General features: G+C 32.3%; 2 protein-coding genes across 5 annotated transcripts; one reads left to right on the forward strand and one right to left on the reverse strand.

The window, feature by feature from the left end:
* The first annotated feature begins 6,429 nt into the window (after positions 1-6,429).
* Positions 6,430-13,264, forward strand: LOC131608721 (NADPH-dependent diflavin oxidoreductase 1-like). 4 transcript variants are annotated; one of them, XM_058880242.1, is made up of 13 exons: positions 6,430-6,607; positions 7,799-7,971; positions 8,078-8,155; positions 8,464-8,568; positions 8,842-8,933; positions 9,345-9,529; positions 10,034-10,131; positions 10,238-10,312; positions 10,564-10,674; positions 11,166-11,288; positions 11,825-11,944; positions 12,060-12,276; positions 12,395-13,264. In XM_058880242.1, the coding sequence occupies exons 2-13, from the start codon at positions 7,834-7,836 to the stop codon at positions 12,922-12,924; spliced, it is 1,872 nt and encodes a 623-aa protein (XP_058736225.1). In that variant the 5' UTR covers positions 6,430-6,607; positions 7,799-7,833; the 3' UTR covers positions 12,925-13,264. The 4 variants fall into 4 exon arrangements, with proteins under 4 accessions (XP_058736225.1, XP_058736224.1, XP_058736223.1 ...); XM_058880241.1 differs by having other exon boundaries at positions 6,431-6,607; positions 7,792-7,971; XM_058880240.1 differs by having other exon boundaries at positions 6,432-6,607; positions 7,759-7,971.
* A 122-nt stretch (positions 13,265-13,386) lies between these two features.
* Positions 13,387-15,564, reverse strand: LOC131608722 (uncharacterized). Its single transcript, XM_058880244.1, has 5 exons — positions 15,284-15,564; positions 15,088-15,191; positions 14,620-14,791; positions 14,408-14,530; positions 13,387-14,173 (listed from the first exon to the last, which is right to left on the reverse strand). The coding sequence occupies exons 1-5, from the start codon at positions 15,449-15,451 to the stop codon at positions 13,466-13,468; spliced, it is 1,275 nt and encodes a 424-aa protein (XP_058736227.1). The 5' UTR covers positions 15,452-15,564; the 3' UTR covers positions 13,387-13,465.
* Between the last annotated feature and the right edge of the window lie 56,525 nt (positions 15,565-72,089).

The raw sequence follows: 72,089 nt of genomic DNA on the forward strand, positions 1-72,089 counted from the left end.
AATGAACATGCATAAGCAAGTAAAAGACGAATAGCTTCTAACCTTGCAACCGGAGCAAATGTTTCTTCAAAGTCGATTCCTTCTTCTTGATTGTAACCTTGGGCCACCAATCTTGCTTTGTTTCGAACAATTATACCATTCTCATCAAGTTTGTTCTTAAACACCCATCGAGTACCTATGATATGTTTATTACTTGGTCTAGGCACAAGTTCCCAAACTTGATTTCTCTCGAATTGATTCAATTCTTCTTGCATTGCATTTATCCATTGATCGTCTCCTAAGGCTTCATCAACTTTGGAAGGTTCAATTTGAGAAACAAAAGCCATGTGTAAGCAAGCATCTTTGAGATTTAATCTTGTTGCAACTCCTTGACTAATATCACCAATAACTTTATCAATAGGATGATCTCTATGAGTTCTCCATTCTTTTGGTAGATCATTGGTGTTTGAATCTTGTTGTACACTTTCTTGTTGAACACTTTCTTGTTGTACTTCCGGTGCCTTCACAATTGTATCATTTGAAAGTTCTTCCGGTGCCTTCACAATTGTATCATTTGAAGGTTCTTCCGGGGGTAAATCTAAAGGATCATCATCATCACAAACAACTATTTCCTCTTTGGAAGTGTTAGTCTCATCAAAAGATACATGCATGGATTCTTCAATAGTTAAAGTTCTTTTATTATAAATTCTATATGCTTTACTAGAAAGAGAATAACCAAGAAATATACCTTCGTCGGATTTCTCATCAAACTTACCAAGATTGTCTTTGTCATTGTTTAGAACAAAGCACTTGCATCCAAAAATGTGAAAGTGAGCAATGTTTGGCTTTCTTCCTTTGAAGAGTTCATATGGAGTCTTTTTTAAGATAGGTCTAATGATTACTCGATTTCCAACATAACATGCTGTACTAACCGCATCCGCCCAAAAATATTTAGGAAGATTTGCATCACTAAGCATTGTTCTTGCAAGTTCCACTAGAAACCTATTTTTCCTTTCAACTACTCCATTTTGTTGTGGAGTTCTTGGTGCTGAAAAATTATGAGAGATACCATGTTCTTCACAAAATTCTTCAAACGATGCATTTTGAAACTCTCCACCATGATCACTTCTTATGGATACAATCTTTAATGACTTTTCATTTTGGATTTGTTTTGCATACTTCTTAAAGGCTCTAAAAGCATCACTTTTCTGCACAAGAAACAAAGTCCAAGAATATCTAGAATAGTCATCAACAATAACTAAAGCGTATACATTACCTCCGAAGCTTCTTGTCCTTGATGGACCAAATAGATCCATATGCAACAATTGAAGTGGTCTTGTTGTAGTCACCACATTCTTTGGTTTGAAAGATGATTTGGTTTGCTTTCCCTTTTGACATGCATCACATAATTTATCTTTGACAAACTTTATCTTAGGTAAGCCAATAACAAGATCATGTTTGGTTAACTTATTTAAATGATCCATATGAATATGGGCTGCTCTTTTATGCCATAACCATGATTCATTATTGTTTACCAAAAGACATTTTACTTTCAAAGATAAATCATTTAAAGAAATCATAAAAATGTTATTAATTCTTGTACCTTTGAGTTTTACCTCATTGGTGACTTCATCGATGATCAAGCATTCTTCCTTAGTGAATTTGATCTTGAAGCCTTTGTCACAAAGTTGGCTAATGCTTAGAAGATTATGCTTTAGTCCTTCAACATAAAGAACATCTTCAATGGATGTGAAAGGTGGTGCACCAACTTTGCCTTTGCCAAGAATTCTTCCCTTATTGTTGTCTCCATAAGTGACAAAACCCTTGGCCTTTAACCTTAGATCTGAAAATTGGTTTAGGTCACCCGTCATATGCTTTGAACAACCACTATCTAGATACCATAGGTTTGAAGTGGTCTTCAAGCATACCTACAAAACAAATTAAGTTTTGTTAGGTACCCAAATGGCTTTGGGTCCATCATAGTTAGTTCCTTTCTTCACCCATACATAGTGTCCACTAGGAACACTAAAGTTCCTTACATAACAAGCATTGGGTGTGTGACCAATAATACCACAATAAAAACAAGTAGGTTCAAAATTACTTCTATATCTAGGAGGATAAGATTTCTTTTGAACAAAGTTCTTCCTTTTAGGATAATGTTGCATTACTTTAGGCTTGATCACTTTCTCTTGAATTGGTTGGTTACTAGCCTTGACAAAGATAGTCTTGTTTGATGTTGGTTTATCAAATTTAGAGAAACCAAGTCCGCTCTTATCATTGGAGTATCTTTGTGTGCTAAGAACATTTTCCAATCCAATTTGCCCTTTTTCATATCTTTCTAAAACACGTTTTAATTGGACAATTTGGAAGGAAAGTGATTCACAATTCTTGCATGCAACATTATCTTCTTGAACACTAATCATTTTTTCTTTGTCATCTTTATGTTCTTCTTCAATTATCTTAACCTTCTCTTCTAAAGATGATATAATCTTCTTTTGAGATGAGATAGTTTTATAGAGAATTTTACATTCATTTAACAATTCATTTATTGCACCTTGTGCACCATTATTAAAAAGAGAATCATCATAACTAACCTCGCCTTCTTCATCGTCGGAGTGGTGTGATGCCATTAGTGCTAGGTTTGCACTTTCGTCACTATCGGAGTCCGATGAGGAACTTACTTCATTATCTTCCCATGCTATGTAGGCCCTTTTCTTTTTGAATTCCTTCTTGCCTTTGAATCCATTATTCTTAGAAAGTTTTGGACACTCCGGCTTTATGTGTCCTTGTTTCCCACATTCATAGCATGTTACTTCTTGTGATGAAGTGGATGCTTCTTTATCCTTATGCTTTGAGAATTTCTTCCTTTTGACAAAGTTAGCATTATCAATATTATTTTTATTACCAAAAAATTTGCCTAACCTTTTTACAAGAAGCATGAAGTTTTCATCTTCATCCGATGTATCTTTCATTTTTCTTTCCTTTGAATCTACTTTTAATGCAATGCCTTTGGATTTCTTCTCTAAGTTCTCATGCTTTTCCAATCTTCCAAGTTCTGTCTCATATTCTTGAAGTTTTCCAAATAGTGTTGCGGAAGTAAGTTTTGATAAATTCTTCTTTTCGGATATCGCCGTTACTTTTGGTTGCCACTCCCTTGTCAAAGATCTGAGCACTTTAAGATTAAGTTCTTCGGTAGTAAGAGTCTTACCAAGTGCCTTTAAGTGATTTGTCAAATGTACGAATCGTTTTTGCAAATCAAGAATAGTTTCTCCGGGCTTCATTCTAAACAGTTCGTACTCTTGGCTTAAAGTATTCAACCTTGATCTTTTAACTTCAGCGGTACCTTCATGAGTTTCTACAAGAGTATCCCAAATTTCTTTTGATGTTGTACATGTTGATATTCGGAAGAATTCATCCATACTAAGAGCACCATGAAGAAGACTGATCGCCTTTTTGTCAGCAAGAACCCTTTTTCTATCATTATCATCCCATGACGCTTTAGGTTTCTCCGATCCAACACCATTAACAACCGTTGTAGGAACATGAGGACCTTGTAGGACAGCCTCCCAAACTTCTTCTCCTTGTGCTTCTAGATGAGCCTTCATTTGGATTTTCCAAAAGTCAAAATATTCACCACAAAACAATGGAGGCTTGTTGTTAGAACCACCATCTTTGAAAACCGGTCTTTGATTTGCGGAAGCCATTCTGGATCTTTAGGAACAAGTTACCTATAACTTGCTCTGATGCCAATTGTAAGTATCAGATATGCCTAAGAGGGGGGGGGGGTGAATTAGGTACTTTATAACTTTTTCGGTTTTATGGTGTAAAGTGATTATTTTTCTGGTTTATGGTAATGTTACTAAGAGATGTAAAGTGCAGAAAAATAAATGACACAAGGATATATCCTGGTTCCCCTCACAAACCGAGAGTACTCCAGTCCCCTTACGCAGTAAGAGATTTCAATATAGTTGGTATCTTGTACAAGTCTAACCAAACACCAAGAACAATCCTCTTGGACCAAGAACAATCCTCTTGGATTTTTCACTAAGACCACTTATGAGAACAATCCTCTCAAAGTGTCTAACTTGTTTCCAACAATCCTGGATAACAAGAATACAACAAGTATTTGATTTTGTATAAGTGTTTGAATAGTAGAACAATGTATCAATCTCTTGATTGATCTTCCCTTCCAATGATAATAATTCACAATTCTTTAAAGTAATAGATTGCTCAAAATATTTTCTGATTTGGATGATATGAAAGTGTGTAGAAAATATCTTGAAAAAGATTGAAGAATAACAATGTGAATTTCTGAAAATTTCTAAGAGTTTTTGATTGGAAGAGGTGAAGAATAAATTTGAAATTTTGAGTATATATAGATGTTTATAACACCTCTTGAAATATCACAAGTTTCTGTATTTTAATCATGAACCATTGCCAAGATTAAAGGAAAGGTTTTAATGAAAAGGTGTTTGAGAAGGTGTAATGAAAAGATGCTGTTTTTCAGAAACGTTCAGCAAGCAATCGATTGCACCTTTGTGCAAATCGATTGCACAACTTCTAACAGTCACAAAAATTCAAAAAACCTTCAGTGCAAATCGATTGCTCTATTGTGCAAATCGATTTACACATGCAAAAACAGAAGCGCATGTAAAAACCTTCAGCAAGCAATCGATTTACAGTAAGTGTAAATCGATTTACACTAGGTGAAAATGCATTTTTTGTTTATGAAACTTGAGATTTAAGAAGGAGTATGCTATGCAATTTTGAGGTTTGGTTTTTGAGCATCTAAGACTTTAAGTAATTGATAATTATGATTATACCTATTCCAAAGAATCCATAGCTTGAATCAAAGTCTTTACACATGATGCTTTATCTTGAATATCATCTTTTCCTTCTTGTCATGTATGATTTGTCTTCATCAAAACAAAAGATCTTCCATAGAGAATCTTGATTTTCACACAGCCGTCATATTCCCCCTGAGTGGAATAATCGAGCACACAAGTGGCAACTCCTCAATATAATCGGAAACATACTTCCACATGACGATACTTGAAAAATATTGGAGGGTCCAAACTTGAAAATAGTTCAGATTAAAATTAGTAAGGGTGTAGTACAAATATTATGAAATTAATAATTGACATGTAAATAACTTTCAGAGGTTGGCTCGTTAGTGGAGGCTTGGGTCCTAAGAGTGTGCTCCTCTTAAGGCCTCAAGTTCAAATTCCATAGGTGCTAACAATCCTTGTGTTGGGCCCATCCATACATAACTTTTCTTCGGATTTAAATGTCCTTCACTAATGGCGGTGGGATTGGTCCCCTTGTATTAGTCGACTACAAGGCCGAATACCAAGTTTTCAAAAAATAAAATAAAATCACTGACATGTAAATAAATGAAGTAGATATTTGATTCCTATCATTTGTCTCGTCCTCTATTAACTAGCTTCATCTAACTTGAAGTACAAGTAAACCAAACAATATTCCCCATATCACACATGAATATGATTGTGCTAACCAAAAACATGAAGTATGTCTTAAACGAATATTTTCTATGATAGAAAACATGTGCATCATCACCATGGTTATTTTCAGTGATAGTCAAGTGATCAATATAATTTTTCTTAAGAGATAAAAAATTTGGCAGGACATCCTCTAATATCTAGAATCTCCTTTTTAGCATCAGTCAGATCAACTCCTAATTCTATAGTGTTAGGTTTGTTTCCCCAAATATATGAATTGAAGAGTGATTGAAATATGGAGAAAACACAATACATCATCGAGAGAACCATTAGGCGTGACAACACCAGGTCTAACTGAATAATGTGGATCATGCACATGTATAATGACTGTCTTTTGGACAAGCATTCTCTGACTTTTGGGTGGGAAAGTTAATGTAACTTTAGACAAATTTTAGGTAAAACAAAAGAAATAGTGGTGTTGATTTTGGAGTGAAAAATATGTGAAAAAAAGTAAATTAAGAGAGAAATAAAGAGAAAGTTAGAGAAATTAAAGTCAAAGAATACAAACCCCTGTTTTTCATAATAAACTTGGTTTGTTTTAGTGTGATATGCTTTCGAATTCAAACTCTAAGGCTATGTTTGGATACGTAAAAAATGACGAAGGGGAATGGAGCAGAGCGAAATGAAACTGAGTGGAATTGAATTAATATGTCATTTCATTGTTTGGATACGTCGTGATGAAATAAAGGAATTTTATCATTCCGCCTAAATTGGAGGGTTAAAAAAATGATAGAAAGTGATGAAATGCATTCCATCATTATTTTAATAATCCAAGTGATAGAACATAACTTTTTTTCATTCTATTCCATCAATTCAAATACATCCTAAATACTGAGACAGTGATATTTTCGATTTTTCACATAATTATTGTTGAATCGGTTTAATTACAGTTGAACCGGTAAAACCAAGAATCGAGCTGCCCGGTTCGATTTTAGAATTTAGTACCCTTTTGTTTCCAGTTTTGTGTGGAGGGTGTAACGATCACTGCTCAAGTCTCTCTCTCGCCGTTTGCTCTACAAGCAGCCGCCGCCGCCACTATCCACGGGGCCGACCACTACGCAACGTCTGCACGCCGCCGCTGCTCCATATGCCAGTTTCTGCTTCTGGAGGTGAGTGAGTTCTCTTCCAATAAACCCTAGAGAAATTCATGTATTTCATTCTTAAATTCAATTTAGTGATTTTTTCGTTCATTTTATGGATTGTATTCATTCGTTTGATGAACGTTCTATAGTTTTCCAATTTTTTTTGAATATTATTGAATTTTGAAATAGGAAAATTGCCACTGTTTTCTGTTGCTATTAGGTTTTAAATCTCCTAATTTTGTGTAATTCATGGTTAATTTTCCTAATTTATATATATAAAGAGTGTTCCGGTTTCAGGCACGTGTATACTACGCTGCTATGGTGCCACCGTAGCACGCTATCGACAACTTAGGTTGGGTTTTAGGATTGGCACTAGGTCATATATTCCTTCAACGATTGTTAACTTAAGGTCTGAAAATGAAAGTCTGCTATATGTTAAATACTCGGAGATTTGAATGCATCTGTGTAATGCATTTTTGGTAAAGTAAGCCTGAAATACTGACACATATCTTAAACTATAAATATTATGATTTCTGTCAGCTGTTACATGTCCGGGTATGCTCAAAAATATTTTCAAAAAAGACAGTGGGAGATGTATACTTTAATATCTAACTTGGGCAAGTTGAAAAACAGAAATGTATCATGTGTTGTTTAGGACTTTTGTATATATGCTTTCAAAAAATACCACATTTGTTTTGTTGAGATTTTATTTTATTAGACTCTTGGATTTAGACAATTCTCATATTAATGATGATTATTGAGATGGTTAAAGATCTTAAATTTGATTGTAATTTTTTGGTAGGAGACGGATTGATGAAGAGGAATACTAGCACATCTTGTTTTAGGATTTTTTTATAATAAAATGAATTATTCCATTTAGATGCATATAATACTTTTCCTTCTCAATTTAACTAATTTATAAATGATGTTCATATTCTATTAATTACAAAATATATATGTATCGGCGTTGGTGTCATATGTTTTTGACATTATTTAGCAGTATCATCAACATGTCTATGTTGTATGTTAGAGTCCATCCTTAATAGATATTTATTAGTTATGAATGTAAATTCATTTGGGTTTGAATACATATATTAAAGTTTCTTTTTTAATATTTACTTTTACATGTATGATAAGGATTATTAATTAAAATTAAATCGTTCGCACCCCATGATCAGGGTTCTGAATACGCCACTGGCCTTCACATAAAGTTTTTAGGTTTTAAATTCTTAGAGGTTAGGCTCTAGAGAGAAATGCAGCACCAGCGTAGGCTTCTCATACTGTATGCAACTCAAACCGGCAATGCATTGGATGCTGCTGAACGTCTTGCTCGTGAAGCCGAACGAAGATCCTGCCCCAACAAACTTCTTTCTCTTCATGATTATGATCCTGTATGATTTATTTTCTTTATGCCTTTGTGCAATCTTGGGATATTATTTTCAAAATCTTCTTTTGATATCAAGGTTTAAATTTTAGCTAATGGGTTGCTTTGTTCAGAGTCTGTTACCTCAGGAAGAGGCTGTCATTTTTGTGGTTTCTACCACAGGCCAGGGTGATGCCCCTGATTCCATGAAGGTAACTTCCTTTAAGCCCTCTCTTATATTTTGTTTTAGAGCTAAATATGTTGTTAGTTCCAATAAAATTTAAATTTTTTGTTATATTGTATGTGACCACTTTTTTAGTCTATAAATTACAAAATTAACACCATGCAGTTTGTAATTTATATAGACTGGAAAAATGGGTACCTGGGCTGAAAATAAAATTTGAGATAATTATAGAGACAAAACATTTAGCCCTTTTATTTAACTAGTTTTTTGTTCCTTTTCTTTGTTTGAGGTTGTTTTTTTTAATCTATAGTTTTGCCAATTCTTTTGTGGTTCCAGGTCTTTTGGAGGTTTCTTCTTCAGAGAAATCTCAGCAACCAATGGCTAAAAGGGGTTCATTACACTGTCTTCGGTTTGGGTGATTCTGGTTACCAGAAGTACAATGTAATCATGCTTATTGAATTGTGGCTTTTTTATTTGAAAAGTTGTGTTTCATTCTGTTAGATTATAAGTATTGCAGTACTTTTGAGAGTTGTATTGTTTATTGATTATGTTCTTCTTGATACTTAATCACTATGAGCTAAATAGGCACTGAATGATATTTTGATTATGACTAAACAACTTAATTTTAGTGGATACAAGTTTTATTATTTTGCACATATGTTTATTTTGTTCAGTTTCATGTTTTGAATAATCTTTACTTGCAAACTGTGGCAGTTTGTTGCAAAGAAGCTGGACAAAAGATTAATGGACCTTGGAGGAACAACTATTTTAGAAAGAGGCTTGGGAGATGATCAACATCCTTCAGGGTATGATTTTGGATTATGTTGTCGATTAAGAATATTCTGCTTGATTTAGTAGAAACATCTACCTTTATGCTTGTGGAATATGAAAAGGTTTAACAATGTGATTAAGTTATTGATCTGTCCTGAATGTACTCTGAGTAGTTGGTATTCATTCAAGTGTATGAATACTCTTCTATTCTTTTCTTTGATAAATGCTTCCTTGGATGATATGAATCTACCCTACCCCTGGGATTTTGGTATTATACCTTGTTACTACTAGCTATGGAGAACTAGGTTATACACAATAGTTACTTTTCTCTTTGCAGTTTCTTTAAAGCATGCTGTTTTTTAATTTATTTATAGTATTCTCAGTAGTAGTATTTTGGAGTATAGAGTTTTTCTTTCCGTTACTAAAGATTGTATAATTATTTGTAGCTATGAAGGTACTCTTGATCCTTGGATATCTTCTCTATGGAGAATGTTAAACATGATCAAACCAGAACTATTACCAAATGGCCCAGATGTTGTAATTCAAGATACAGTGTTGATTGACCGACCTAAAGTCCAAATCTCATATCACAATATTGAAAATATCGAGTCGCGGTTTTCAAGTGCATCAGGTATCACAAACTCGACAAATTCTTGGTTGGGTTGCAATGTTTTATTAGCAATTATTATGATCTCGAACAGCCTATTCATGTATACTTCTTTTGTTGTCTTCATTTTACCTTTCATATGAATTTCATACGATGCATATTAAGTATTAGCTTGTTCAAAATTGGTCGAACCCCTTGCTTTCATTCCTTAATCACTGACATCTTCTAGAGTCTATGGCAAGTTATTGGCCGTGCGTTGCATGTTTGGTTGGATTACTTATGGCAAATTTTTTAGAGTTATTGATGCTTAAACTCCAAAGCTTGATTTTTGTCATATTTGAGCAAAAACACCTCAAGTTATGTGTGTGTATATTTTGTGTTAGTTAGTGCTTCCAATGCACAGTTTACTATGGTTGAGTTATGGTTTGATGATTTCGCCTTGCGCATTTGTACCCTCATTGTTGATTATAAAATATTAGTTGTTCTCATTATATTTGACTAGAATTTTATAACATATGAATCTTCCAGATTTAACGAGTCACGATATTCTTCGGCGTGCTCGTTCAATGCATCCTGGAAACTCTTCTTCTGACAGAAGTGGGCATCCTGATTGCTTTCTTAAGATGGTACTAGATTGGACACTTTATCTTTGGTAGTTTTATGCTGATGGACAGTTAGCTCTGGGTAGCAGTGATCAAATGTCTTATTCTTTATTCCATGCTGATCATGCAGGTGAAGAATCTTCCTTTAACCAGACCAAACTTTGGAAAAGATGTTCGTCATTTTGAATTTGAATTTGTTTCAGACGTAAGCTATCTTGTCTTTTTAACCTACGTGCAAAACTTGTTTAATGATAAGAGGAACAAAAGGCCTATGATGAAATTCACATGTATGACACAGTAGAGAGCTTTTTCATTTATGTACACACATTGAATCACAATTTACGGTGATTTGTATTCTGTGTATGTTACTTACATTACAACACACGTAAAAATAATTATGAAGTTATTCATCTTCCTTCTTTGAATTAATGTATATATGCATTTTGGGTCCCGCAGGCTGTTCAGTATGACACTGGTGATGTTCTTGAAATTCTCCCTGGTCAAGATTCAGCCGCAGTTGATGCTTTTATACAACGTTGTAATTTGGATCCTGATTCACTCATCACCGTAAGTCTTTTTTTGGCAAAAGTCTTCTAAGCTTAGTTATTGTTCGATTATATTAAAAATATATTGATCTTAACATTGAACATCTTAGATTGTCCCAGTTTTCATATTTGCTTATATTTTATTGTTTCAATACATGATTATTATTGAGTATTCCTTTTCCTCCCTATATACCTAAAGGCATAATACCTACAAGTACAACTTCAACAGTTAAGATGAATGTGCTTCTTTGACCCTCTTCAGCATTGAGTTCACACATTTAATCAGCTAAGAAAAACATGTCTCAACGTGCTTTTTAAAAAAGAGAAACAAGGAAGCTCCTTGTATAATTCTGATCTATATCAAAATGTTGGCATAATTTCTTAATTTTGTGTTTCAAATTTGAGTTTAATAGTACAAGACTTCAACACCATAAACATATTTGATTAGATTCATATTTTTGTTTGATGGAAGCATTTGTAACCTTTTCTAATAAGATATCCCCTAAATTTCAGGTGAGTCCTAGAGAAATGGATGATTGCAATGGACATGGTTCTAGAATGCCTGTAAAATTAAGAACTTTTGTGGAATTGACTATGGATATAGCTTCTGCTTCCCCTCGGCGATATTTCTTTGAGGCAAGATGCTGTATGTTTGACTTACCTTTGATTTTTTCATTTTAGAGATAATTACATAATGAGTAAATTGTCATTTTGGTCCTTGAATGTTAGTCTGTCATTGTCACTGTAGTCGCTGATTGGATCAAAATTACAAAGCATACATTCATGTGTATTGTGTTGATTGGTTTATTCTCCATTAATTGTATTTTATATCGTGCCCGTCCTTTTTATTTGAAGTTTTCACTGTGGATTGGACGATTTAATGAGTTAATAAATAAAATGCTCAAGTTGGTAGCATTGTGAAATCAAGCATAAACCCGCACACTGTTCTGAATAACGTTTACAATCTTTTAAGTTTCATAATATCATCTAATACTTCAATTACCCTAGTAAATGATCTTTTGATAAAAATGAAAAATAATTTCTCTGAACTATATTCGCATTCGAAAGCCGATAAAAACAAACAAGGGGCTAGAAGAATGTGGTTTCTATATTGACATCCTCCACCCATGTTTCCACATAAAGGCTAACTCAGCAACAATTGGATATCTCAGGTTATGAGCTTTTTTGCAACAGCTGAACACGAGAAAGAAAGACTTAAGGATTTTGCTTCGCCAGAAGGAAGAGATGACCTGTACCAATACAACCAGAAGGAAAGGAGAACAGTTCTTGAGGTGAGTTCAATTAACGTATATTGTACATTATTTTGCTTTGATTCAATTCAGTGTTTTTTTACGTATTGAATCAATTTTACTCATATATATGTTCTATTTCTTCTGGGATAAAAAGGTGCTTGAGGATTTTCCTTCTGTACAAATGCCATTTGAGTGGTTAATTCAATTGGTTCCTCTGCTGAAAACAAGAGCATTTTCCATATCATCTTCTCAATCAGCTCACCCTAATCAAGTACACTTGACTGTGAATGTTGTGTCCTGGACAACACCTTACAAGAGGAAAAAGAAAGGACTATGCTCCTCGTGGCTAGCTACATTAGATCCGTGCGATGGTATGTACAAAAAAATAGCCACTTTTTACAGTTGATATAAGGTCTCTTTGTTACATTGATATTATAAAAAAAGTGATTTTAACATTCACTAATTTGTCACGTGTCTTGTTTTATACAGCCGTGAGTATTCCTGCCTGGTTCCAAAAAGGTTCTCTTCCGACACCATCACCCTCACTTCCCCTCATACTTGTTGGACCGGGAACAGGATGTGCTCCTTTTCGCGGATTCATTGAGCAAAGGGCCTTGCAAAGTAAAACTCATTCCACCGCTCCAATCATGTTTTTCTTTGGCTGTTGGAATGAAGATGGTGACTTTTTATACAAAGACTTTTGGTTGAATCATTCACAGAACAATGGCGTGCTTTCAGAAGCAAAGGGTGGTGGTTTCTATGTTGCTTTCTCTAGAGACCAACCTGAGAAAATTTATGTTCAGCATAAGATGAGGGAACACAGTGAAAGGGTTTGGAACCTATTAGCCGAGGGAGCTGCAGTTTATATAGCAGGTTCATCAACTAATATGCCTACGGATGTAACTTCGGCTTTTGAGGAAATTGTTTCGAAAGAAAATGATATTTCAAAGGAAGATGCAGCTAGGTTGATTAGGGCATTAGAAAGATCTGGTAAATATCACATTGAAGCATGGTCTTGATGACACTTGACAGTTTTGCAGGCGTCAAAAAGCAGATTGTATCCCTACAGCCAGCCTCACATTGCAACCAGATTTTGAGGAATTTTCTCGAGATTAATCTAACGATCTACAGCCAGCTCCATCGTAAAAGCGGTTTTAGATGATATGGGTTTCTCAAGGAGGTACTAATAATACAGTTTTTTATGTCCAATTTTTCTTATTAAGATTATTATTACATTTGATTTAAGGAAGTGATCTTTATTATTTCATTTATACATTGTAAATACTTAACTGGTTTGTGAATACTGAATAGTAGTATTTCGCACACATTTTGCCAACAGTGATATTAGATTTTGGTTAATTATGAATATTTCTTAGATCCATTTCTACGCTCTTGTTCACATTTGAAGGACAATTAATAAATCATTGAATTGGATGATAAATAAATAAATGAAAAAAAAAAGAAAAAGAATCGAATGAACCAATGCGGTTCATTCTGGTTCAACTAAACTAATATCCAATCGAGGGTCTAGTTTTAAAAATATTGGTTTTGTTTGTGTGCTCATCTGGTTCTCACCGACATCATCTTCCAATCCAAATGTTCATGATGTGTATGCATTTTCTTTACATGTCTTCTTACCATGAGATTCACATCAACATTACTTTGAGACCTATGTGGATTCCATCTAATAGCTTGTGAAGAAGGGTATGTTTTTTCTTCACTCAAATCTTCATTTTCTCTAGCTTCATCAAACTCACTTTTATGATCATTATAACCATCCAAATTCTTGTATGAGCTTAATTCACCAACCATGTCACTTTCTCTACTTGCATTTCCCTTTAAAACTAATATTGTTGCACTCTCTTGTGTTATCATTTCATCTCTTGGATTTTGACTTAATTGAGATTCCTCTTTAAGATCAATACTATAGTTTCTTTTTGAAATTACTACACCCTCTTGTTTATGATTTAAGTATTTACTTATCTCCAAAGTTGCTAATTCCAAAGCTTGTAGAACAGCTTCTGCAGCATTTTTGTTCCTTCTCTTTTCCTCATTCACATCAAATAGATTCTTATCTTGAATTACATTTTGATTAGGATCATGTTGAATATCTTCCTCATTCACATCAAATAGATTCTCATCTTGATTTACATTTTGATTAGAATCATGTTGTTGAGAGTCTTCATGTTTAACATCATCAATAGATTCAACACTACTACAAATTTTGGTTTCTAGTTTATTTTTCGTCTGGTCAGCATTCAATATTTCCTGCAATACATATCACAACATAATCCATTTAGATTTTGAAATGACTTATTTGAGTTTATTTACCGACACAACTCTTCGGAGACTACATGTAAGTGTTCATAAAAACTACTTTTAACGACATGTTCATAAATTATTCTGAACTTATTTTTATAGATTTTTTAGAATAACTTATGAAACAATTTATAGAAATAATTTATGTATAAGCACTTATTTTGAGACATGTTGTTTTTTTACCTTATTTGACAACGTAGTGTCCATCCCTAAAGGCAAAGTAACTCCTATCTCTAGAGCAATTTTCTTCATAGCATTCATTTTGGTTTCCATTGTGATATATCTTGATGAAAGCTTTTGAATCATCTACATAGTTAAGTCAGAAAAATATATTAGAATACTGTGATAGTTAATTGAACTCTTGAAATAAATGAGGTTTCAAAATATCTATATACCTTAGAGTTCACTCCATTGTTTTTATGCAATTTAATAGCATGATCTGCAAATTCTTTCCCAAATTTTGAAGTCATAATCTCTTGGATTTTGTGTAATTCTGGAAAATTGCCACACCTTGATGATGCAAATATAAGGCTGCATGTTGCTTCCATGAGATCAATGGGACACTCCCTATTTTTGAAATTACTAAATTAGTATATTAAGGTAGTAAAGTAATGCATGTGCCATTTCCATTCACAATTAAAGAAAGGATGAGATTTCCATAAATCCTAGTTCAACTCGTACAAGATGATACATGTAGATTGGACGCTATCATCAGAATTTGAACCCTAATGCTGGTAGGTTGGACGTTATAATCAGAATTTAAACTTTGATATTCAATTATGTGTGAGAATTTTTAGTGATCAGTGATTGTTATGACTTCGTGGAAAAAAAAAAGAAAATAGGAAGAGATGAGAAAAACTAACTTATTATTTTCAAGTACTTGAGCTTTTTCTCTTAGGACATTACAATAATCTTCAATCATGATAAATGCATCCAACATGTTTTGCTCTACAATCCAATGTTCTACCTGTTTATAAATAAAAAATACAAAATGCTTGTTGAATAAAAGAGAAAAATAATTTATAAAAAATAAATAATAATAATAGTTTTGATACTTACACGAAGAAGAGCTTGATCATAGTAACCAAGTTTCAAGAGTTGAGAAATATCATAGTGAGCATAAGAAGCTTTAGCTTTGCGATGATTCTTCAAAATTGCAATCCTAGAAATTCCAAGTAATGTTATGTTTTTCAATTTTGAAGCAAAACTTTTTCCTATAAGACCCATTTTGTTCACTTGTATGAATATTGAAAATTTGCTATAAACTTTGATGATGATGATGATAGAACAATAAATGAGTTTATATTATAACAACAACTATATAACTTCAATGTAAGAGTTTGTGTTCAAGTTTGAGTTGATTCATGAACATGTCAATGTTTGTGTATATATATAATATGGACATGTTTGTTATGAATAGAATCAAGCCTTGATAGTAGCAAAAATAATTAAATATGACTAAGATATGAGATTGGTTACTTGTGTTGAATTGACCTAACCTATGCTTTTTTGTATGAATAGTTCTTTCTTACATGTTTCCTTTTGCATCATAAATTAATAATTTATTTGCATGAGTGGAGACCAAAGTTATACTATATGTTTATGATAATAGATAAAGCCAAGTGGAATTTGACCACTTTTTCTAAGACTAGTTTCAAAGGTCAAGGATGTTACATAGTTGTTGTTTTTGTTTTTATTATTATTTGGATAACTTTATGTTTTTGTATTTGGTTGAAAATGTTAGTTTGGTCAACCATCATCACACGTATTTACCATGTTCGAGAATATTTGACTATAGGTGGCTGCCGATTAACTAAGGAAGGTATAATGAAAATCATGTACACTTTTAAAATAATTTATTTTTAAAAAAGTTAAAATTGAACTAAATATTCTATTTTAACACAAGAAATATAAATTATATTGAAGAAAAATTGTAAATTAAATGACGAGAGATGGAGGATGATTTCCATAGTTTATTCTTCTAAAAATATTTTGTGGATTTTATATGTTTTCATCGACCTTAAGTCACTTGTTCACTGCGGCTATAAGATATTAATTGTTTTTTTTTTTGGTTAAAATTTATCACAATTTTGTTCTTTGAAAAATATTTATCGTTGAATTAAAGAGTGTTGATGTTGTATATAAACTGCAATTAGTTTCATTCTCAAGATCGGCTCAATTCAATCAAGACACACTAGTCATTGACGTACAAGCGGATTTGCATCCATAATTCTCTCACATGACACATCACTCATTTCATTAGAATTGTTGATCTGCATTCAAAAGTTACTCGCTCTCCATGTCAAACAATCTAGAGATACCTGTAACTAGGAGGTGACAAAACGAATCCGACCAATTGGGCATGCGCGAGGCAAGCCATGAGTTTAGACCCACACCATGTAATGTGCATATCTCGTCTACTCTGTTTTTTGCGGGCACAATTGTTTACATGATTTTTTTTAGGCTCAAAAGGTGTAGTGTCTGCGGTCCACCCGTCCCATATTTTTGCGGGGCAGGCATGCCCATTTGTCACTCCTAATTGTAACCGTCTCTCTTATATAAGTGTTACTCTGAGTTACATCCATGAACGATTCAACTCATATTTTCAAAGTTCCACCTCAATCTCATATTGATTGAGCCTCAAAGTACTAATTTTTTTTGTAGGTACCTTATTCGATATTTGGAGAACTTTCACCACCACATCAAAAACATCTTCATGGTAGTCATCTTCCACCTACCAACCATTCTCTTTTCTAGTAAGGAATGGAAGTCTCGTCAGTGATAAACTATATAGAGTAGCTGTTAAACTTCATATTGATCAAGAAGGAAAATGAAAAACGGTGATGTGATTGACTGCACTGATTAAGGCCTTCCCCAAAGATTATTGATTAACTGACTTTTGTAACACCCCATATTTTACATTTATTAATTTAATGGGAGTTTAATTTAATTTCTTGGATTACTGGTATTTTTAATTGGAATTAAGTTGGAAATTGTGTAAAATAAGCTATTGGGCCAAGTTGTGGTTAGTAATGGAGGGGGTGTAATTGATAGGCCTTATTGAGAAGAGTCAGATAGTTGAAATTCAATGATAGAGGAATATTGTTATTGAGTTTTCTTGAAGGAAGCAGTTGATAAAAAGTGTAAGTATTACTTTATCGCGCAAATGGGAAAGTGTGTTTCAGGTTGGTATGTTCGTATATGGAATGCATTGCTGCAATGTTGATCAGGTGTGATCATACCACAGGTTGTGTAATTATATTATTCAGTTATTGAGCGTATTGTATGGGTTGTACCTCAATGTACTATTGTTGTTAACCTTTTGGGGGTATAACGAGTAGTACACCTTTGGGTGGTCAAATGCGACATAAGAACTGAGATTGAACGCGTGAGATGTGCTTCCTGTTGGTTATATCAGATGGATTTTGAGGATCGACTGATGGAAATGTTACATGGGAACCGGAGAGTCAGATGAAAGGCTCTATCCGAAACTTTTCACTGGAAGTATGTTTTCGAGGACGAAAACTCTTTTAGTGGGGGAGAGTTGTAACACCCCATATTTTACATTTATTAATTTAATGGGAGTTTAAATTAATTTCTTGGATTACTGGTATTTTTAATTGGAATTAAGTTGGAAATTATGTAAAATAAGCTATTGGGCCAAGTTATGGTTAGTAATGGAGGGGGTGTAATTGATAGGCCTTATTACTAAAGTTATTTTGCTTTATTTTTCATAAAATAAGAAAAAGAAGGAAATTGGAAAATAGAGAAGAAAAACCTAAGAGGAAGAAGGAGAGAGCTCATGGAGAAAAGAGATTTTCGTATTCATGGCGCAGCCCTCACAAAATGGGTCATAACTCTCTGCTTGTAACTCCAAACCAGGTAATTCTCGAAGATTCGGATTCTACACGAAATTTACTTTGATTTGATATATTAATTCGTGTCAGGGAGGTTCTCGATGAGGGAGATAAGCGAGTTTGAAGTTTGGGAATTCTTACTGAAAGTGAAGAAAAGGGCTTACGGATTTGATGGAGAAGAAGGGGGAAAGTCCAGATTCTTGGCTAAGGTAAGGGGGGACTCTTCCGATTAACATCTATTATCGGGTTATGGATAATAGGACTGATATAGATATATTATTTCATGTCAATTGAGTCGTATGATAGAGTTGGGATTTTGGGGATGTTTGTTGATAATTATCTATTTTGATGAATTTCTATGAATTTGGTGTTGTATGATGTTTGATGATGCATAATATATGTTATATGTGAGTATGATATATGTTGTGTGGCTGTTTTGTGGTGTTTGATCAACTTGAATCGATTTGGTCGAGGTTGAGGAATTTGGGATTCAGGTTCGTATGCTGTCAATTCACTACAACGCGCAAGGCTTTTAAAAGCGCTTTTTTTGGCCTTTAACAGCGCTTTAAAGCGCTGCCAAAGCCAGCGCTGGCATAGGCTACGAAAGCGCTTTTAAAAGCGCTCTGGTAGGCCCCCCCTATAAGAGCGCTTTTCTGGAAAAAGCGCTCTTGTAGGCCCCCCTTTAAGAGCGCTTTTCAGGAAAAAGCGCTCTGGTAGGCACCCCTATAAGAGCGCTTTTTTCAAAAGCGCTTTCGTATGTTGCGTTTTTTTTTTTTTATGCTTTTTATTATTTCTAAACCTGCACTTTTGGCAGCAATATTTTAGAACCTGTAATTTACTATTTTTTGGCAGTATTTTTTCATGAACCTATAATTTATCATTTCAAATCGATATATACCATTATAATCGATATCGATTATATACAAAAAAAGTATTATATTATATACCATTAATGTAAATCAAAATACATATATACATATTTCTAAACCAAAACAACTAAACCAATTCACATATTTCTAAACCAAAACAACTAAATGGGAAACAACTTCCGAGTTCTTATGCAACCAATGTACGCTTCCTGTATTATCTGGAGCTATGTTGTATTGATGCTTTAGTGGAGAACCAGTAGTCACCTGAGCTATGTTGTATTGTGTCACAGAATATGAATCAAATAACTGTACCCCGAAGGATCCTTCCACAGAAGACTTCGGGGTACAATTACTTGATTCATGTTCTATGGAACATAATCGGCAGGGGCACATTGTGTTCTATCCTTTACCAGTCCATCCACTGTTTGAAGCTCAACCTACAATAGAAAAACGTGATTATTACTAACTACATATAGAAAATCTTGAATCATGTAAAAGTTGATGAAACCTGCCTACAGTTGTTAGTCCTTCCGAGCTTAAAATGAATATATCCAGCATCACCAAGTCTCTTCTCATACAGATTGACAAGCTCTTCATTTCCAACCCAAAATTCCTGCACAATTCCAATTTCCAACATAAAAAAAAATTCATAACAAGAAAAATCAAAAGATTTCATACGAAGTAAACATAAAAATCAACACAAGGATCAAACTCTGAACAAGCAACATAAAACAAATTTTTTTTTTTATAATATGTAACAAACAAGTCCTGTATATGAAATGTTTATAATAAGAGAGCTAAACAAAATAAGCTTAAAACAACTAATGAAAATGTCATAAGTTCTTTTCGCATTGTCTTCCATAACAAGTGCATACTTCAGTCAACAGATAAGCTAAAATAACTTCACCTAAACATGCCCTTAACATGAAAAGTAAAGACTTATGCAGTTGAATGCTCACTAATACTCACAAGTGAATTTATACAACTACTAGAAAAACACGAATTACCTGCAAAAAAAATATTCGAAAGGTATAGCTGCGGATTTTTTTGGGAAATTATAAATAAAAATTTGTTTCCTGCAGCCCAGGAATGATTCACTTTACCCTTTTCCTCTTTTTATTCAATGTTTCACTTCTACTACTTATTTTTCTTTTAATACTTTTATATTGCTTAATCTCCAATTAAATACTCACTTTTCATTCCAATCAAAACATAAACAACAACAATCCATTTCAAAAAATGCACAACGATGTTAAACAATCCATTTCAATTGTTGATTCTGGAGGAAAAAAATGAAAGATTTGATGAAAAAGGAGAAGAAACCTGCCTACAGTCATGGCGGAGGTTGCGAACAAGAAGACTGGTGACGGCGACGGGGACTTGGACTGCGACCTCCTCCTCCGCCTCCTCTTCGGCTGTAACGGGGTGGAGGCGATGGAGTGTAGCTTCTTCCTCTTTCTCTCTCTCTCTCTCTCTCTCTTCTATGCTAGGGTTTCGCGTGTTTTGGATCTGAAACAAAACGCGTGTGTTTGTAAAATATATAATTTTTTAAATGGGCTACCAGAGCGCTTTTCAAAAGCGCTTTAATAACACCCCCTACCAGAGCGCTTTTATCCCAAAAGCGCTTTCGTAGCACCCACCCTATAAGAGCGCTTTTAAAAGCGCTTTCATAACCCCCCTACCAGAGCGCTTTTTAAAAGCGCTCTCATACCCCCCTACCAGAGCGCTTTTTGAAAGCGCTCTCATACCCCCCTACCAGAGCGCTTTTTTTGCATCATTTTCCCTTGTTTATTAATTTTGTTTTTAGCGAACCCTACGAGAGCGCTTTTGCTAAAAGCGCTTTAGTAGCTGCGCTTTAGTAGCTTAAATTTGGCGTAGTGATTGCAATGGGAATCTCTAATCTGGTCAGTTCGCGCCGCGTCCAATTGTTGGCGCCGTGAACTGCTTGGCAGAAAGCTTGAGGAGAATTATTTCACTCAGTTCGCGCCGCGTCCCTTGTTGGCGCCGCGAAGGCGTCGTTTTCTGGCAGCGCGTCGCGAACAATGTGTGGCGCCGCGTGCTGCTAGTAAATTTTGAAAAGTTTACAGATGCGTATCTTTTGAACCGTTGGCCTGTTTTAAGTGCCGTTTCGAGCAGGATGAAGTTTATGAAGTATTCTTTGATGTAAGGATGATGAAATGAGCAGTAGCTCGAGATTATTTTTAAATCACAATTTTTCTTGTTTTGATGAATGTTGTGTTGCGGACATATATGATGAGATGTAACGATACAAGCTATGTTTAAAACATGATTCCTGTGATGATTTTTTTGTTGGTATGATGAATCCTATGAGATAGTTTTGTGATGGTGTGAGTATGATGTGTATATCTTGTCTGTTGGATGGATGACGTATTGTTGACATATATGATAAAATGTGACAATATAAGATATTGTTTTGAAAAACATTATGATGTGATGATTTGTTGAGAATTATATGATGATGATTTCTTTGTTTTAGAATGATGTGGATACATGTATGTTCTTCCTTACTGATGATGATGATTGATGTGGATACATGTATGTTTTTAATGATGATGATGATGATTGATTGTATTTGAATGATGCTAATGTATATAAACATACTTTGATGATGATGATGATGATGTTGATAATGATGATGATGATGATGAAATGAGTATTTGATGATGTTACTCATAGACTTGATGATGGTATAAGTATGTTCATGTATGTTTGCATTCATTCATATTCATTGATGATGCTGTATCCATGATGATGTGTTGGATCAGTAAAGGGCATGATTCCCATTGTGTGGAATCTGTGCTGGCAGGGCCGTATCTTGATGATGTTGGATCAGTCATGGGTTATTCCCATTTGATGATGTTGGTACCACATGCATAATGTCAGTTGCATTCATATGCATGACTTTTATAACATGATTGGATGTATTCCAATGTTATAAATATTGATGATGTGTTGATTGATTGTTTTGTGATGATGAAACTTGTCTGAATGTCTGTTTATGAAACAATTGGGTGAATGATGTAACTATGAGGTGTTATTATTTATGATTTAATAACATTTGTTAATTTGAATGAGACTCACCCTTACTGTTGACATTTTCAGATTGGCGAGTAGCGGCTTTGGCTTTGGTGAGGATAGCTCGTAGGCTAGTTTGTTTAAGTATAGCGTCGGTGTCATGCTCTGATATTGTAACACTGGGGGAACGCTAGTTTAGAGTCTATGATGTTACTCCATTGTGTTCTTATTGTATTAATTTTGTGGGATATTGCATAGATGATTTTATGCTTATCCATATGATGAATATTCCGTTGTGTAAAAACATGATTTTGTTAAATTGATGATTCGTTCCTAAGTGAAGCATGACAATTGATTTATGATTAATTATTTTAAATTGAATTGTGGCACCCTTGTTTTCATGTTTTACTCTGAACTATTTTATTAATTTCTGCGGGGTTTAGAAGGGTGTTACAACTTTAAACACAAGAGGACGGGGTGATTGTGTTATTTTGAAATCAAAATCATTGAAAGAAATTCTTTTTTAAAATCGGTTTATATTAGTTCAACAAAGATAAATTCGTGGAGAAGAGGAAGAAGAAAGAATTACAAAGGAAATAAAAGTAGACGACAAAAAGTAAATGAATAGAGTTAGGGAGAGTGCTACAGAAGTTTATAAAGGTTTGTGTGAAGTCAAGCTTCACCAAATTTTATGTTTTGAAGAAGACAACTACCTTGAGAATGTATCAAGAAAGGATGAGCAAAAGATCAATATATAACGAACTATGGATCAAGACTTGTCTCATAAGCAATCTCATCAAGATTAGCCTTGATCTTCATTAATCAGTACAAGTTACAATTCAAGAGTTGATATACATTTTGTACTAAAAATATGTCAACATATTCATACATAGGCATTACCGATTTAAAATTTATTGTCACTAAGTTTCAAATAATTTTTCAAAGTTTTTTAGTTTTTGGAACAGTGTTAACGGATTAACACATTTTGGTTAAACAGTTAACATGATCTCAAAAAGCTGTCTAGTGGCTAGTTTTGAATGTTTTACCGGTTAACACATTTCTGTTAACCAGCTAACACTGAAGTAGTGACACTTTTTCATTTTAAATTAGATTCGAACGCATTTGGATTTTGTATTTTTAAACATTGCATTGTTTGATAAAAAATACACTCATTCAAAGTGGTATGATACTCCTATAAATACTGCATGGTTTATATTTCAAATCTTCACCTCTTTCATACAATTCAAATCCATTATTTCTCCAATTTTCAAACACAGGCACATTGTCTTAAACTTCCATTGAAACTTGCTGCATACAATTTTCATAACAGTCCAGAAAGTTTAAGCATCATATTCATTGAACATTTGTATAACATACAATTGATACAAGTCTTACAATTTCAAACATCTTATAAAATTTAGATTTGTGTATATACCTTGTTGTCCAGGATTGTTGGAAACAAGAGAGTGAAAAAGAAATGATTATTTTCTTTTTCTACATGATTGGTGTATATACCTTGCTGTCCAGGATTGTTGGAAGCGAGAGAGTAGAGGATTATTCTCATTTCAACTTGGTTGATCATAAGGCGTTGTTGCCTTAATGATTGGTTAGAGTATTGTATAGAAATACTAGATGTGTCTTGTCTAAAGATCTAACTAACTATATTAAAATCTCTCATATGTTGTAAGGGAACTAAACGTACTCTCAAACTGTGAGGGGAACTAGGATAATTCTTGGTGTTCTTTATCTTTATACACTTTACCGCTTTCATCACATTAAATAAACCAGAAAGTAAAGAATCATCCTTCCATAAAACCATAATATTTTAAAGTACCCGATTTAACCCCTCCGCTCCCCCTTTAGGCGAACTCAATATTAATCATTTGGTCTACCACATGGACTATTCTTGGAGACAAGAATTTTTTCTTGAGATTTCCACTAACAATAAGTCTTAAGCTTTTATGGATATACCCTCAAATATTTTCACTACAATGAGATATTTTATGCAAAATAATCTCTAAACTAAACAAAGCTTTTAACAGACTAAGCTCACAAGGCAAATAGATATTTTAAAAGGCTGATCTCAAGAAATAAACTGAGATTTTAATATCATAACATCAAGAATGAAACAGGAATATTTCTCAAGAAAATCACACCCTTGATTGAACATGAATAAATACAACACCTCACTAGTACAACCAAACTTTCACAAATATTTATCACTCAATTGGAACTAAGATAACTTTAATAAAGAATAAGAAAATAGAGAAAAATGGAGTAGAAAATAGTAAAGTATAGTTTTAATTTCTAAAATTTGTGTGAAATGGAATTAAAAGAAGTCATCTATTTATAGAAGATTTAGCTCAAAATAGAAATGATCCATGAGTTTTATTAATATACTAATCGATTAACCCTAATTGTGAATAAGAAACATAAGCTAAATAAGGAAGGTTTTGAAAATACATCGTCATAAATAGATTAAAAAACCCTTTAATCAATTTAAAGGCAACTACAAATCAGTTAATCAATTAACCTTACTGTACTCATTGATTATACTACCTAAAAGTCCCGAAGTTCGTTAAACTTACAAACTTTGGTATTTTGGTAGATTTTTGTGTGCTTATACTACATAACATTCACAAAGTTTGTTAAACTTGCATACATGTGTATTTTGAAAGTTTTTAGTGTGTTATACAACAAAAAAGTCACGAAGTTATTTAAACTTACAAACTTTGGTCTTTTTGAAGATTTTCATTTGCTATACTACATAAAAATCATGAAATTCGTTAATCTTGCAAACTTTCGTATTTATGAAGATTTTCATGTGCTATACATAATAAATGTCACGAAGTTCGTTTAACTTGCAAAATTTGGTCCTTCTGAAGATTTCTGTGTGCATACTACATTATAGTCACGAAGTTCGTTATATTGCAAAGTTTGGTATTTTGAAAGATTTACGTGAGCTATACTACATAACATACACAAAGTTTGTTAAACTTGCATACATTGTTATTTTTGAAGATTTTCGTGTGGTATACTACATAAAAGTCACGAAGTTCGTTAAGCTTGAAAATTTTGGTATTTTGGAAGATTTTCGTGTTCTACACTAAATAATTGTCACGAAGTTTGTTAAACTGGCATACATTGGTATTTAGGAATTTTTTCGTGTGTTATACTACATAAAAGTCATGAGGTTATTTAAACTTACAAAATTTGGTCTTTTTGAAGATATTTGTGTGCTATACTACATAATAGTCACGAAGTTCCTATAACTTGTAATGTTTGGTATTTTGGATTTTTTTGGGTACATAAAAGTCACGAAGTTAGTTAAGCTTGCATTCCTTGGTTTTTTGTAAGATTTTCGCTTGCTATACAACATAAAAATGACCATATTTGTTAAACTTGCAAACTTTGGTATTGATGAAGATTTTCATGTGTTATACTACTTAAATGTCACGAAGTTCGTTAAACTTGCATACATTGGTCTTTTGAAGATTTTCGTGTGATATACTACATAAAAGTAACGAAGTTCGTTAAACTTGCAAAATTTAGCCCTTTTGAAGATTTCCGTTGCATACTACATTATAGTCACGAAGTTCTTTAAACTTGCAAAGTTTGTTTTTTGGGAAAATTTTCGTGAGTTATACTACACACCGTATACAAAGTTTGTTAAACTTACATAAGTTGTTATTTTGGAAGATTTTCGTGTGCTATACTACATAAAAGTCACGAAGTTCGTTAAACTTGCATACATTGGTATTTAGGAATTTTTTCGTGTGTTATACTACATAAAAGTCACGAAGTTATTTAAACTTACAAAATATGGCCTTTTTGAAGATATTTGTGTGCTATACAACATAATAGTCACAAAGTTCCTCAAACTTGCAAAATTTTGTATTTTGGATTTTTTTGCTACATAAAAGTCATGAAGTTAGGTAAGCTTGCATACATTTGTATTTCGTAAGATTTTCGCGTGCTATAAAACATAAAAATTAGCATATTTGTTAAACTTGCAAACTTTGGTATTGATGAATATTTTCATGTGCTACAGTACTTAAATATCACGAAGTTCGTTAAACTTGCATTCATTGGTCTTTTGAAGATTTTCGTGTGCTATACTACATAAAAGTCACGAAGTTCGTTAAACTTGCAAAGTTTTGTATTTTGGAAGATTTTCATGTGCTACAATACATAAATGCCACGAAGTTTGTTAAACTTGCATACATTGGTATTTTGGAAGATTTTCGCGGGCGGTGCTACATAAAAGTCACGATGTTCGTTATACTAATAAAATTTAGTCTTTTTGAAGATTTTCGTGTGCTATACTACCTAAAAGTCCCGAAGTTTGTTAAACTTGCAAACTTTTGTATTTAGGAAGTTTTTCGTGTGCTATACTACATAAAAGTCACGAAGTTCGTTAAATATGCAAATTTTAGTGTTTTGAAAGATTTTTGTATGCTATACTACATAAGATACACAAATTTTGTTAAACTTGCAAACATGGGTATTTTGGAAGTTTTTAGTGTGTTATACAACATAAAAGTTACGAAGTTATTTAAACTTACAAAATTTGGTCTTTTTGAGGATTTTCATGTGCTATAATACATAAAACTCATGAAATTGGTTAAACTTGTAAACTTTCGTCTCTACGAAGATTTTCATGTGCTATACTACATAAATGTCACGAAGTTCGTTAAACTTGCATACATTAGTATTTTGGAAGATTTGCGGTGCTATATTACATAGAAGTCACGAAGTTCGTTAAACTTGCACAATTTGGTCCTTTTTAAGTTTTTTCGTGCTATACTACATAAAAGTTTTGAAGTTCGTTAAACTTGCAAAGTTAGGTATTTTGGAAAATTTTCATGTGCTATACTACATAAATGTAACGAAGTTTGTTAAACTTGCATACATTAGTAATTTGTAAGATTTTCGTGTGCGATATTACATGAAAGTCACGAAGTTCGTTAAACTTATAAAATTCGGTCTTTTTGATGATTTTCGTGTGCTATACTATCTAAAAGTCCCGAAGTTCGATAAACTAGAAAACTTTGGTATTTTGGAAGATTGTCGTGTGCTCTACTACATGATATACACAAAGATTGTAAAACTTGCATACATTGGTATTTTGGAAGTTTTAAGTGTGTTTTACAAAATAAAAGTCACGAAGTTATTTAAACTTACAAAATTTGGTTTTTTTTGAAGATTTTCATGTGCTATACTACATAAAAGTTATGAAATTCGTTAAGCTAACCAAACTTTCACAAATTTTTTTCACTCTATTGGAATGAAGACAACTTTAATATAGAATAAGAAAATATAGAAAAATGGAGTAGAAAATAGTATAGTATAGTTTTAATTTCTAAAATTGGGGTGAAATGGAATTAAGTGATGTCATCTATTTATAGAAGATTTTACACTTAATAGAATGATCCATGAGTTTTTTTTGATATTCTTATCGATTAATCCTAACTGTTATGTTAATAAATTAGATAAGCAAAATAAGGAAGGTTTTTAAAATACATACTCATTAATCGAATAAAATCCCTCTTAATCAATTTAAAGGCAATTACAAATCAGTGAATCAATTAACCCTATTGTTATCATTGATTATACTACCAAAAAGTCCCGGAGTTTGTTAAACTTACAAACTTTGGTATTTTGGAAGATTTTCGTGTGCTATCCTACATAACATTCACAAAGTTTGTTAAACTTGCATACATTGGTATTTTGGAAGTTTTTAGTGTGTTATACAACATAAAAGTCACGAAGTTATTTAAAATTACAAAATTTGGTCTTTTTAAGGATTTTCATTTGCTATACTACATAAAAATTATGAAATTCGTTAAGCTTGCAAACTTTCGTATTGATGGAGATTTTCATGTGCTATACTACATAAATGTCACGAAGTTTGTTTAACTTGCATACATTGATATTTCGGAAGATTTCTATGTGATATACTACATAAAAGTAACGATGTTCGTTAAACTTGCAAAATTTGGTCCTTTGGAAGGTTTCCGTGTGATATACTACATTATAGTCACGAAGTTAGTTAATATTGCATAGTTTGGTATTTTGGAAGATTATTTGTGAGCATACTTCATTATAGTCACGAAGTTCGTTAAACTTGCAAAATTTGGTCCTTTCATTGATTTTCGTGTGCTATACTACATAAAAGTCACGAAGTTCGTTAAACTTGTATACATTGGTTTAATGGAAGATTTTCGTATGCTATACTACGTAAAAGTCACGAAGCTTCTTAAACTTGTAAAATTTATTCTTTTGGATGATTTTTTGCGTGCTATATACTACATAAAGATCACGAAATTTGTTTAATTGGCAAAATTGGGTCTTCATGAAGATTTTCGTGTGCTACTAAATAAAAGTAACGAAGTTCGTTAAACTTGCAAATTTTAATATTTTGGAAGATTTTCGTGTGCTATACTACATAAAAGTCATGAAGTATGTTAAACTTTTAAAATTTGGTCTTTGGAAGATTTTTGTGTGCTATACTACATAAAAGTCACAAAGTTTGTTAAACTTGCAAAATTTGGTTTTAGAAGATTTTTGTGTGCTATTATACTACGTAAAACTCACGAAGTTCGTCCAACTTTCAAAATTTTGTCCTTTTGTAGATTTTCGTGTGCTTTACTACGTAAAAGTCACGAAGTTCGTTAAACTTGCATACATTGGTATTTTGGAAGATTTTCGTGTGCTATACTACATAAAATCACGAAGTTTGTTAAACTCGCAAAATTTAGTCTTTCGGAAGATTTTTCCTATGCTATATTATACACAAAAGTCACGAAATTTGTTAAACTGTCAAAATTTGGTTTTTTGGAAGATTTTCGTATGCTACTACATAAAAGTCACAAAGTTCGTTTAATTTGCAAATTTTAATATTTTTTAAGATTTTCGTGTGCTATACTACGTAAAAGTCAAGACGTTCGTTAAACATGTAAATTTGGTATTTTGGAAGATTTTTGTGTGCTATACTACATAAAAGTCACGAAGTTCGTTTAACTTGCACATATTGGTATTTTGGAAGATTTTCGTGTGCTATACGACATAAAAGTCACGAAATTTGTTAAAATTGAAAATTTGAGTTTTTTGGAAGATTTTTTGTGTGCTAAATACTAGATTAAAGTCACGAAGTTCATTATAATTGCAAATTTTAAAATTTTGGAAAATTCTTGTTTGCTATACTACATAAAAGTCACGAAGTTTGTTAAACTTTCAAAATTTGGTCTTTTGGAATATTTTTTTTGTGCTATACTACATAAAAGTCACGAAGTTCGTTAAACTTTCAAAATTTGGTCCTTTTGATGATTTTCATGTGCTATACTACATAAAAGTCACGAAATTCATTAAACTTGCATACATTGGTATTATGGAAGATTTTTGTATGCTATAATGTATAAAAGTCACGAAGTTTCTTAAACTTGCAAAATTTAATCTTTTGGATGATTTTTTGTGTGCTATATACTACATAAAAGTCACGTAATTTGTTTAACTAGCAAAATTGGGTCTTTTGGAAGATTTTCGTGTGCTACTAAATAAAAGTCACGAAGTTCGTTAAACTTGCAAATTTTAATATTTTGGAAGATTTTCGTATGCTATACTACATAAAAGTCATGAAGTATGTTAAACTTTAAAAATTTGGTCTTTTGGAAGATTTTTGTTTGCTATACTACATAAAAGTCACGAAGTTTGTTAAACTTGCAAAATTTGGATTTTAGAAGATTTTTGTGTGCTATTATACTACGTAAATCTCAAGAAGTTTATCCAACTCTCAAAATTTGGTCCTTTTGAAGATTTTCGCGTGCTTTACTACATAAAAGTCACGAAGTTCGTTAAACTTGTATACATTGGTATTTTGGAGGATTTTCGTGTGCAATACTACATAAAATCACGAAGTTTGTTAAACTTGCAAAATTTAGTCTTCCGGAAGCTTTTTCGTGAGCTATATTATAAATAAAAGTCACGAAATTTGTTAATCTTGCAAAATTTGGTCTTTTGAAAGATTTTCTTGTGCTACTACATAAAATTCACGAAGTTCATTAAACTTGCTAATTTTAATATTTTGGAAGATTTTCGTGTGCTATACTACATAAAAGTCACGAAGTTCGTTAAACTTACAAAGTTTGGTATTTTGGAAGATTTTCATGTGCTACAATACATAAATGTCACGAAGTTTATTAAACTTGCATACATTGGTACTTTGGAAGATTTTCGTGTGCGATGCTACATAAAAGTCACGACGTTTTTTAAACTTAATAAATTTGGGCTTTTTGAAGATTTTCGTGTGCTATACTACCTAAAAGTCCCGAAGTTTGTTAAACTTGCAAACTTTTATATTTAGGAAGTTTTTCCTGTGCTATACTACGTAAAAGTCACGAAGTTCGTTAAACTTGCAAATTTTAGTGTTTTGAAAGATTTTCGTATGCTATACTACATAACATACACAAATTTAGTTAAACTTGCAAACATTGGTATTTGGAAGTTTTTAGTGTGTCATACAACATAAAAGTTACGAAGTTTTTAGTGTGTTATACAACATAAAATTTGGTCTTTTTGAAGATTTTCATTTGCTATACTACATAAAAATTATGAAATTCGTTAAGCTTGCAAACTTTCGTATTGATGAAGATTTTCATGTGCTATACTACATAAATGTCACGAAGTTCGTTTAACTTGCATACATTGATATTTCGGAAGATTTGCGGTGCTATATTACATAGAAGTCACGAAGTTCGTTAAACTTGCACAATTTGGTCCTTTTGAAGATTTCCGTGTGATATACTACATTTTAGTCACGAAGTTCGCTAAGATTGCAAAGTTTGGTATTTTGGAAGATTTTCATGAGCATACTACATTATAGTCACGAAGTTCGTTAAACTTGCAAAGTTTGTTATTTTGAAAAATTTTCGTGAGCTATACTACATACCATATACAAAGTTTGTTAAACTTGCATACGTTGTTATTTTGGAAGATTATTTGTGAGCATACTTCATTATAGTCACGAAGTTCGTTAAACTTGCAAAATTTGGTCCTTTCATTGATTTTCGTGTGCTATACTACATAAAAGTCACGAAGTTCGTTAAACTTGTATACATTGGTTTAATGGAAGATTTTCGTATGCTATACTACGTAAAAGTCACGAAGCTTCTTAAACTTGTAAAATTTATTCTTTTGGATGATTTTTTGCGTGCTATATACTACATAAAGATCACGAAATTTGTTTAATTGGCAAAATTGGGTCTTCATGAAGATTTTTGTGTGCTACTAAATAAAAGTAACGAAGTTCGTTAAACTTGCAAATTTTAATATTTTGGAAGATTTTCGTGTGCTATACTACATAAAAGTCATGAAGTATGTTAAACTTTTAAAATTTGGTCTTTGGAAGATTTTTGTGTGCTATACTACATAAAAGTCACAAAGTTTGTTAAACTTGCAAAATTTGGTTTTAGAAGATTTTTGTGTGCTATTATACTACGTAAAACTCACGAAGTTCGTCCAACTTTCAAAATTTTGTCCTTTTGTAGATTTTCGTGTGCTTTACAACGTAAAAGTCACGAAGTTCGTTAAACTTGCATACATTGGTATTTTGGAAGATTTTCGTGTGCTATACTACATAAAATCACGAAGTTTGTTAAACTCGCAAAATTTAGTCTTTCGGAAGATTTTTCCTATGCTATATTATACACAAAAGTCACGAAATTTGTTAAACTGTCAAAATTTGGTTTTTTGGAAGATTTTCGTATGCTACTACATAAAAGTCACAAAGTTCGTTTAATTTGCAAATTTTAATATTTTTTAAGATTTTCGTGTGCTATACTACGTAAAAGTCAAGACGTTCGTTAAACATGTAAATTTGGTATTTTGGAAGATTTTTGTGTGCTATACTACATAAAAGTCACGAAGTTCGTTTAACTTGCACATATTGGTATTTTGGAAGATTTTCGTGTGCTATACGACATAAAAGTCACGAAGTTTGTTAAAATTGAAAATTTGAGTTTTTTGGAAGATTTTTTGTGTGCTAAATACTAGATTAAAGTCACGAAGTTCATTATAATTGCAAATTTTAAAATTTTGGAAAATTCTTGTTTGCTATACTACATAAAAGTCACGAAGTTTGTTAAACTTTCAAAATTTGGTCTTTTGGAATATTTTTTTGTGCTATACTACATAAAAGTCACGAAGTTCGTTAAACTTTCAAAATTTGGTCCTTTTGATGATTTTCATGTGCTATACTACATTAAAGTCACGAAATTCATTAAACTTGCATACATTGGTATTATGGAAGATTTTTGTATGCTATAATGTATAAAAGTCACGAAGTTTCTTAAACTTGCAAAATTTAATCTTTTGGATGATTTTTTGTGTGCTATATACTACATAAAAGTCACGTAATTTGTTTAACTAGCAAAATTGGGTCTTTTGGAAGATTTTCGTGTGCTACTAAATAAAAGTCACGAAGTTCGTTAAACTTGCAAATTTTAATATTTTGGAAGATTTTCGTATGCTATACTACATAAAAGTCATGAAGTATGTTAAACTTTAAAAATTTGGTCTTTTGGAAGATTTTTGTTTGCTATACTACATAAAAGTCACGAAGTTTGTTAAACTTGCAAAATTTGGATTTTAGAAGATTTTTGTGTGCTATTATACTACGTAAATCTCAAGAAGTTTATCCAACTCTCAAAATTTGGTCCTTTTGAAGATTTTCGCGTGCTTTACTACATAAAAGTCACGAAGTTCGTTAAACTTGTATACATTGGTATTTTGGAGGATTTTCGTGTGCAATACTACATAAAATCACGAAGTTTGTTAAACTTGCAAAATTTAGTCTTTCGGAAGCTTTTTCGTGAGCTATATTATAAATAAAAGTCACGAAATTTGTTAATCTTGCAAAATTTGGTCTTTTGAAAGATTTTCTTGTGCTACTACATAAAATTCACGAAGTTCATTAAACTTGCTAATTTGAATATTTTGGAAGATTTTCGTGTGCTATACTACATAAAAGTCACGAAGTTCGTTAAACTTACAAAGTTTGGTATTTTGGAAGATTTTCATGTGCTACAATACATAAATGTCACGAAGTTCATTAAACTTGCATACATTGGTACTTTGGAAGATTTTCGTGTGCGATGCTACACAAAAGTCACGACGTTTTTTAAACTTAATAAATTTGGGCTTTTTGAAGATTTTCGTGTGCTATACTACCTAAAAGTCCCGAAGTTTGTTAAACTTGCAAACTTTTATATTTAGGAAGTTTTTCCTGTGCTATACTACGTAAAAGTCACGAAGTTCGTTAAACTTCCAAATTTTAGTGTTTTGAAAGATTTTCGTATGCTATACTACATAACATACACAAATTTAGTTAAACTTGCAAACATTGGTATTTGGAAGTTTTTAGTGTGTCATACAACATAAAAGTTACGAAGTTTTTAGTGTGTTATACAACATAAAATTTGGTCTTTTTGAAGATTTTCATTTGCTATACTACATAAAAATTATGAAATTCGTTAAGCTTGCAAACTTTTGTATTGATGAAGATTTTCATGTGATATACTACATAAATGTCACGAAGTTCGTTTAACTTGCATACATTGATATTTCGGAAGATTTGCGGTGCTATATTACATAGAAGTCACGAAGTTCGTTAAACTTGCACAATTTGGTCCTTTTGAAGATTTCCGTGTGATATACTACATTTTAGTCACGAAGTTCGCTAAGATTGCAAAGTTTGGTATTTTGGAAGATTTTCATGAGCATACTACATTATAGTCACGAAGTTCGTTAAACTTGCAAAGTTTGTTATTTTGAAAAATTTTCGTGAGCTATACTACATACCATATACAAAGTTTGTTAAACTTGCATACGTTGTTATTTTGGAAGATTTTCATGTGCTATACTACATAAAAGTCACGAAGTTCGTTAAACTTGTAAAATTTGGATTTTGGAAGATTTTTGTGTGCTATACTACATAAAAGTCACGAAGTTCGTTAAACTTTCAAAATTTGGTCCTTTTGTTGATTTTCGTGTGCTATACTACATAAAAGTCACGAAGTTCGTTAAACTTGTATACATTGGTTAAATGGAAGATTTTCGTGTTCTATACTACATAAAAGTCACGAAGCATCTTAAACTTGCAAAATTTAGTCTTTTGGATGATTTTTTGTGTGCTATATAATACATAAAAGCCGCGAAATTTGATTAATTGGCAAAATTGGATCTTTTGGAAGATTTTCGTGTGCTACTAAATAAAAGGAATGAAGTTCGTTAAATTTGCAAGTTTTAATATTTTGGAAGATTTTCGTGTGCCACACTACATAAAAGTCATGAAGTATGTTACACTTTTAAAATTTGGTCTTTTGGAAGATTTTTGTGTGCTATACTACATAAAAGTCATAAAGTTTGTTAAACTTGGAAAATTTGGTATTTAGAAAATTTTTGTGTGCTATTATACTACGTAAAACTCACGAAGTTCGTCCAACTTTCAAAATTTGGTCCTTTTGAAGATTTTCGTGTGCTTTACTACATAAAAGTCACGAAGTTCGTTAAACTTGCATACATTGGTATTTTGGAAGATTTTCGTGTGCAATACTACATAAAATCACGAAGTTTGTTAAACTCGCAAAAGTTAGTCTTTCGAATGATTTTTCGTGTGCAATATTATACATAAAAGTCATGAAATTTGTTAAACAGTCAAATTTTAGTTTTTGGAAGATTTTCGTATGCTACTACATAAATGTCACAAAGTTTGTTTAATTTGCAAATTTTAATATTTTTGAAGATTTTCGTGTGCTATACTACATAAAAGTCAAGAAGTTCGTTAAACTTCAAAATTTGGTATTTTGGAAGATTTTTGTGTGCTATACTACATAAAAGTCATGAAGTTCGTTTAACTTGCATACATTGGTATTTTGGAAGATTTTCGTGTGCTATACTACATAAAAGTCACGAAGTTTGTTAAAATTGAGAATTTTTGTCTTTTGGAAGATTTTTCGTGTGCTATATACTACATAAAAGTCACGAAATTTGTTAAACTGACAAAATTTGATCTTTTGGAAGATTTTCGTGTGCTACTACATGAAAGTCACGAAGTTCATTAAGATTGCAAATTTTAAAATTTTGGAAGATTTTTGTGTGCTATACTACATAAAAGTCACGAAGTTTGTTAATCTTTCAAAATTTGGTCTTTTGGAAGAATTTTGTGTGCTATACTACATAAAAGTCACGAAGTTTGTTAAAATTGAAAATTTGAGTTTTTTGGAAGATTTTTTGTGTGCTATATACTACATTAAAGTCACGAAATTTGTTAAACTGGCAAAATTTGGTCTTTTGGAAGACTTTCGTGTGCTACTACATAAAAGTCACGAAGTTCATTATAATTTCAAATTTTAAAATTTTGGAAAATTTTTGTGTGCTATACTACATAAAAGTCACGAAGTTCGTTAAACTTTCAAAATTTGGTCTTTTGGAAGATTTTTTTGTGCTATACTACATAAAAGTCATGAAGTTCGTTAAACTTTCAAAATTTGGTCCTTTTGATGATTTTCATTTTCTATACTACATAAAAGTCACGAAATTCATTAAACTTGCATACATTGGTATTATGTAAGATTTTTGTATGCTATAATGTATAAAAGTCACGAAGTTTCTTAAACTTGCAAAATTTCATCTTTTGGATGATTTTTTGTTTGCTATATACTACATAAAAGTCACGTAATTTGTTTAACTAGCAAAATTGGGTCTTTTGGAAGATTTTCGTGTGCTACTAAATAAAAGTCACGAAGTTCGTTAAACTTGCAAATTTTAATATTTTGGAAGATTTTCGTGTGCTATACTACATAAAAGTCATGAAGTATGTTAAACTTTAAAAATTTGGTCTTTTGGAAGATTTTTGTTTGCTATACTACATAAAAGTCACGAAGTTTGTTAAACTTGCAAAATTTGGATTTTAGAAGATTTTCGGGTGCTATTATACTACGTAAATCTCAAGAAGTTTATCCAAATCTCAAAATTTGGTCCTTTTGAAGATTTTCGCGTGCTTTACTACATAAAAGTCACGATGTTCGTTAAACTTGTATACATTGGTATTTTGGAGGATTTTCGTGTGCTATACTACATAAAATCACGAAGTTTGTTAAACTTGCAAAATTTAGTCTTTCAGAATCTTTTTCGTGAGCTATATTATAAATAAAAGTCACGAAATTTGTTAATCTAGCAAAATTTGGTCTTTTGAAAGATTTTCTTGTGCTACTACATAAAATTCCTGAAGTTCGTTAAACTTACAAAGTTTGGTATTTTGGAAGATTTTCGTGTGCTACAATACATAAATGTCACGAAGTTCATTAAACTTGCATACATTGGTACTTTGGAAGATTTTCGTGTGCGATGCTACATAAAAGTCACGACGTTTGTTAAACTTAATAAATTTGGTCTTTTTGAAGATTTTCGTGTGCTATACTACCTAAAAGTCCCGAAGTTTGTTAAACTTGCAAACTTTTATATTTAAGAAGTTTTTCCTGTGCTATACTACGTAAAAGTCACGAAGTTCGTTAAACTTGCAAATTTTAGTGTTTTGAAAGATTTTCGTATGCTATACTACATAACATACACAAATTTAGTTAAACTTGCAAACATTGGTATTTGGAAGTTTTTAGTGTGTCATACAACATAAAAGTTACGAAGTTTTTAGTGCGTTATACAACATAAAATTTGGTCTTTTTGAAGATTTTCATTTGCTATACTACATAAAAATTATGAAATTCGTTAAGCTTGCAAACTTTCGTATTGATGAAGATTTTCATGTGCTATACTACATAAATGTCACGAAGTTCGTTTAACTTGCATACATTGATATTTCGGAAGATTTGCGGTGCTATATTACATAGAAGTCACGAAGTTCGTTAAACTTGCACAATTTGGTCCTTTTGAAGATTTCCGTGTGATATACTACATTTTAGTCACGAAGTTCGCTAAGATTGCAAAGTTTGGTATTTTGGAAGATTTTCATGAGCATACTACATTATAGTCACGAAGTTCGTTAAACTTGCAAAGTTTGTTATTTTGAAAAATTTTCGTGAGCTATACTACATACCATATACAAAGTTTGTTAAACTTGCATACGTTGTTATTTTGGAAGATTTTCATGTGCTATACTACATAAAAGTCACGAAGTTCGTTAAACTTGTAAAATTTGGATTTTGGAAGATTTTTGTGTGCTATACTACATAAAAGTCACGAAGTTCGTTAAACTTTCAAAATTTGGTCCTTTTGTTGATTTTCGTGTGCTATACTACATAAAAGTCACGAAGTTCGTTAAACTTGTATACATTGGTTAAATGGAAGATTTTCGTGTGCTATACTACATAAAAGTCACGAAGCATCTTAAATTTGCAAAATTTAGTCTTTTGGATGATTTTTTGTGTGCTATATAATACATAAAAGCCGCGAAATTTGATTAATTGGCAAAATTGGATCTTTTGGAAGATTTTCGTGTGCTACTAAATAAAAGGAATGAAGTTCGTTAAATTTGCAAGTTTTAATATTTTGGAAGATTTTCGTGTGCCACACTACATAAAAGTCATGAAGTATGTTACACTTTTAAAATTTGGTCTTTTGGAAGATTTTTGTGTGCTATACTACATAAAAGTCATAAAGTTTGTTAAACTTGCAAAATTTGGTATTTAGAAAATTTTTGTGTGCTATTATACTACGTAAAACTCACGAAGTTCGTCCAACTTTCAAAATTTGGTCCTTTTGAAGATTTTCGTGTGCTTTACTACATAAAAGTCACGAAGTTCGTTAAACTTGCATACATTGGTATTTTGGAAGATTTTCGTGTGCAATACTACATAAAATCACGAAGTTTGTTAAACTCGCAAAAGTTAGTCTTTCGAATGATTTTTCGTGTGCAATATTATACATAAAAGTCATGAAATTTGTTAAACAGTCAAATTTTAGTTTTTGGAAGATTTTCGTATGCTACTACATAAAAGTCACAAAGTTTGTTTAATTTGCAAATTTTAATATTTTTGAAGATTTTCGTGTGCTATACTACATAAAAGTCAAGAAGTTCGTTAAACTTCAAAATTTGGTATTTTGGAAGATTTTTGTGTGCTATACTACATAAAAGTCACGAAGTTCGTTTAACTTGCATACATTGGTATTTTGGAAGATTTTCGTGTGCTATACTACATAAAAGTCACGAAGTTTGTTAAAATTGAGAATTTTTGTCTTTTGGAAGATTTTTCGTGTGCTATATACTACATAAAAGTCACGAAATTTGTTAAACTGGCAAAATTTGATCTTTTGGAAGATTTTCGTGTGCTACTACATGAAAGTCACGAAGTTCATTAAGATTGCAAATTTTAAAATTTTGGAAGATTTTTGTGTGCTATACTACATAAAAGTCACGAAGTTTGTTAATCTTTCAAAATTTGGTCTTTTGGAAGAATTTTGTGTGCTATACTACATAAAAGTCACGGAGTTTGTTAAAATTGAAAATTTGAGTTTTTTGGAAGATTTTTTGTGTGCTATATACTACGTTAAAGTCACGAAATTTGTTAAACTGGCAAAATTTGGTCTTTTGGAAGATTTTCGTGTGCTACTACATAAAAGTCACGAAGTTCATTATAATTTCAAATTTTAAAATTTTGGAAAATTTTTGTGTGCTATACTACATAAAAGTCACGAAGTTCGTTAAACTTTCAAAATTTGGTCTTTTGGAAGATTTTTTTGTGCTATACTACATAAAAGTCATGAAGTTCGTTAAACTTTCAAAATTTGGTCCTTTTGATGATTTTCATTTTCTATACTACATAAAAGTCACGAAATTCATTAAACTTGCATACATTGGTATTATGTAAGATTTTTGTATGCTATAATGTATAAAAGTCACGAAGTTTCTTAAACTTGCAAAATTTAATCTTTTGGATGATTTTTTGTGTGCTATATACTACATAAAAGTCACGTAATTTGTTTAACTAGCAAAATTGGGTCTTTTGGAAGATTTTCGTGTGCTACTAAATAAAAGTCACGAAGTTCGTTAAACTTGCAAATTTTAATATTTTGGAAGATTTTCGTGTGCTATACTACATAAAAGTCATGAAGTATGTTAAACTTTAAAAATTTGGTCTTTTGGAAGATTTTTGTTTGCTATACTACATAAAAGTCACGAAGTTTGTTAAACTTGCAAAATTTGGATTTTAGAAGATTTTCGTGTGCTATTATACTACGTAAATCTCAAGAAGTTTATCCAAATCTCAAAATTTGGTCCTTTTGAAGATTTTCGCGTGCTTTACTATATAAAAGTCACGATGTTCGTTAAACTTGTATACATTGGTATTTTGGAGGATTTTCGTGTGCTATACTACATAAAATCACGAAGTTTGTTAAACTTGCAAAATTTAGTCTTTCAGAATCTTTTTCGTGAGCTATATTATAAATAAAAGTCACGAAATTTGTTAATCTAGCAAAATTTGGTCTTTTGAAAGATTTTCTTGTGCTGCTACATAAAATTCCTGAAGTTCGTTAAACTTACAAAGTTTGGTATTTTGGAAGATTTTCGTGTGCTACAATACATAAATGTCACGAAGTTCATTAAACTTGCATACATTGGTAATTTGGAAGATTTTCGTGTGCGATGCTACATAAAAGTCACGACGTTTGTTAAACTTAATAAATTTGGTCTTTTTGAAGATTTTCGTGTGCTATACTACCTAAAAGTCCCGAAGTTTGTTAAACTTGCAAACTTTTATATTTAAGAAGTTTTTCCTGTGCTATACTACGTAAAAGTCACGAAGTTCGTTTAACTTGCAAATTTTAGTGTTTTGAAAGATTTTTGTATGCTATACTACATAACATACACAAATTTAGTTAAACTTGCAAACATTGGTATTTAGAAGTTTTTAGTGTGTCATACAACATAAAAGTTACGAAGTTTTTAGTGTGTTATACAACATAAAATTTGGTCTTTTTGAAGATTTTCATTTGCTATACTACATAAAAATTATGAAATTCGTTAAGCTTGCAAACTTTCGTATTGATGAAGATTTTCATGTGCTATACTACATAAATGTCACGAAGTTCGTTTAACTTGCATACATTGATATTTCGGAAGATTTGCGGTGCTATATTACATAGAAGCCACGAAGTTCGTTAAACTTGCACAATTTGGTCCTTTTGAAGATTTCCGTGTGATATACTACATTTTAGTCACGAAGTTCGCTAAGATTGCAAAGTTTGGTATTTTGGAAGATTTTCGTGAGCATACTACATTATAGTCACGAAGTTCGTTAAACTTGCAAAGTTTGTTATTTTGAAAAATTTTCGTGAGCTATACTACATACCATATACAAAGTTTGTTAAACTTGCATACGTTGTTATTTTGGAAGATTTTCATGTGCTATACTACATAAAAGTCACGAAGTTCGTTAAACTTGTAAAATTTGGATTTTGGAAGAATTTTGTGTGCTATACTACATAAAAGTCACGAAGTTCGTTAAACTTTCAAAACTTGGTCCTTTTGTTGATTTTCGTGTGCTATACTACATAAAAGTCACGAAGTTCGTTAAACTTGTATACATTGGTTAAATGGAAGATTTTTGTGTGCTATACTACATAAAAGTCACGAAGCATCTTAAACTTGCAAAATTTAGTCTTTTGGATGATATTTTGTGTGCTATATAATACATAAAAGCCGCGAAATTTGATTAATTGGCAAAATTGGATCTTTTGGAAGATTTTCGTGTGCTACTAAATAAAAGTAATGAAGTTCGTTAAATTTGCAAGTTTTAATATTTTGGAAGATTTTCGTTTGCCACACTACATAAAAGTTACGAAGTATGTTACACTTTTAAAATTTGGTCTTTTGGAAGATTTTTGTGTGCTATACTACATAAAAGTCCTAAAGTTTGTTAAACTTGCAAAATTTGGTATTTAGAAAATTTTTGTGTGCTATTATACTACGTAAAACTCACGAAGTTCGTCCAACTTTCAAAATTTGGTCCTTTTGAAGATTTTCGTGTGCTTTACTACATAAAAGTCACGAAGTTCGTTAAACTTGCATACATTGGTATTTTGGAAGATTTTCGTGTGCAATACTACATAAAATCACGAAGTTTGTTAAACTCGCAAAAGTTAGTCTTTCGAATGATTTTTCGTCTGCAATATTATACATAAAAGTCATGAAATTTGTTAAACAGTCAAATTTTAGTTTTTGGAAGATTTTCGTATGCTACTACATAAAAGTCACAATGTTTGTTTAATTTGCAAATTTTAATATTTTTGAAGATTTTCGTGTGCTATACTACATAAAAGTCAAGAAGTTCGTTAAACTTCAAAATTTGGTATTTTGGAAGATTTTTGTGTGCTATACTACATAAAAGTCATGAAGTTCGTTTAACTTGCATACATTGGTATTATGGAAGATTTTCGTGTGCTAAACTACATAAAAGCCACGAAGTTTGTTAAAATTGAGAACTTTTGTCTTTTGGAAGATTTTTCGTGTGCTATATACTACATAAAAGTCACGAAATTTGTTAAATTGGCAAAATTTGATCTTTTGGAAGATTTTCGTGTGCTACTACATGAAAGTCACGAAGTTCATTAAGATTGCAAATTTTAAAATTTTGGAAGATTTTTGTGTGCTATACTACATAAAAGTCATGAAGTTCGTTAAACTTTCAAAATTTGGTCTTTTGGAAGATTTTTTTGTGCTATACTACATAAAAGTCACGAAGTTCGTTAAACTTTCAAAATTTAATCTTTTGGATGATTTTTTGTGTGCTATACTACATAAAAGTCACGAAATTTGTTAAACTGGCAAAATTTGGTCTTTTGGAAGATTTTCGTGTGCTACTACATAAAAGTCACGAAGTTCATTATAATTTCAAATTTTAAAATTTTGGAATATTTTTGTGTGCTATACTACATAAAAGTCACGAAATTCGTTAAACTTTCAAAATTTGGTCTTTTGGAAGATTTTTTTGTGTTATACTACATAAAAGTCACGAAGTTCGTTAAACTTTCAAAATTTGGTCCTTTTGATGATTTTCATTTGCTATACTACATAAAAGTCACGAAATTCATTAAACTTGCATACATTGGTATTATGGAAGATTTTTGTATGCTATAATGTATAAAAGTTACGAAGTTTCTTAAACTTGCAAAATTTAATCTTTTGGATGATTTTTTGTGTGCTATATACTACATAAAAGTCACGTAATTTGTTTAACTAGCAAAATTGGGTCTTTTGGAAGATTTTCGTGTGCTACTAAATAAAAGTCACGAAGTTCGTTAAACTTGCAAATTTTAATATTTTGGAAGATTTTCGTGTGCTATACTACATAAAAATAATGAAATATGTTAAACTTTAAAAATTTGGTCTTTTGGAAGATTTTTGTTTGCTATACTACATAAAAGTCACGAAGTTTGTTAAACTTGCAAAATTTGGTTTTTAGAAGATTTTCGTGTGCTATTATACTACTTAAATCTCAAGAAGTTCATCCAACTCTCAAAATTTGGTCCTTTGAAGATTTTCGCGTGCTTTACTACATAAAAGTCACGAAGTTCGTTAAACTTGTATACATTGGTATTTTGGAGGATTTTCGTGTGCTATACTACATAAAATCACGAAGTTTGTTAAACTTGCAAAATTTAGTCTTTCGGAAGCTTTTTCGTGAGCTATATTATAAATAAAAGTCACGAAATTTGTTAATCTAGCAAAATTTGGTCTTTTGAAAGATTTTCTTGTGCTACTACATAAAATTCACGAAGTTCGTTAAACTTGCTAATTTTAATATTTTGGAAGATTTTCGTGTGCTATACTACATAAAAGTCACGAAGTTCGTTAAACTTGCAAAGTTTGGTATTTTGGAAGATTTTCATGTGCTACAATACATAAATGTCACGAAGTTTATTAAACTTGCATACATTGGTACTTTGGAAGATTTTCGTGTGCGATGCTACATAAAAGTCACGACGTTTGTTAAACTTAATAAATTTGGTCTTTTTGAAGATTTTCGTGTGCTATACTACCTAAAAGTCCCGAAGTTTGTTAAACTTGCAAACTTTTATATTTAGGAAGTTTTTCCTGTGCTATACTACGTAAAAGTCCCGAAGTTCGTTAAACTTGCAAATTTTAGTGTTTTGATAGATTTTCGTATGCTATACTACATAACATACACAAATTTTGTTAAACTTGCAAACATTGGTATTTGGAAGTTTTTAGTGTGTCATACAACATAAAAGTTACGAAGTTTTTAGTGTGTTATACAACATAAAATTTGGTCTTTTTGAAGATTTTCATGTGCTATACTACATAAAAGTCATGAAATTCGTTAAACTTGTAAACTTTCAAATTTACGAAGATTTTCATGTGCTATACTACATAAATGTCACAAAGTTCGTTAAACTTGCATACATTAGTATTTTGGAAGATTTGCGGTGCTATATTACATAGAAGTCACGAAGTTCGTTAAACTTGCACAATTTGGTCCTTTTTAAGATTTTTTGGGCTATACTACATAAAAGTTTTGAAGTCCGTCTAACTCGCAAAGTTAGGTATTTTGGAAAATTTTCATGTGCTACATAAATGTCACGAAGTTTGTTAAACTTGCATACATTGGTATTTTGGAAGATTTTCGTGTGCGATACTACATAAAAGTCACGAAGTTCGTTAAACTTATAAAATTTGTTCTTTTTGATGATTTTTGTTTGCTATACTATCTAAAAGTCCCGAAGTTCGATTAACTAGAAAACTTTGGTATTTTGGAAGATTGTCGTGTGCTCTACTACATAACATACACAAAGATTGTTAAACTTGCATACATTGGTATTTTGGAAGTTTTTAGTGTGTTTTACAAAATAAAAGTCACGAAGTTTTTTAAACTTACAAAATTTGGTTTTTTTTGAAGATTTTCATTTGTTATACTACATAAAAGTCATGAAATTCGTTAAGCTAACCAAACTTTCACAATTTTTTTTCACTCTATTGGAATTAAGACAACTTTAATATAGAATAAGAAAATAGAGAAAAATGGAGTAGAAAATAGTATAGTATAGTTTTAATTTCTAAAATTGGGGTGAAATGGAATTAAGAGATGTCATCTATTTATAGAAGATTTTACACTAAATAGAATGATCCATGAGTTTTTTTTAATATACTTATTGATTAATCCTAATTGTTAATAAGTTAGATAAGCTAAATAAGGAAGGTTTTTAAAATACATACTCATTAATCGAATAAAATCCCTCTTAATCAATTTAAAGGCAATTACAAATTAGTTAATCAATTAACCCTATTGTACTCATTGATTATACTACCGAAAAGTCCCGAAGTTCGTTAAACTTACAAACTTTGGTATTTTGGAAGCTTTTCGTGTGCTATCCTACATAACATTCACAAAGTTTGTTAAACTTGCATACATTGGTATTTTGGAAGTATTTAGTGTGTTATACAACATAAAAGTCACAAAGTTATTTAAAATTACAAAATTTGGTCTTTTTGAAGATTTTCATTTGCTATACTACATAAAAATTATGAAATTCGTTAAGCTTGCAAACTTTCGTATTGATGAAGATTTTCATGTGCTATACTACATAATTGTCACGAAGTTCGTTTAACTTGCATACATTGATATTTCGGAAGATTTGCGGTGCTATATTACATAGAAGTCACGAAGTTCGTTAAACTTGCACAATTTGGTCCTTTTGAAGATTTCCGTGTGATATACTACATTTTAGTCACGAAGTTCGCTAAGATTGCAAAGTTTGGTATTTTGGAAGATTTTCGTGAGCATACTACATTATAGTCACGAAGTTCGTTAAACTTGCAAACTTTGTTATTTTGAAAAATTTTCGTGAGCTATACTACATACCATATACAAAGTTTGTTAAACTTGCATACGTTGTTATTTTGGAAGATTCTCATGTGCTATACAACATAAAAGTCACGAAGTTCGTTAAACTTGTAAAATTTGGATTTTGGAAGATTTTTGTGTGCTATACTACAAAAAAGTCACGAAGTTCGTTAAACTTTCAAAATTTGGTCCTTTTGTTGATTTTCGCGTGCTATACTACATAAAAGTCACGAAGTTCGTTAAACTTGTATACATTGGTTAAATGGAAGATTTTCGTGTGCTATACTACATAAAAGTCATGAAGCATCTTAAACTTGCAAAATTTAGTCTTTTGGATGATTTTTTGTGTGCTATATAATACATAAAAGCCGCGAAATTTGATTAATTGGCAAAATTGGATCTTTTGGAAGATTTTCGTGTGCTACTAAATAAAAGTAATGAAGTTCGTTAAATTTGCAAGTTTTAATATTTTGGAAGATTTTCGTGTGCCACACTACATAAAAGTCATGAAGTATGTTACACTTTTAAAATTTGGTCTTTTGGAAGATTTTTGTGTGATATACTACATAAAAGTCATAAAGTTTGTTAAACTTGCAAAATTTGGTTTTTAGAAAATTTTTGTGTGCTATTATACTACGTAAAACTCACGAAGTTCGTCCAACTTTCAAAATTTGGACCTTTTGAAGATTTTCGTGTGCTTTACTACATAAAAGTCACGAAGTTCGTTAAACTTGCATACATTGGTATTTTGGAAGATTTTCGTGTGCTATACTACATAAAATCACGAAATTTGTTAAACTCGCAAAAGTTAGTCTTTCGAATGATTTTTCGTATGCTATATTATACATAAAAGTCATGAAATTTGTTAAACTGTCAAATTTTGGTTTTTGGAAGATTTTCGTATGCTACTACATAAAAGTCAAAAAGTTTGTTTAATTTGCAAATTTTAATATTTTTGAAGATTTTCGTGTGCTATACTACATAAAAGTCAAGAAGTTCGTTAAACTTCAAAATTTGGTATTTTGGAAGATTTTTGTGTGCTATACTACATAAAAGTCACGAAGTTCGTTTAACTTGCATACATTGGTATTTTGGAAGATTTTCGTGTGTTATACTACATAAAAGTCACGAAGTTTGTTAAACTTGCAAAATTGGTCTTTTGGAAAATTTTTATGGTGCTATATACTACATAAAAGTCAAGAAATTTGTTAAACTGGCAAAATTTGATCTTTTGGAAGATTTTCGTGTGCTACTACATGAAAGTCACGAAGTTCATTAAAATTGCAAATTTAAAATTTTGGAAGATTTTTGTGTGCTATACTTGTCATACCCCAATTTTTGACCCTAAGATCATACATCATTTGCATTCAATCATCAATCAAGAGCACCATTGTGAAGCTTTATCTTTGATACTGTGATTATCTCTGAGGGGAATTATCGAGCATTTATAGCCTTTTTATTTGTTTATACTAACCAAAAATCAAAAAAATATATGTTTTGTCTCTTTTGTTTATATTTTACAGGTGAAAGATCGGGCAAAAATCAAAACAGTGCAAGAAAACAGTTTTTGAAAATTTGAAGGTGGAAATCGATTTCCCTCTGTAGGAAATCGATTTCCACCTTATTTTTTTTCAAAATTTGAACTCTGCACTCAGGAAATCGATTTCCTACAGAGGTAAATCGATTTCCTGCTGGCAGAATGTGTTTTTTTGCCTTTTTTATGCTTGTTTTGGCTTCCTACTTCCTCCACTTCATTAATATCATTGGATCTAGGATGTTGATAGGTTTGAAATGACCTAATCCATAATATTAGATGAATGATATTAATGATAGTGTGAGTTGATTATCTTTTTGTGAATTTTATTCTTATTCCTCCATTTCATTAATATCATTGGATCTAGGATGTTGATAGGTTTGAAAGAACCAAATCCATAATATTAGATGAATGATATTAATGATAGTGTGAGTTGATTATCTTTATGCATTTTATCTTCTCCTTCTCCTTTTTTTCTTTTGATCGATGAAAGTCTTAATACTTTGAGAATTCTTATGGATTCTTAGTAAAGACTAGATCGTTACCTATTTTCTTTTCGTGCGGTATTGCTTTCGGAAGGCGATCTACATATCGTTCTTCTCGCATGCATTAGCACATAAAGTTTTGACCGGCCTCGTTGTAGGGTGATTTCTACATAAATCACTTGGCGATCTGCTTAACATAGCGCAATATTTCGTGTCCCGAATAAAAAAGATCAAATATGGAAGAGAATTGTATGCGGTTGATTTAAGACTTGTGGAGGTTTTTATCGTGTAGTCGCTATGATTCTATCAAGCTTCTGATAAACCCCATTGAATTTAAATCCGAGTACATCATTCACTCACCATAGATCTTCCTACTAACTTTGATAACATACTTGACAAGTTTCAAGATGGTTATCTTTAACATTTAACAACTAACTTTAATTTCCGCACCTTTACTATACCGCTCTTTATATTACCGCTCTTTATATTACCGCTCTTTATATTTCTCGCTTTATCGCTTTACTTTATCATTTCATCATATTTACTTTCCGTCATTTTCTCTTTGTCCACTTGGACATATGTTTATGCTTCTGTTATTTTTCTTTTGTCCACTTGGACCATACTTCACTTTTTCCCTAAAACACTAATAAATAACCAAAATCTAAAAAATACATAAGGTTCTCTTTGGACTATCGGTTACTATCCCTAGCACTTTGGAGATTCGGACTTATGGACCTAGTACCTCTGGACTTATTCTATTACTATCCTGTGATTGTTCTGTCTGTCTGGCATTGTTCTATTGTATGTTTATGTGTGCAGGTATTTCCTTGAAAGCCCTTGATGGTTAATTCCAAGGCATTGATATAAGGATTTTACCCGAAAACAGCCGTTACTCTGCCCAATTTTCGTCAGAATCTTAATGTGCTTAATGAAAAAGGGTTCTAAGACAATAAGTTCATGTGGATCCCCAAGTGTTAATGTGTCGGTATTGATAAATCCAAAGGATGGGAAAACTACCTTGGCTCTTAATGTCAAGTGTTGGCTTCTTATTTGGTTAGACCGTTTCTTTCCTTAGCTTTTGTTTTATGCATTAGGTTAGCCTCTTCATCTCCTCCCATTCTTAAATTTTCAAAATCTTCTCCCTTTTTCCAAAATATTCTTATGTTTGCAACCTTTTCAAAACCTTTTTTTCTTAAAAATATCTTTCGCCCTTAGTGGCTTTTCTTCAAAAGTTTAGACACCGTTAATTGTCGAAACGAGTGGTTATACCCCACGATTTTGAAATTGATTGATAATAACGAGATCTTTTCCGCGTGAGAGAGCTAGTGGCATACTCGTTGATTTTATCCGAGTTGGCGCCCTTCTTTCATTTGCGATGCAAAGAACTTGTTTGTTCTCATGCTCAAGATCAATGGCTGAGTATTTCTCTCTAACGACAACAAAGTGTTTATTCGTTTTAAAAACGTTTTTTTCCAAAAAGCGGAACTACATTAGCTCTGACTTCTCCATTGCACCGAGGAGGTATGTAGGCCCAAAGCTTAACGCTTTGCCGAGCTTATTTTAAAAATAAAACAAACCCTTTTTAGCACACACACAACACAGATTTTCAAAAAGGTTCCCGTGGAGTACCACGGATATGAGGGGTGCTTTAAACCTTCCCCTCATATAATCAACACCCGAACCTGAGTTCTCTTTCTTGTTTTAAAAACAAAACTTTGGGTTTTACGTTCTTTTCCCTTTTCCTTTGAAAAAATAAAGCGCGGTGGCGATTTCAAACGGAATATTGATTCGAGTCAATCCTATGGCTCTGATCTCAGATTTTCCCCGCTACAGAAAAATGGCGACTTCACTGGGGATCCAGTTTTAAGTGTGTTAAGCCTATTTTTGTTTATCTGTGTGTTTTTATCTGTATATATTGTTGTGTGCTTTGTTTGTTTATTTTCTTTTTTTTTTCTTTTGGTGCTCGATGGTTCCTCTGTGATGAGATAAAGTTCTAACCCGAACTTTGGTGAGTAACTTGAGATAGGAGGTGGTAAGACCAATAGTTGCATGTCAGGAGCAATCCTTAACATGAGCATCATATGGTGGAACCCCAATCAGTGGAGGCCTCATGGAAGGTAGTAGATGTTGTTACGAACTATCGTAAGAACGCTATTACTTTCAATAGTGAGTGTCCGTAGAAGCTGAATGGCCTAGAACCTTTTTAACCAATCTAAGCCTTTTTAGGATGTAGTGCAGAAACAAGATCAAGTACCAATTTGAGCTTGTTGTCATGCGATACTACGCTCAGACGAGGTCTTTTTAGGCATATTATTGGCGCCCATGAGCAATTGTGCGTGCCGGTAGTATCCGATAGAAGATTGAAAACTCTGGGAACCTTTGTAGAACCCGTTCGGCAGGTACAAAATTCCCTAGTACATACCTTTGTGGGTGGTTCTTAAGTTTGACTCCATGATCGTGACGTCAAACCTTTGAACTCTGTTTGTGCGACCATGTGTGATCTTGATTGTGATTGATGCATAAACCATGCATCCATGCATTCATTTGATTTCCAAGGAACTCATAGGTCTTTCTTTGTAAACATCATAAGTTTCATCAAACTCAATGGATCTTGGGTGTCGATAGGGTGAAAACCTTAATCCACCAAAATGGATGATTGATCTTGATGATAACTTGATCAAAGTTTTGATCCAATATAGGATTTACCTCCTTCATGTTTTGATGTTTACAAAGTAATAACTTGAATTCTTTGAAAATCAAATAAAACCAAAAAAAAAAAGCAATTGCATCATTTGCATACATACATCCAGGTTGTCCAAGAAACTCATCCTTGTCTGTCTCCATCTTCAGAGTTGTTGTCTACTGTCAAGCCGATTCCTCGACACATTGAACTAGAAGCATGTATCTGAAGAGTATGGAAGAACTTCAACAAGACCAAGAGTTGGTAAGATCAAAGATGCTATCTTTCAGGGATATGGGTCCTAATGTTGTCACTAATCCTTTGCCAGATCAAAGTGGCTGAAGACAAGTGAAAGCCAGATGGTCTCCTAAAGCCAAGTGTTTCAGACAGGATAGCTCATCTTTGTTGCTGATTAGTCACTAGGCCTTGTTTCTGTACTGTTTGTATTTCCTTTATTGTGCTGTTTACTTTTAGACTTTGTTTGTTTCTGAATGGTGATTTTAATGAAATGGGCATTGCATATTTTGAATTCATTCACATATACTATGCTTTCTTTTACAAAACTTTTTCTTCCATTTGCTTTCTCTATCAAACTTGTGTTTTATGCAAAGATTGGAGGGAGGATGATGACAACGAAATACCCAAGTTGTTGAACTGTATGCTTTCGAATAAAACTTTGCTGATGATGTACAGGCATTGTTTCAATTCCTTAACACTGGAGAAATAAGGAAGTTAATCCCTTGTCAACCCCTCTGAGCCTTCGAAGTTGGAGTTTCTTTCTGTATGAAAAAACCCGCATTTTTAACCTGGGGCAGGGTAGTTCTCAGTTAATTTGGCTGTGCATTCTATTTTAAGAGAATCATTCAGTACACCTTTCAACAAGTGCTTCAATCGCAAGCTTTCCTCCGCATACATCAAAGAAATGTTGGAGATGTCAATAAAAAGCCAATGATGGTTCATCAATCATTAAGCAAGGCAGTCACTATCTTTCAAAAAAAAATGTATCAAAAAATGTATACAAAGAAAAGCCTGCTAAGTCAAAACCAAAAACGACTTAGGCAAGAATCAAGGCATCCTGCTGACTGTAAGTTCAAAAATAAACGGTTCAGGCAAAAGTTAGGGATATATAAAAGGAAAAGATGAAAAAAGAGAAGTCAATAATTCCTAAACAACAAAATGTTGTGACTACCAAAAGGAAGAAGTGACTGCCATCTCAAAATTTCTCTTTGCTTGTGAACTATCATCATTATCAAAGGTGCAATTCCAGAAACCTCTTGGAACCTGAATGCATAAGTTGAATTAACTGAGTTGTAGGACTGGAGATCATCACGAAGATGGGGTGGGTACAATCAAATTTTGAGCCTTATATCCTTTGTTTCTTAAACCGTGAACCTGGCCACGTTACAACCTATGAAAGACCTAATTGAAGCAAGGTTTGTTTGAAAGCATACTACAACAAGGTTGCGTAAGCTGACTCCCATGAGATTTTCCAATCATTTGCTTTGATATCATATCTTTGCTTTACCTTTCACTTTGAACGTCTCAACCTTTATGTTTTGACCAGTGATTACATTTGCTTTACATCAATAACATCATTCCGATAATGATTTTGATTTCAAAAATATTCTTTGAGCATTGCATTAAAATTACCATTCTCGAATGAACATTTTATTTGCAAGTAAGCATTTGTAACACCCCATATTTTCTAATTTTAATTTAATCGGAAATTAAATTATTATTTGGAATTATTCGGTATTTTGGTGGAATTATTTAGAAAGAATTATGAGATGAGCTATTGGGCCAAGTGTGGTGTTAGTAAAGAGGGGGGTGCTATATTAGTAAAGCCCTTTACTAATTAAAATCTATTTTTCATAAAAATAAGGAATTGAGGAAAAAAGGAAAAGAGGTGTGGAAGAGGAGCAGAAGAGTAGAAGTGCTGATACGTGAAAGAGGAACAGAAGAGGAAGAGGGCTAATCAAGATCCTTGGCTAAGGTAAGGGGGGACTCTTCCGGTTAATATCTTTTATCGTATTATAGATAATAGGACTGATTTAGATGCATTGTTTGTGTCAATTGGTTATATGATGGATTGGGGTTTTGGGATGATTTTGCGGGGAATTGTATGATTTGATGAATTGTATGATTATATGATTGTTATGATGATTAAATGATCCTCTTTGTGTGTTATATTGTGTTATAACATGTATATGGCTGATATGGTGGTAATTGAGGTTCATAACATAACTTGGTTTGGTTTTGGGGATTTTGGGGTAAATCCCGTAACGCTGTCAAATGCGATGAAAGCTCTGACTTTTGCCAGTTCGCGCCGCGAAGGTAGGTGCGCGCCGCGAAGGCGTACTTGTTTTCTCGCATCGCGCCGCGTGCATAGGTTGGCGCCGCGAACGTGTTTGTATGCTTCAGGTCGCGCCGCGAACTCTGGTTGCGCCGCGTGCTGTAGCGATAACTGTTTTCTTGTAAAAAGTTAAAGATGTGTAACTTTCAAACCGTAAGTCAGTTTTAGACGCCGTTTTGGACGTTGTTCCTTAAATTGAATGTTCTACCATATGAAATGAATAAAATAATAACAACTTGATTTCATTTTAAAAAAGTATCATTTTCTTCAAATGTAGTTTATTCTGGTTTTGCATAGCTGATGAGGTGCAATGGTTGTTGTGTGCATAATTGAATATGTGCAATGATGTATGTTGTGATAATGTGGTTGCTTCTGTTAATTGTGCAAATGGGTGTTGTTCATGGTAAATATGGTTATCATGTGTTTTGATGAATGATGAGGTAAATACTCTGTCGTTGATGAATTGCTTTGTTGTACTTAGTACACGATTGTGAGGGGTGTTATTGTTGTTGCACAGTATAATGAATGATTTACCTGTTATGATGTTGTGGTTGTAATTGGTGTTTGTTATACATATGTTGTTGATGTAAAATATGTATTTTATTATGGTTGAGAAATAGCATAACTGTGTATGGCTATTGATTACTATGGTGATTGATGATTATGACATTTGGTTGATTCATGTGGGTGATAAGCATGTTATGGTTGATACATGCATTCATAATCATTATGTGGCTGGTCCTTGACGATGGTGGATCAGTAGTAGCTAATTCCCATTGTGTGGAATTAGTGAGTGGGTGTTGCCGTATCCTTGACGATGGTGGATCGGTGAGTTGGGTTATCCCAGATTTTGGTACCACATGCATATAGTTGCATCTGCATTAGGCTACTTGTGTTATTATAACATGAATGGAGGATTGTCCAATGTTATAATATGTGATGATTGTATAATGGTTATGATTTGTTTGGATGAATTATGGTGTTGTCTCTTGGTAATGTATTCTATTTGTTGTTGTGTGTTGATGAGTACTTCCTGACAATCTGAATATAATGAAATTGGATGAATAATGTGACTATGACGTGTTATTGTTTATGATTCGATAACATTTGTTAATTGTGAATGAGACTCACCCTTACTTTGATGATTTCAGATTGGCGAGTAGCGGCTTTTGGCTCGGTGAGGATTAGCTCATGAGTCAGTTTATTTGGTATAGCGTCGGTGTCATGCTCTGATATTGTAACACTGGGGGAACGTTAGTTTAGAGTTATGACGATACTCTATTTTGTTGTTATTGGAGTAATTTTGTGAGATATTGCATAGATGATGTTATGCTTATCTGTTGATTATTGTTCCGCTGTATAGAAACATGATTTTGTTAAATGGATGATTTTCCCCTAAGTGAAGCATGACAATTGATTTATGATAATTTGTTTTAAATTGAATTGTGGCACCCTTGTTTTCATGTTTTACTCTGAATTATTTTATTAATTTCCGTGGGGTTTAGTAGGGTGTTACAATAGTGGTATCAGAGCAGGTCGGTCCGTCCGGCCAATTGTTGAGTCAGTGGAGTTGCGCGACAGTTGTATATTGTCGGCATTTTATTCCTTGGTACGCGACATGTGAGTGAATCACTGTCGGTACTTGGTTGTTTGTTGCAGGTGTTGGATTGAAACAAGTGGGGGAGAAGCTTCGCTTCTCGGTTATGTTTCAGTTGCAAGAAGATTGATTCAGTAGGCTGTTGTTGGCAACAGTGCGAGCGTTGTCGGAGTTTGTTGTTTTCCGAATTGAAGGTGACTTGGAATTAAGACTTCACTAGGAATTGTGTTGGAACATCTGGAAGGAAGATGATTAGAGGTAATTGACAGTTATTGTAAGAGAAGGAAATTGGAAAGTTGCAATGTGTCAGCTCTGCTGGTGTGCTGCGAAGCTGTCAGTTGAGTAGCCTTACGACTCAGGAGAGGTTCAGCTGCAAGTTTGCGAAGAGGATTGATGTAGTAATGTTCCGGAAATTGCGCTTCAGCGATGGGAAGTGTTGCTCAAGTTATAATGATGTTTGGAAGTAAAGAAATATGATAAGGGGTTGTTTGGAATGTGATAGAGTTGAAGAGAATGAGTTTTGGAGAGAGATTTTCGTAAGCAAAACGCAGGAAAATTGCTGAATAGCTGCGGAACTTCGAAAATTCATAACTGGAGTTCTGGACATCCGAATTGAGTTCCGTTTGAAGCGTCGGAAAGCTAACGAGATGAACTTTGTTATAAAAATGGTTGCAGCAGCTGTAACATAATTAATTGGGATAGGATGACGTTGGAAGGAGGCGAAGTTACGGTTACTTGTTCTTATAACTAGACTTGTTTATTGGTACTGCACGGGATGTCAGTGGCAGTGTTGAATGGATCGAAGGAATACTTGGAAGGTTTGTTGAGGAGTAATTTTAAGAATTGAATTTACCAATTGAGGGGTTTTGGATATATCGTATAGAGTGTCGCTGCATGATGTCAGTGTTGCATTTTCGGACAATAATTGGAAAATTCATATCTTGGGTTCCGAGTGTCGGATTAATGTGCCGTTTGAACCTACAAGGAGGAGGGATTGTGTTCTAATTTATGGAAGAGTTATAAATACAGTAGGGTGACCCTATGAGGAGAGGTTCTGAATTCGGTTATGGAAGCGTGAAACTTGTTGAATGAGAATGTCTACTACCGATTATTTGAAACGAAGTTGAGTAAGACATGTTGTTGATGAATAAGTCGATGAGATATTCGATAATAAAGATGATTTGAATGCCGATGGATTTTAGTGAAGAGTGAATTAGTAGTAAAGAAGGAATAAACTTTAGAACTCTTGGAATCGTATTTGTGATGGCAAAGTAACGATAAGTATAAAAGAAGAATTGTAGAGAATTTCTAACATCTGTTAATGTGAGGAAGACTTTGTTGAGATTCCGAGTGGAGTGATATTTGGACGTGAAGGATGTCATGGAATTTGGATTAAAACCACGAGTTATGAATGTTGTGTTATTGTGTTGCGTAGGAAGTCCTTAAAAATGTCGGTGCTAAAGGATGAATGAGTTGGATCTAATTGGACAATTTGAGACTTGAGTTGGTATGTGAAGGCACTTCTAATAGTGTTAGCTTGGGTATGCTAAAGATGACTAGTGTTATTCTTGACGAGAATAGAAAAGGTCAGAAAGATGAGGTTGAGTTGACCGACAGTTTGACTTTGAATTACCAAGGTAAAGGCGGTGAATTCAGAACCGACGAGAATAGTATAATGAGGTTGAGTAATTGGATTTGTGTAACTGATGTTTTGAGCTTCGGAAGAATATCCTAGAAGAAGGACACCGTAGTGGATTATTGAACTATGACGATGTTAATGAGTTTGGGTGCAAACTCGGAAAGGACACTGTTATGTAGTAACGACAGTTTATGCTTAAATATGGATGACGACTATCTATTGACAAATTGAGGACTTGATCACCCTTAATCTCTTGTTGATAGTAGACGGAATCTTATAAATGAGATGAACTTGTTTTGTTACCTTAATGGTATAAGATGTAATGAATGCGAAGCCGTGGGAATAATCACTCACTATGTTGTGTGAATCTATGAAGAGGTGGAGTATGTATTCGGCGAAATTAAAACGAAGAGTTGATGCTATATGATGTTGTAATAATTTTGCGCTGTTATTGAGGTGGTGTTGTAGATTCCAGATATAATAAGGAATTATACTCCAAGAAGGACGAGGTTGATTTAATTCTTAAAGAAGAGTGGGATTCAGGTTGAGCTATTATGTAAGCAGTGGTATATTGATGCTAATGAGTGTGACTATAATTACTTGTGTGTACTTGTTCTGATGGTTAGGATGTTTAAATAGAGGAAGTAAATCAGGAATTAGTTCGTTGAATGCGAGTAAGGATTGCTAAATGGTAGATTAGTACCATGAATGATGAAGAATGATTCTTGAAACGAATGAGTAAAGAGAGTCGGAATCGAGTAAAACTCAGAAATCTATTTGATATAGATGATTGTGATGAGTAGTCAGAGTAGTGCGGAAAAAGCGGAATGTAACGTGTTGGATAATTACTGGTGTGATTTAAGAGGAGTCAGATAATTGGAATTCAATGGTATAGGAATATGAGTATTGAGTTTCTTGAAGGAAGCGGTTGGTGAAAAGTGTAAGTATTATTTTACCGCTCAGATGGAAGAGTATGTCTAAGGTTGGTATGTTTGGTAGATGATATGCATTACTGCAGTGTTGATCAGTGTGATCATACTATAGATTGTGTCATTGTATTACTCGGCTGTTGAGCGTATTGTATAGGTTGTACCTCAATGTTCAGTTGTTGTTAACCTTTTTGGAGCTATAGCGAGTGGTATACTTTTGGATAGTCAAATGCGACGTAAGAACTGGGATTTGAATGTATGAAACATGTTTCCTGTTGGTTATGTCAGATGGATTTTTGAGGATTGACTGATGGTAATGTTGATTAGGAGCTGGAGAGTCAAGTGAAGGACTCTTATACGAGCTGGTTACTTGAGGTATGTTTTCGAGGACGAAAACTCTTTTAGTGGGGGAGAGTTGTAACACCCCATATTTTCTAATTTTAATTTAATCGGAAATTAAATTATTATTTGGAATTATTCGGTATTTTGGTGGAATTATTTAGAAAGAATTATGAGATGAGCTATTGGGCCAAGTGTGGTGTTAGTAAAGAGGGGGGTGCTATATTAGTAAAGCCCTTTACTAATTAAAATCTATTTTTCATAAAAATAAGGAATTGAGGAAAAAAGGAAAAGAGGTGTGGAAGAGGAGCAGAAGAGTAGAAGTGCTGATACGTGAAAGAGGAACAGAAGAGGAAGAGGGCTAATCAAGATCCTTGGCTAAGGTAAGGGGGGACTCTTCCGGTTAATATCTTTTATCGTATTATAGATAATAGGACTGATTTAGATGCATTGTTTGTGTCAATTGGTTATATGATGGATTGGGGTTTTGGGATGATTTTGCGGGGAATTGTATGATTTGATGAATTGTATGATTATATGATTGTTATGATGATTAAATGATCCTCTTTGTGTGTTATATTGTGTTATAACATGTATATGGCTGATATGGTGGTAATTGAGGTTCATAACATAACTTGGTTTGGTTTTGGGGATTTTGGGGTAAATCCCGTAACGCTGTCAAATGCGATGAAAGCTCTGACTTTTGCCAGTTCGCGCCGCGAAGGTAGGTGCGCGCCGCGAAGGCGTACTTGTTTTCTCGCATCGCGCCGCGTGCATAGGTTGGCGCCGCGAACGTGTTTGTATGCTTCAGGTCGCGCCGCGAACTCTGGTTGCGCCGCGTGCTGTAGCGATAACTGTTTTCTTGTAAAAAGTTAAAGATGTGTAACTTTCAAACCGTAAGTCAGTTTTAGACGCCGTTTTGGACGTTGTTCCTTAAATTGAATGTTCTACCATATGAAATGAATAAAATAATAACAACTTGATTTCATTTTAAAAAAGTATCATTTTCTTCAAATGTAGTTTATTCTGGTTTTGCATAGCTGATGAGGTGCAATGGTTGTTGTGTGCATAATTGAATATGTGCAATGATGTATGTTGTGATAATGTGGTTGCTTCTGTTAATTGTGCAAATGGGTGTTGTTCATGGTAAATATGGTTATCATGTGTTTTGATGAATGATGAGGTAAATACTCTGTCGTTGATGAATTGCTTTGTTGTACTTAGTACACGATTGTGAGGGGTGTTATTGTTGTTGCACAGTATAATGAATGATTTACCTGTTATGATGTTGTGGTTGTAATTGGTGTTTGTTATACATATGTTGTTGATGTAAAATATGTATTTTATTATGGTTGAGAAATAGCATAACTGTGTATGGCTATTGATTACTATGGTGATTGATGATTATGACATTTGGTTGATTCATGTGGGTGATAAGCATGTTATGGTTGATACATGCATTCATAATCATTATGTGGCTGGTCCTTGACGATGGTGGATCAGTAGTAGCTAATTCCCATTGTGTGGAATTAGTGAGTGGGTGTTGCCGTATCCTTGACGATGGTGGATCGGTGAGTTGGGTTATCCCAGATTTTGGTACCACATGCATATAGTTGCATCTGCATTAGGCTACTTGTGTTATTATAACATGAATGGAGGATTGTCCAATGTTATAATATGTGATGATTGTATAATGGTTATGATTTGTTTGGATGAATTATGGTGTTGTCTCTTGGTAATGTATTCTATTTGTTGTTGTGTGTTGATGAGTACTTCCTGACAATCTGAATATAATGAAATTGGATGAATAATGTGACTATGACGTGTTATTGTTTATGATTCGATAACATTTGTTAATTGTGAATGAGACTCACCCTTACTTTGATGATTTCAGATTGGCGAGTAGCGGCTTTTGGCTCGGTGAGGATTAGCTCATGAGTCAGTTTATTTGGTATAGCGTCGGTGTCATGCTCTGATATTGTAACACTGGGGGAACGTTAGTTTAGAGTTATGACGATACTCTATTTTGTTGTTATTGGAGTAATTTTGTGAGATATTTCATAGATGATGTTATGCTTATCTGTTGATTATTGTTCCGCTGTATAGAAACATGATTTTGTTAAATGGATGATTTTCCCCTAAGTGAAGCATGACAATTGATTTATGATAATTTGTTTTAAATTGAATTGTGGCACCCTTGTTTTCATGTTTTACTCTGAATTATTTTATTAATTTCCGTGGGGTTTAGTAGGGTGTTACAGCATTCACCTTTCAGGAAGTTCAAACAGTCGAGAAACTTGATCAGTGATCCTATCAGGGGCACGTTACTTCAAGATCCTGTTGTTCAGATGTTCAGTCAAGATTTGTTGATCAGAATATCCTTTCAATACTTGTACTGGGGCAAGCCATCCCAACATGCATTTCAAGAACTGAAGCCATGATCAGTTAACTTGCAACAATTAGTGAATCAGGGGCAATCTTCTTCAGCAATCCCCAAGCAGTTTTACCAGCCTTTCTCAAAGGATCATCGTTTTGATACAGTTACCAGTGTAATAGAAGTATGTCCAAGCATCTTCTTCGTAAGCAGAATTGGCAGAGTTCCCGTGTTGAGGAATCGAGTTCCTATCATGCCTCACAAAAGAGTCTCCCTCAGTTGTAACAAACAATTGCATTGCATTGATCATATATCATGCATAGAAAAATTAAACATCATGCATTGAAACAAATTTCATACTCATTTGCATTTTTCGAGGTTCTGTTGCTATCAACATTTTCACCTTGAGATCAAAGTCCAACTTACTTGGCACCTATCCAAAACAGATACTTGTTTGTCTTGTCCGTCTAGTGTTGTTCCTAGATGTATCTTTTCTTCTTTTAGTGTCATTCCTGAAAGATTTACACCATGCTTTATCTTGGTTCCCTTCAATCATGTCTTATCTTGATTGTCTCTGATCATGCTTTATCCGGATCACTTACACCATGTTTTATCTTGTTTCCCTTCAATCATGTTTTATCTTGATTGTCTCTAATCATGCTTTATCCTGATCACTTTCGACCGTGTTTTATCTTGGTTACCTAATCATGTTTTAACTTGATTGTCATTTGGCATTTTTCAATCATGTTTTACCTTGATTGTTATTTGATGTTATCCAATCATGTTTTACCTTGATTATCCCTTAATGACATCCAATCATGTTTTACCTCGATGGACCTGTGATGATTATCTAATCATGTTTTACCTTGATGGACCTGTGATGATTATCCAATCATGTTTTACCTTGATTATCCTTTGACGATATCCAATCATGTTTTACCTTGGTTGTCATTTGATGTTGTCCAATCATGTTTTACCTTGATATTCATTTTGATGTAGCCACATTCATGTAGGCCTCAGATATTCTCTTCTCGAAGTTCAATCATGTTTTATCTTGAAAGCTTCTGTCGAGAGTTTATTTCTTTTGTGGAATCCAAGTTCTATTCCTAGATGACGTATACCTTTTCCCCCAGTGGAATCCTTTCTTATCTCCCCAGTGGTGTTATACTCCTCTCTATTCCATAATCATACTTAATGCATCCATTAGCATCGCATTATACCTTAGGTTCAAAAATTGTGTGTTTTATATTTAAGTCTCTTCAATTACGCCGAGCTGAGGATTTTAACCCTCACATCTCCGGAAAGAAGAAACTTAAATAGGGGCATCTGTCATACCCCAATTTTTGACCCTAAGATCATACATCATTTGCATTCAATCATCAATCAAGAGCACCATTGTGAAGCTTTATCTTTGATACTGTGATTATCTCTGAGGGGAATTATCGAGCATTTATAGCCTTTTTATTTGTTTATACTAACCAAAAATCAAAAAAATATATGTTTTGTCTCTTTTGTTTATATTTTACAGGTGAAAGATCGGGCAAAAATCAAAACAGTGCAAGAAAATAGTTTTTGAAAATTTGAAGGTGGAAATCTATTTCCCTCTGTAGGAAATCGATTTCCACCTTATTTTTTTTCAAAATTTGAACTCTGCACTCAGGAAATCGATTTCCTACAGAGGTAAATCGATTTCCTGCTGGCAGAATGTGTTTTTTTGCCTTTTTTATGCTTGTTTTGGCTTCCTACTTCCTCCACTTCATTAATATCATTGGATCTAGGATGTTGATAGGTTTGAAATGACCTAATCCATAATATTAGATGAATGATATTAATGATAGTGTGAGTTGATTATCTTTTTGTGAATTTTATTCTTATTCCTCCATTTCATTAATATCATTGGATCTAGGATGTTGATAGGTTTGAAAGAACCAAATCCATAATATTAGATGAATGATATTAATGATAGTGTGAGTTGATTATCTTTATGCATTTTATCTTCTCCTTCTCCTTTTTTTCTTTTGATCGATGAAAGTCTTAATACTTTGAGAATTCTTATGGATTCTTAGTAAAGACTAGATCGTTACCTATTTTCTTTTCGTGCGGTATTGCTTTCGGAAGGCGATCTACATATCGTTCTTCTCGCATGCATTAGCACATAAAGTTTTGACCGGCCTCGTTGTAGGGTGATTTCTACATAAATCACTTGGCGATTTGCTTAACATAGCGCAATATTTCGTGTCCCGAATAAAAAAGATCAAATATGGAAGAGAATTGTATGCGGTTGATTTAAGACTTGTGGAGGTTTTTATCGTGTAGTCGCTATGATTCTATCAAGCTTCTGATAAACCCCATTGAATTTAAATCCGAGTACATCATTCACTCACCATAGATCTTCCTACTAACTTTGATAACATACTTGACAAGTTTCAAGATGGTTATCTTTAACATTTAACAACTAACTTTAATTTCCGCACCTTTACTATACCGCTCTTTATATTACCGCTCTTTATATTACCGCTCTTTATATTTCTCGCTTTATCGCTTTACTTTATCATTTCATCATATTTACTTTCCGTCATTTTCTCTTTGTCCACTTGGACATATGTTTATGCTTCTGTTATTTTTCTTTTGTCCACTTGGACCATACTTCACTTTTTCCCTAAAACACTAATAAATAACCAAAATCTAAAAAATACATAAGGTTCTCTTTGGACTATCGGTTACTATCCCTAGCACTTTGGAGATTCGGACTTATGGACCTAGTACCTCTGGACTTATTCTATTACTATCCTGTGATTGTTCTGTTTGTCTGGCATTGTTCTGTTGTATGTTTATGTGTGCAGGTATTTCCTTGAAAGCCCTTGATGGTTAATTCCAAGGCATTGATATAAGGATTTTACCCGAAAACAGCCGTTACTCTGCCCAATTTTCGTCAGAATCTTAATGTGCTTAATGAAAAAGGGTTCTAAGACAATAAGTTCATGTGGATCCCCAAGTGTTAATGTGTCGGTATTGATAAATCCAAAGGATGGGAAAACTACCTTGGCTCTTAATGTCAAGTGTTGGCTTCTTATTTGGTTAGACCGTTTCTTTCCTTAGCTTTTGTTTTATGCATTAGGTTAGCCTCTTCATCTCCTCCCATTCTTAAATTTTCAAAATCTTCTCCCTTTTTCCAAAATATCCTTATGTTTGCAACCTTTTCAAAACCTTTTTTTCTTAAAAATATCTTTCGCCCTTAGTGGCTTTTCTTCAAAAGTTTAGACACCGTTAATTGTCGAAACGAGTGGTTATACCCCACGATTTTGAAATTGATTGATAATAACGAGATCTTTTCCGCGTGAGAGAGCTAGTGGCATACTCGTTGATTTTATCCGAGTTGGCGCCCTTCTTTCATTTGCGATGCAAAGAACTTGTTCGTTCTCATGCTCAAGATCAATGGCTGAGTATTTCTCTCTAACGACAACAAAGTGTTTATTCGTTTTAAAAACGTTTTTTTCCAAAAAGCGGAACTACATTAGCTCTGACTTCTCCATTGCACCGAGGAGGTATGTAGGCCCAAAGCTTAACGCTTTGCCGAGCTTATTTTAAAAATAAAACAAACCCTTTTTAGCACACACACAACACAGATTTTCAAAAAGGTTCCCGTGGAGTACCACGGATATGAGGGGTGCTTTAAACCTTCCCCTCATATAATCAACACCCGAACCTGAGTTCTCTTTCTTGTTTTAAAAACAAAACTTTGGGTTTTACGTTCTTTTCCCTTTTCCTTTGAAAAAATAAAGCGCGGTGGCGATTTCAAACGGAATATTGATTCGAGTCAATCCTATGGCTCTGATCTCAGATTTTCCCCGCTACAATACTACATAAAAGTCACGAAGTTTGTTAAACTTTCAAAATTTGGTCTTTTGGAAGAATTTTGTATGCTATACTACATAAAAGTCACGAAGTTTGTTAAAATTGAAAATTTGTGTTTTTGGAAGATTTTTTGTGTGCTATATACTACATTAAAGTCACGAAATTTGATAAACTGGCAAAATTTGGTCTTTTGGAAGATTTTCGTGTGCTACTTCATAAAAGTCACGAAGTTCATTATAATTGCAAATTTTAAAATTTTGGAAAATTTTTTAGTGCTATACTACATAAAAGTCACGAAGTTCGTTAAACATTCAAAATTTGGTCTTTTGGAAGATTTTTTTGTGCTATACTACATAAAAGCCACGAAGTTCGTTAATCTTTCAAAATTTGGTCCTTTTGATGATTTTCATGTGCTATACTACATAAAAGTCACGAAATTCATTAAACTTGCATACATTGGTATTATGGAAGATTTTTGTATGCTATAATATATAAAAGTCACGAAGTTTCTTAAACTTGAAAAATTTAATCTTTTGGATGATTTTTTGTGTGCTATATACTTCATAAAAGTCACGTAATTTGTTTAAATAGCAAAATTGGGTCTTTTGGAAGATTTTCGTGTGCTACTAAATAAAAGTCACGAAGTTCGTTAAACTTGCAAATTTTAATATTTTGGAAGATTTTCGTGTGCTATACTACATAAAAGTCATGAAGTATGTTAAACTTTAAAAATTTGGTCTTTTGGAAGATTTTTGTTTGCTATACTACATAAAAGTCACGAAGTTTGTTAAACTTGCAAAATTTGGATTTTAGAAGATTTTCGTGTGCTATTATACTACTTAAATCTCAAGAAGTTTATCCAACTCTCAAAATTTGGTCCTTTTGAAGATTTTCGCGTGCTTTACTACATAAAAGTCACAAAGTTCGTTAAACTTGTATACATTGGTATTTTGGAGGATTTTCGTGTGCTATATACTACATAAAATCACGAAGTTTGTTAAACTTGCAAAATTTAGTCTTTCGGAAGATTTTTCGTGAGCTATATTATAAATAAAAGTCACGAAATTTGTTAATCTAGCAAAATTTGGTCTTTTGAAAGATTTTCTTGTGCCACTACATAAAATTCACGAAGTTCGTTAAACTTGCTAATTTTAATATTTTGGAAGATTTTCGTGTGCTATACAACATAAAAGTCACGAAGTTCGTTAAACTTACAAAGTTTGGTATTTTGGAAGATTTTCATGTGCTACAATACATAAATGTCACGAAGTATATTAAACTTGCATACATTGGTACTTTGGAAGATTTTCGTGTGCGATGCTACATAAAAGTCACGATGTTTGTTAAACTTAATAAATTTGGTCTTTTTGAAGTTTCATAAACATGCAAAATTTAGACTTTTGGATGATTTTTTCTGTGTTATATACTGCATAAAAGTAACGAAATTTGTTTAATTAGCAAAATTGGATCTTTTGGAAGATTTTCGTGTGCTACTACATAAAAATCACAAAGTTCGTAAAACTTGCAAATTTTAATATTTTGGAAGATTTTCGTGTGTTGTACTACATAAAATTCACGAAGTTTGTTAAACTTTAAAAATTTGGTCTTTTGGAAGTTTTTCGTGTGTTATATACCACATAAAAGTCACGAAATTTGTTAAACTTGTAAATTTTTGTTTTTTGAAGATTTTCGTTTGCTATACTACATAAAAGTCACGAAGTTCGTTAAACTATCAATACTTGGTCCTTTTGAAGATTTTTGTGTGCTATATACTATGTAAATGTCACGAAGTTCATTAAACTTGCATACATTGGTATTTTGGATTATTTTCATGTGCTATATACTACATAAAAGTCACGAGGTTTTTTAAACATACAAAATTTAGTCTTTTGGATGATTTTTTCTGTGTTATATACTGCATAAAAGTAACGAAATTTGTTTAATTAGCAAAATTGGATCTTTTGAAAGATTTTCGTGTGCTACTACATAAAAATAACGAAGTTCGTAAAACTTGCAAATTTTAATATTTTGGAAGATTTTCGTGTGCTATACTACATAAAATTCACGAAGTTCGTTAAACTTTCAAAATTTGGTCATTTGGAAGATTTTCGTGTGTTATATACTACATAAAAGTCACGAAGTTTGTTAAACTTGTAAGTGTTTGTTTTTGGAAGATTTTCGTGTGCTATACTACATAAAAGTCACGAAGTTCGTTAAACTTTCAAAACTTTGTCCTTTTGAAGATTTTTGTGTGCTATATATACTACATAAAAGTCACGAAGTTCATTAAACTTGCATTCATTGGTATTTTGGAATATTTTCGTGTGCTATATACTACATAAAAGTCACGAAGTTTCATAAACATACAAAATTTAGTCTTTTGGATGATTTTTTCTGTGTTATATACTGCATAAAAGTAACGAAATTTGTTTAATTAGCAAAATTGGATCTTCTGGAAGATATTCGTGTGCTACTACATAAAAATCACAAAGTTCATAAAACTTGCTAATTTTAATATTTTGGAAGATTTTCGTGTGCTATTCTACATAAAATTCACGAAGTTCGTTAGATTTTAAAAATTTGGTCTTTTGGAAGATTTTCGTGTGTTATATACCACATAAAAGTCACGAAATTTGTTAAACTTGTAAATTTTGGTTTTTGGAAGATTTTTGTTTGCTATACTACATAAAAGTCACAAAGTTCGTTAAACTATCAATACTTGGTCATTTTGAAGATTTTTGTGTGCTATATACTACGTAAATGTCACGAAGTTCATTAAACTTGCATACATTGGTATTTCGGATTATTTTCGTGTGCTATATACTACATAAAAGTCACGACGTTCCTTAAACATACAAAATTTAGTCTTTTGGATGATTTTTTTTGTGTTATATACTACATAAAAGTCACGAAATTTGTTTTACTAGCAAAATTGGATCTTTTGGAAGATTTTCGTGTGGTAATACATAAAAATCACGAAGTTCGTTAAACTTGCAAATTTTAATATTTTGGAAGATTTTCGTGTGCTATACTACATAAAATTCACGAAGTTCGTTAAACTTTCAAAATTTGGTCATTTGGAAGATTTTCTTGTGTTATATACTACATAAAAGTCACGAAGTTTGTTAAACTTGTAAATTTTTGTTTTTGGAAGATTTTCGTGTGCTATACTACATAAAAGTCACGAAGTTCGTTAAACTTTCAAAACTTTGTCCTTTTGAAGATTTTTGTGTGCTATATACTACATAAAAGTCACGAAGTTCATTAAACTTGCATTCATTGGTATTTTGGAATATTTTCGTGTGCTATATACTACATAAAAGTCATGAAGTTTCATAAACATGCAAAATTTAGTCTTTTTGATGATTTTTTTTGTGTTATATACTGCATAAAAGTAACGAAATTTGTTTAATTAGCAAAATTGGATCTTTTGGAAGACTTTTGTGTGCTACTACATAAAAATCACGAAGTTCGTAAAACTTGCAAATTTTATTATTTTGGAAGATTTTCGTGTGCTATACTACATAAAATTCACGAAGTTCGTTAAACTTTCAAAATTTGGTCTTTTCGAAGATTTTCATGTGTTATATACCACATAAAAGTCACGAAGTTTGTTAAACTTGTAAATTTTTGTTTTCGGAAGATTTTCGTTTGCTATACTACATAAAAGTCACGAAGTTCGTTAAACTTTCAAAACTTGGTCCTTTTGAAGATTTTTGTGTGCTATATACTACATAAATGTCACGAAGTTCATTAAACTTGAATACATTGGTATTTTGGAATATTTTCATGTGCTATATAGTACTTAAAAGTCACAAAGTTTCTTAAACATGCAAAATTTAGTCTTTTGGATGATTTTTTCGTGTGCTATATACTACATAAAAGTCACGAAATTTGTTAAACTGGAAAAATTTTGGTCTTTTGGATGATTTTCGTGTGCTACTACATAAAAGTCACGAAGTTCGTTAAACTTGGAAATTTTAATATTTTGGAAGATTTTCGTGTGCTATACTACATAAAATTCACGAAGTTCGTTAAACTTTCAAATTTTGGTCATTTGGAAGATTTTCTTGTGTTATATACTACATAAAAGTCACGAAGTTTGTTAAACTTGTAAATTTTTATTTTTGGAAGATTTTCATGTGCTATACTACATAAAAGTCACGAAGTTCGGTAAACTTTCAAAACTTTGTCCTTTTGAAGATTTTTCGTGTGCTATATATTACATAAAAGTCACGAAGTTCGTTAAACTTACAAAGTTTGGTATTTTGGAAGATTTTCATATGCTACAATACATAAATGTCACGAAGTTTATTAAACTTGCATACATTGGTACTTTGGAAGATTTTCGTGTGCGATGCTACATAAAAGTCACGACGTTTGTTAAACTTAATAAATTTGGTCTTTTTGAAGTTTCATAAACATGCAAAATTTAGTCTTTGGGATGATTTTTTTGTGTGTTATATACTGCATAAAAGTAACGAAATTTGTTTAATTAGCAAAATTGGATCTTTTGGAAGATTTTCGTGTGCTACTACATAAAAATCACAAAGTTCGTAAAACTTGCAAATTTTAATATTTTGGAAGATTTTCGTGTGTTATACTACATAAAATTCACGAAGTTCGTTAAACTTTAAAAATTTGGTCTTTTGGAAGATTTTCGTGTGTTATATACCACATAAAAGTCACGAAATTTGTTAAACTTGTAAATTTTTGTTTTTTGAAGATTTTCGTTTGCTATACTACATAAAAGTCACGAAGTTCGTTAAACTATTAATACTTGGCCCTTTTGAAGATTTTTGTGTGCTATATACTATGTAAATGTCACGAAGTTCATTAAACTTGCATACATTGGTATTTTGGATTATTTTCATGTGCTATATACTACATTAAAGTCACGACGTTTCTTAAACATACAAAATTTAGTCTTTTGGATGATTTTTTCTGTGTTATATACTGCATAAAAGTAACGAAATTTGTTTAATTAGCAAAATTGGATCTTTTGAAAGATTTTCGTGTGCTACTACATAAAAATCACGAAGTTCGTAAAACTTGCAAATATTAATATTTTGGAAGATTTTCGTGTGCTATACTAAATAAAATTCACGAAGTTCGTTAAACTTTCAAAATTTGGTCATTTGGAAGATTTTCGTGTGTTATATACTACATAAAAGTCACGAAGTTTGTTAAACTTGTAAGTGTTTGTTTTTGGAAGATTTTCGTGTGCTATACTACATAAAAGTCACGAAGTTCGTTAAACTTTCAAAACTTTGTCCTTTTGAAGATTTTTGTGTGCTATATACTACATAAAAGTCACGAAGTTCATTAAATTTGCATTCATTGGTATTTTGGAATATTTTCGTGTGCTATATACTACATAAAAGTCACGAAGTTTCATAAACATACAAAATTTAGTCTTTTGGATGATTTTTTCTGTGTTATATACTGCATAAAAGTAACGAAATTTGTTTAATTAGCAAAATTGGATCTTCTGGAAGATATTCGTGTGCTACTACATAAAAATCACAAAATTCGTAAAACTTGCTAATTTTAATATTTTGGAAGATTTTCGTGTGCTATACTACATAAAATTCACGAAGTTCGTTAAATTTTAAAAATTTGGTCTTTTGGATGATTTTCGTGTGTTATATACCACATAAAAGTCACGAAATTTGTTAAACTTGTAAATTTTGGTTTTTGGAAGATTTTTGTTTGCTATACTACATAAAAGTCACAAAGTTCGTTAAACTACCAATACTTGGTCCTTTTGAAGATTTTTGTGTGCTATATACTACGTAAATGTCACGAAGTTCATTAAACTTGCATACATTGGTATTTTGGATTATTTTCGTGTGCTATATACTACATAAAAGTCACGACGTTCCTTAAACATACAAAATTTAGTCTTTTGGATGATTTTTTTTGCGTTATATACTACATAAAAGTCACGAAATTTGTTTAACTAGCAAAATTGGATCTTTTGGAAGATTTTCGTGTGGTAATACATAAAAATCACGAAGTTCATTAAACTTGCAAATTTTAATATTTTGGAAGATTTTCGTGTGCTATACTACATAAAATTCACGAAGTTCGTTAAACTTTCAAAATTTGGTCATTTGGAAGATTTTCTTGTGTTATATACTACATAAAAGTCACGAAGTTTGTTAAACTTGTAAATTTTTGTTTTTGGAAGATTTTCGTGTGCTATACTACATAAAAGTCACGAAGTTCGTTAAACTATCAATACTTGGTCCTTTTGAAGATTTTTGTGTGCTATATACTACATAAAAGTCACGAAGTTCATTAAACTTGCATACATTGGTATTTTGGATTATTTTCATGTGCTATATACTACATAAAAGTCACGACGTTTCATAAACATGCAAAATTTAGTCTTTTTGATGATTTTTTTTGTGTTATATACTGCATAAAAGTAACGAAATTTGTTTAATTAGCAAAATTGGATCTTTTGGAAGACTTTTGTGTGCTACTACATAAAAATCACGAAGTTCGTAAAACTTGCAAATTCTATTATTTTGGAAGATTTTCGTGTGCTATACTACATAAAATTCACGAAGTTCATTAAACTTTCAAAATTTGGTCTTTTCGAAGATTTTCATGTGTTATATACCACATAAAAGTCACGAAGTTTGTTAAACTTGTAAATTTTTGTTTTCGGAAGATTTTCGTTTGCTATACTACATAAAAGTCACGAAGTTCGTTAAACTTTCAAAACTTGGTCCTTTTGAAGATTTTTGTGTGCTATATACTACATAAATGTCACGAAGTTCATTAAACTTGAATACATTGGTATTTTGGAATATTTTCGTGTGCTATATAGTACTTAAAAGTCACAAAGTTTCTTAAACATGCAAAATTTAGTCTTTTGGATGATTTTTTCGTGTGCTATATACTACATAAAAGTCACGAAATTTGTTAAACTGGAAAAATTTTGGTCTTTTGGATGATTTTCGTGTGCTACTACATAAAAGTCACGAAGTTCGTTAAACTTGGAAATTTTAATATTTTGGAAGATTTTCGTGTGCTATACTACATAAAATTCACGAAGTTCGTTAAACTTTCAAATTTTGGTCATTTGGAAGATTTTCTTGTGTTATATACTACATAAAAGTCACGAAGTTTGTTAAACTTGTAAATTTTTATTTTTGGAAGATTTTCATGTGCTATACTACATAAAAGTCACGAAGTTCGGTAAACTTTCAAAACTTTGTCCTTTTGAAGATTTTTCGTGTGCTATATATTACATAAAAGTCACGAAGTTCGTTAAACTTACAAAGTTTGGTATTTTGGAAGATTTTCATATGCTACAATACATAAATGTCACGAAGTTTATTAAACTTGCATACATTGGTACTTTGGAAGATTTTCGTGTGCGATGCTACATAAAAGTCACGACGTTTGTTAAACTTAATAAATTTGGTCTTTTTGAAGTTTCATAAACATGCAAAATTTAGTCTTTGGGATGATTTTTTTGTGTGTTATATACTGCATAAAAGTAACGAAATTTGTTTAATTAGCAAAATTGGATCTTTTGGAAGATTTTCGTGTGCTACTACATAAAAATCACAAAGTTCGTAAAACTTGCAAATTTTAATATTTTGGAAGATTTTCGTGTGTTATACTACATAAAATTCACGAAGTTCGTTAAACTTTAAAAATTTGGTCTTTTGGAAGATTTTCGTGTGTTATATACCACATAAAAGTCACGAAATTTGTTAAACTTGTAAATTTTTGTTTTTTGAAGATTTTCGTTTGCTATACTACATAAAAGTCACGAAGTTCGTTAAACTATTAATACTTGGCCCTTTTGAAGATTTTTGTGTGCTATATACTATGTAAATGTCACGAAGTTCATTAAACTTGCATACATTGGTATTTTGGATTATTTTCATGTGCTATATACTACATTAAAGTCACGACGTTTCTTAAACATACAAAATTTAGTCTTTTGGATGATTTTTTCTGTGTTATATACTGCATAAAAGTAACGAAATTTGTTTAATTAGCAAAATTGGATCTTTTGAAAGATTTTCGTGTGCTACTACATAAAAATCACGAAGTTCGTAAAACTTGCAAATATTAATATTTTGGAAGATTTTCGTGTGCTATACTAAATAAAATTCACGAAGTTCGTTAAACTTTCAAAATTTGGTCATTTGGAAGATTTTCGTGTGTTATATACTACATAAAAGTCACGAAGTTTGTTAAACTTGTAAGTGTTTGTTTTTGGAAGATTTTCGTGTGCTATACTACATAAAAGTCACGAAGTTCGTTAAACTTTCAAAACTTTGTCCTTTTGAAGATTTTTGTGTGCTATATACTACATAAAAGTCACGAAGTTCATTAAATTTGCATTCATTGGTATTTTGGAATATTTTCGTGTGCTATATACTACATAAAAGTCACGAAGTTTCATAAACATACAAAATTTAGTCTTTTGGATGATTTTTTCTGTGTTATATACTGCATAAAAGTAACGAAATTTGTTTAATTAGCAAAATTGGATCTTCTGGAAGATATTCGTGTGCTACTACATAAAAATCACAAAATTCGTAAAACTTGCTAATTTTAATATTTTGGAAGATTTTCGTGTGCTATACTACATAAAATTCACGAAGTTCGTTAAATTTTAAAAATTTGGTCTTTTGGATGATTTTCGTGTGTTATATACCACATAAAAGTCACGAAATTTGTTAAACTTGTAAATTTTGGTTTTTGGAAGATTTTTGTTTGCTATACTACATAAAAGTCACAAAGTTCGTTAAACTACCAATACTTGGTCCTTTTGAAGATTTTTGTGTGCTATATACTACGTAAATGTCACGAAGTTCATTAAACTTGCATACATTGGTATTTTGGATTATTTTCGTGTGCTATATACTACATAAAAGTCACGACGTTCCTTAAACATACAAAATTTAGTCTTTTGGATGATTTTTTTTGCGTTATATACTACATAAAAGTCACGAAATTTGTTTAACTAGCAAAATTGGATCTTTTGGAAGATTTTCGTGTGGTAATACATAAAAATCACGAAGTTCATTAAACTTGCAAATTTTAATATTTTGGAAGATTTTCGTGTGCTATACTACATAAAATTCACGAAGTTCGTTAAACTTTCAAAATTTGGTCATTTGGAAGATTTTCTTGTGTTATATACTACATAAAAGTCACGAAGTTTGTTAAACTTGTAAATTTTTGTTTTTGGAAGATTTTCGTGTGCTATACTACATAAAAGTCACGAAGTTCGTTAAACTATCAATACTTGGTCCTTTTGAAGATTTTTGTGTGCTATATACTACATAAAAGTCACGAAGTTCATTAAACTTGCATACATTGGTATTTTGGATTATTTTCATGTGCTATATACTACATAAAAGTCACGACGTTTCATAAACATGCAAAATTTAGTCTTTTTGATGA

Source organism: Vicia villosa, linkage group LG6, assembly GCF_029867415.1.
Source record: "Vicia villosa cultivar HV-30 ecotype Madison, WI linkage group LG6, Vvil1.0, whole genome shotgun sequence".
Lineage (NCBI taxonomy): Eukaryota > Viridiplantae > Streptophyta > Magnoliopsida > Fabales > Fabaceae > Vicia > Vicia villosa.

Coding starts and splice junctions, on each gene's coding strand:
- LOC131608722 (XM_058880244.1), bottom strand. CDS start 15,451: ATGGGTCTTATAGGAAAAAGTTTTGCTTCAAAATTGAAAAACATAACA. Junction 14,531..14,619: donor ACAATGGAGTGAACTCTAAG/GTATATAGATAT, acceptor TTAACTATGTAG/ATGATTCAAAAGCTTTCATC. Junction 14,174..14,407: donor ACACTACGTTGTCAAATAAG/GTAAAAAAACAA, acceptor TATGTATTGCAG/GAAATATTGAATGCTGACCA.
- LOC131608721 (XM_058880242.1), top strand. CDS start 7,834: ATGCAGCACCAGCGTAGGCTTCTCATACTGTATGCAACTCAAACCGGC. Junction 9,530..10,033: donor GCGGTTTTCAAGTGCATCAG/GTATCACAAACT, acceptor TGAATCTTCCAG/ATTTAACGAGTCACGATATT. Junction 11,945..12,059: donor AAAGGAGAACAGTTCTTGAG/GTGAGTTCAATT, acceptor TGGGATAAAAAG/GTGCTTGAGGATTTTCCTTC.